The sequence below is a fragment of the Pogona vitticeps genome, chromosome 2, assembly GCF_051106095.1.
Source record: "Pogona vitticeps strain Pit_001003342236 chromosome 2, PviZW2.1, whole genome shotgun sequence".
Lineage (NCBI taxonomy): Eukaryota > Metazoa > Chordata > Lepidosauria > Squamata > Agamidae > Pogona > Pogona vitticeps.
Window position 1 is genome coordinate 204,374,437 of NC_135784.1, and position 60,948 is coordinate 204,435,384.

Sequence of the window (60,948 nt, forward strand, 5' to 3'; positions counted from 1 at the left end):
TGATCGGTTCTTTTTTCTAAAGGTAGATGCTACCTTTTGCCAAGCATGAAGACTTTCCTGGTTATTTCCAGCGAGATGCAGTTCAAGCTTCTACTTCCATCACCTGCAGCAATGGAATTGTTCCTGCTTATTATTCATACCTAATGTTGGTTATGGCTTTAAAACAGGGGTGGGACGAGGTAGAAGCGTTCCAGATGTTGTTGAACTGGAAATTCAACCAGTCCCAGCCACCATAGCCAATGTCAGGGAACGATGGGTGCTGCAGTAAACAAAGCAAAAACAAAACAAAAAAATCTCAAAGACTGCAGTTTGTCTACCTCAGCTTTGCAATGTGCCTTCGGTTCTTTGTTTGTAGTCACATTTCCCTCGTTAATGTAATGCAGTTTTAAACTGTACTTTCCCTCCTTTTATGATGTGACATACAAGACTATACTATGGTTTGGATGGGATGGTTTGGATTCCATGAAATCTAATTTCCTATTAATAAACCTATAGCTGGGGGAGGTTTGTAACAAATAAAGGGAACAGGCTTTTCTTTAGCAGCACTCTGGTTCTGGAATGCCTTCCCCAGGAAGGCCCAGCTGGTGCCAACTCCAGGTTGCTTATCAACTTTTTTGTTCGGTGAGACATTTCAAAATGCAGTGGGCACATTAAATTTTGAAGAACCATGGTGGTACCACCACAAAATGGCTGCTTGGGAATGCTGGCTATTTTTCACAAAGGGCAAATACTTTACCTAAGAAACTTAATGTAAAAGAGAAAGGGCAGAGCTGAGTTTCAAGTGCCAACCATGTATTGCCCCCCCCATAACACAAGAAAAGGCCCATTTCACAGGGAGCAAAACTGGTCAGGTTGTTCAGAGATAAATAACCAGTTACCCCTCCCCACCCCACCTAAGATGGGCCCAAGTTATTTTGCTCTCAGGTCTAGGACCATTACCACACACACAAATGTGATCCCTTCCTCATTCATAAGAAAGTACATAACCTATTTCCCTCCCAGGATCATGCACCCAAGTACTTTCTCTTGGGTTAATCTTCCCTCACCTTCTCTACTTCTTGTACACACATGGACCCCATATATTTACACCAATATTTTCCCACACAGGCCCTCTTTCTTCTACCCCCCCCCAATCATTTCTCAGAACCTCTCAACTCTCCAATATCATTTCTTGTTCTTCCCGGTTCCCTATTGCCCCACTTGCTCCTCAAGGTCACTTGGTTACCCTTACCATCCTGTCACACACCAATGCTCAGAAAAGCAAAGGTCTTTAAGGTAGCCTGAGCTGGATGGATAGCTCAGTGGCTTAGATATTTGGCTGCAGAGCTAGACGTTTGGAGTTTGATTCCTCATTGTGCCTCCTGAGAGAAGAGCCAACCTGTGTGGCCTTGGGCAAGCTGCGTAGTCCCAGGGCGCTTCCAGAAGAAGGGAACGGAAAACCACTTCTGAGTATTCTCTACCTGAAAAACCTTGAAAAGACTCACCATGAGTCAGAATTGACTTGACAGCACATGAAAAAAATAATAATAAAGTAGTCTACTTTTCACTTGCAGCATTCATGAAAGCCCTGTTGTGATTCGAGCCATGCATTCTGCCATTGTTCGTAAATGGAATAATTATATTTTTATTATATTTTATTGTCAATATCTGTTAAACCTTTGCAATGGTTAACCCCTGCCTTTTATGTGAATGATACCCTTGGGCTATATGAACAGATATTGGCAAATTTCTACATGGCTCACAATTTTAAATGACGAAAGGATGAATGTTAAAAGCTTAAATTTCCCATAGGACAAATGACGTACAGTATATATTATCCATATTATCTTGTCAGTATGTATTATTGTTGTTTTATACTGTACTCTGGTTTGCTATGGCCTATAGTCATAAGTAGCAAAAACATCAATCTATAATTTTTCTGAAAGATAGCTTTCAGAATTCCCTACCCACCCAGGTTATGCTGGGATGAGGGGAGTGGGTGGAATTCTAGAGGCTACAGTCCAAAAAAAGGTTACTTTTCCAAGTTCTCCTCCACATACCCCCCTTTAGCCTAACCCTTGGTACTTCCCTCATCATCCTATTACCTCTTTTCCCAGCCCTTCCATTGTAGAAATAAAATGTGTGCCTTCATGCCTCAGACTGAGAATGGGGAGATTTGCAGGGACACCTGAGAGTGGAAAGAGAAGCCTGATTCATGATTAATGCTGATTAATGGTATTAAATATTTATTCTATATATTAGACGCTGTATGCGTTTTGAGCCCAAGATCTCCCTGAAGAGCAATATCTAAAAACTAGTTGCAGCATATCATCTAGACTGAGTATATTATTCTTCAGCTATTGTCCCTGAGGAAGAGTGAGTGTTCAAGATGTGCATGGCATTCAGTGCATTAAATAAATATTTTACAGCAGAAAAAAGTGCCCCCCTTTTCTCTGTTGTTAGGTGCCCGCTGCCATAGAGACGGCCTGCTTTATACACTTTCCTCTGAGCCTAGCCTGTCTTACGAGGTTGTTGTTGAGGATAAAAGGATGTTGCTGAGGTGGGAGAGAAATATTTCGAGTGGGATAGGCAGTCTGGTGTCCTCTGGGTTGGCCTGGAGTCAGCTCCCATATGTCCTAGCCAGCATGCTCAGTGGCCAGGAGCTATGGGAACTGTGAGGAAAAGGGAGTGCCAGATTTCCTCCCCTTGGTGTACATCATCTTGAGCAACTAGGAAGAAGGATGTGGAAGAAGCTTAGTAAAGTGCCATAACATGGGATCTGTACTGATTGCCAGCAGAACTTGTTGATTTAGGGTTGGGTTAAAGAGGCCTGGCACATGATTGTTTTAAAAAGCTAAGATTAGAAGAGAATGAGAGGTTGTTTAGCTCAACAGACTGCATTTTCATAGACAGAACAACAAACATGTTATTCTCCACAGACTGAAGAAATGCTGTCAACAATTTTATTTTATTTATTTTTTTTGAAAAATAATTAGTCTTTAAGAGAGGATGATATATGATTTGGCAAGGAATAAAAGTAATTATGTTTTGATGTCAGTTATAATTGACTGTCTGGTGCTACATATTTTGAGTTAACGTATTTAATACAAGGAAACAAAGAGGCAGGGAAATGAGTTCCTGAAAACATGATTCTAGTGCTCCCTCTTGTGGCAAGGGAAATGCATATTCTGCACCCTGAGAAAGATACATGCAAAAGAATATATATATGTGTGTGTGTATGTGTGTGTGAAGATTCTCAGTCATCCAGGTGAGGTTATCTGAAAGTTAGAGTCATGGCAACTGACTCTTATTAGGTTGAAACGTTTCACTACTCATTCAATTAGCTTCTTCTGCTACTTGGATGAGTAGCAAAATGGTTCAATCCAATAAGAAAGAAGCCCATGACTCAACTTCCATGCAAGGGCATAGTTGGTGTCATTGTTGGAAGTTGGAACTATAGCCTTAGGATGATGACTTAGCAGGTCAGGAAAATATTGTTCCACTTGCAAATTATTATGCAGAATTTTATGATTGCAAGTACTTTTTTTCTTTTAACCAAGAAATACAGACGTTGATTTAGGCTGCGATCTTTACACTTACTGGGGAGTAAATCCCATTAAACTCAGTGGGGTTTACTTGTATACATAGACTACACCATCAAGCTACAATTCCCAAGTCATGACACTCCTACTGGATTTTATTTTGTAGGCCTTTACATGTCGGTATATAGAGATGGGGACGAATATAAAAACGGATCGGCTTTTTTGACAAAAAAAAAAAGCCAATTCATTAAATATTCATCTCTTCATATTCGTGGGTTCCAGAGACCCCCACAAATATGAAGGAAGGAATATTTACCCATTTTTATTTGTCCTTTGTATTAAAAAAGCAAAACCATTCTGCCTACTGGCCGCCGATCAGCTGATTTTTTACTTGTGATAAATATCACGGCACCAGAGCTTGCACATATAGGATGAAATCCAGTTGTACAGGTTATGCCATGCAGATAGGATTATGTTATTTCCAAGCTCAGCAGTAAAAAAGTTCCATTTCCCACATGTTCGGGGGGCAATTAATTGAATCTTCCTAGCCCTCTCTGGGGGAAGCCTTCGGGAGCTGTGGAATGGGTAAAGGAACAATATAAGGGCCAGGACTGCTGACGGTGACTTTCAAGCAGTTCCCTACGATTCTCCAAAAATGAAAGGGATTCCTCGGGTTTCCCAGAATTGAGGGGGGTAAGGAAATTTTCCCCCAAAACATTTGCAGCATACTCAGAGCAGATGGCATCATTGTAGCTATCTACCCTTCGTGCCATTGATGCCTGGTATAACCCACAGTTAATCATCATCTTTGCTAAGGACAGGGCTACCCCCATATTCCTTGACTTCTGTATCTCGTAAAGAGGGGAAGGATTTCTATGACATGTCATAATATTTTCTGCAACCTGTGTTTGAGTTTATGGGTGGGTTTGAACATGTTTATGAGTAATCTGTTGAGAAAGACCAGATTACTCATAAACATATTTGAACTTGCTCAGGGGTTCAAATGTAGGTTGCAGAGAAAATGTGAAATGTCATAGAAATACTCACCCTACTCGTAAATACTCAGGAATTGTGAATTGTGCTAGAGTTGGAGTTGCACAACTGCTACATGTTCCTCGTTTTATTTATTTATTTTATTTATTTACTTATTTGATTTTTATCCCGCTCATCTGGTATGTTTATACCACTCTGAGCGGCTAACAACAAAAGACATACCATGCAAGCTGACATTCTCTGGCAATAGGTATAACTAGAGTGTCCGTGTACACATTCCTGAAACAAAGAGGAAATGCACCACCAAAAGGACTATATAAAATTCGCATATGGAAATACATATATTTACATGCAGATTTGGGAATACAGTAATACAATGTGTTTTATCATGGTAAGGAAGGCACACCGAGTAAGTTGGTTGGTTGCTCAGTCTCTTGCCTGCATTGGAGTATGTTTTCAAATAGAGAAGTGTTACTTCTGCACTGTGAAACATTGCCATCCTTAGCACTGCAGTTGGGAAATTTTGTTGAGGGTGGTGCTAGATTCCCTCCTGTGCCCGCCAAGGCCTGAATGTTACTAGAGGACAGAGCCATAACATCATCTGGTGCCTGACTGAAGTGGCAACTGGAGCTATTTCACTTGGTCCTTGAACCAGGAATCTGGCTTCACTGTGTATGTGGTTTCTCCAGCTTAGGAGTGCCTGTACCTGACAAAGTTGCCATAACTGAGATGCCTGCTGAAGGAGTGTTCCTTCAGTTGGTACTTCCTCTAGAGAACTAGCCTCAGTGAGTGTTCGGTTTCCCCAGTCAGAGGAACCTCATGCATAATAAACCCTGGTTCTCAACACTTCTCTTAGGTCATTTTTTCTGTGGTGTGTTTTCTCTCTCTGGGGAGAACAAAACAGTGACAAAGCTCTTAACATGCTCCACCCCTTCCCAGACGGGATGCCTTCAGGCTGCAGCATATGGCATAGCCCACACTGTTATCTCTGATCACTGATCAGAGGCAACATTCTCTTACCATGCCACTCATCCATGTCTTTGTGGGATGGAGTAACACACAGTGGTTTCCCTTCTCTTTTATGTCTGATCAAATAGCAGATTTTCTAGTTCTAGCTAGTCTTCAAAGGATGCTCCTTGAGAGAGAGTAAGTGCATGGGCAGGAATCTTTGTGGGACAGATAGCGAACCTCCAAGTATCCTGTATGCTTGAGACTTCCTATTCCTGGTCTAGTATATATATGCATAACATCTCCAGTGTTCTGTTTTAGGACTATTATACTTCAGACTAGTGTCTCAATGCACTGTAATTTAGTCAAATAAAGTTCCCATTGAACTACATTGGATTTAAGTCATTACTAATGTGTTCTACTGATTTTCAGTCAACTTAGTCTAGCTGGATCCCTAAGGTTTCTTTTCCTGATTTTTTAAATAAGAAATCTACATAACCTCCAGCATGATTACTAGTTTTGTTGAATGCCAAAGCTTGCTCACTTCTTTGTGACCTTTTCCTTGGTCCTAATGAAGGACATGGAAGGAACATCCCCAAGTCTATGAGGATTTGTGAATACATTTGGGCATCCCCTTAGCAACGACAAGGCTCTGTTGCCTTATCCTTCTATTCTATAAGCACCACTAGGCTGCTTCTAAAATTGTCCCTAATAAAACCTATAACACTCAGTGTTACTTTTTTTTCCTGCTTACAGATCCCACACCCCTGGTGTTGGTTCCAAAGTCAACAAGCATGATACCAAATACTTGTATTTTCTGATTTGTGCATTTAGGTCTTATAAATTGGCTGAACCCCAGTAGTAAGTCACATCTAGAGTAGGCCTGTTGAATCAGTGGTGCTTACAGAAGAGTTAACTCACTAAATCCCCATTTATTCAGTGCTACTACTCTAGTTGTGACTTACTACTGGATTTCAGCCATTGCTATTTCTCCCTTTGTTAATCTTTAGTCTCCCTCTCCAAAACATAAAACAAAAAAGAGAGAGAGAGAGGTAGTATTTAGTTATTATTTGTGAGGATAATAGAACCAAATGACAATCACAGGAACGATTTGGGACAGTGGAGAGATCTCAGAAAGTTAAAGAATACTCATGAATATGGGAAGGGACAGAAATATTGTGTCTTTTTGGCTTCTAACATATGTTTGTATTGCTTGTTTGTTTCAGTTGTTAAAACAAATTCCAGTCACAGATGATGATCAGATAACATTCCAGACATACTGTAATGCTGTGTCCTGGCTATCTAAAAGCACCTTGGAGATCAAATTAAAAGGTATCGCCTGCTTTCAGGATTTCAATTTGCCCTGTTTGCTTATTCAATTGTTCTTAAGCACAACCTTCTGCCAATTTCAGTCCAAAATGTTGTTCGCAAGTACTATCTGCCTTTATAATTGACAGGGGGCCCTTTCAACATAGTATTATGCTTGTAGTGCTATGCTGGCACCTGATCTTTAGCTCTTATTTGCTGTCACAACCAATGTTAAGATACTGTCCTTAGCCAGATAAGATAAACAGCTGAAATATACTTCAGAAGCCAACACACTGTAAGCATCTCCCTACCCCCCCCCCGACACCTTTTCTTTGCTTGCCACTTTTACGAAACACATGACAAAGATTAGGTTGCTGAGACACCCCCCCCCATGCTTCGAGAAAGCAGTTGCCTGGTGTTTTTTTTATTTACTGCTCTTGAGCAGATACGGATGAAGTTGGTGGTTTGGGGAGCCAAAGTTTGTACACCCAACCCCTATATCAAACCTGAAAATGGTTTGAAAAAGTGGGTGGGGGCAGGACCACAGAAGGTCCCAGCTGGCTACTTCTGATTTTAATTTTTGAATATATGGATAACCCCCTCAAAGGTTCTGATCAAAACATGTTCCAGAATCTGCACTTAAGTACAAGCAGAGTCATTTATCTGCTGTCACCAGTGCCTTCTTCAAGGACATCGGAATAGCTCCAGATGAGTTATCTGTAAGCAAATGTCACTAAGAAGACTTTTATAAACCTCTTCTTGCCCAATTGGAGGCCGTGAGAACACACATTACATTCAGGGGTCTGCTGACTATTTCAGAGAGTGAAGTAGCCACTGGACTCAGCAGGTTTTTGCTGTTGTGAGAAGTCTACATATGGCTAGTTCTTAATTTATTATTAATTTTTTTCTGTATTTGTTAAATAAGGTGGTTGTGTCATTTTTCAGCCTCAAAGGCCCACACTTTTTAGTCAGACTTGGAGCTTTGTGGTGGTGGGGTGATGGCAACATCTGTTGCTCCTTTTTTGCAGCAAAATGTTGTGTTTCTATCCCTATCTCTCTTATACAGTACATGTCTTGCACGGTGAAATTTAGTTATACAGTACACAGCTAAGTAAAGTCCTGGAAAGTAAGAGCACAAAAATGGTGCCATCTTTCCAGCAGTATGCACATTATTTGCATTATTTATAGTGGATACTTCCTTGGCCCAGGACAACCAATCAGCAAATGTCCTGTGCTGCTAGCCAGAATGAAGTCAGGGCTTTTTAACCCTTTCAGTCTTTGAAGTATTGGCAACCTAAGGAGGTGGGCAAGATATGGATTTGGCATTTGTAAATCAGTCCAGAAAGATTGCCAATTTACATAGAATGATCATAAAGAGGCAGGTATGTATGACCTGTTATTGTAAAAAAAAAAAAAAACTTCTATCCAGTATTTTCTTCTCCAGAGACTGCAATCAGTTTTCTTGTAAAAATATCTGCTTTGCTTCTCTTGGAAAAGAAAATGCTCCTTACTCTTTGATTGTATCTAGAGGGTTGCAGCCCCTTCTTAGATGCACACCTTAACATGGTGAAGGAGTCTGAGCATGTTAGTAAAGCTGAAAACAATGCTGTCAGGAGGCCAGACTCCTTTATGAGCCTGGACTCCTAGCAGGGTCATTCAAGGTGGAATGGTTTCTGTTTCTGTTAAGACAGCAGACTTAGATTCATGAACCCTCTTTAAGGCAGCTGCTGGGAAGCAGCAATAGCTGAAGGTGACACTGGTGGAGACAATGGCAGTGACACTCAAGTTAACTTTTGTTAGTACTGAGCAGAAGGTAGTAAGGGTAAACCACTACTGAATGTTCCTTACAAAGAAAACCCTAAGATGACACAATCCAAAATGAAATAAGAGATAGTGCTGGAAGATGAGACTCCCAGGTTGGAATCAGAAGGACAGCAATGAAGGAAGTAGGAAAGAGCATTGTAAGTATGTGTCACTGGAAACGAAGACCAAGATTATCTACACTCTTGTATTCCTGATCATCATGTATGGGTAAGAAAGCTGAGAGGGGGAAAATGATTCATTTGAAATATGATGCTGGAGGAGAGCTTTGCAGGTATACAGAACTGCCAGAAAGATAAACACATGGGTCATAGAACAAATCAAGCCTGAACTATCTCTGTCTGGAGGCAAAAATGATGAAACTGAGGTTGTCTAAATTTGGGCACATCATGAGGAGGCAAGATTCTCTGGAAAAGACAATAATGCTAAGAAAAGTTGGAGACAGCAGGAAAGAGGAAGACAAAATATAAAATGGAAGCCACAAGCTTGCGTTTACAAGAGTTGGGCACAGCTACTGAGGACAGAGGATTGGAAAAGATCAGTCTACATCCCAATCCCAAAGAAAGGCAGTGCCAAAGAATGCTCCAACTACCGTACAATTGCACTCATTTCACACGCTAGCAAGGTTATGCTCAAAATCCTACAAGGTAGGCTTCAGCAGTATGTGGACCGAGAACTCCCAGAAGTACAAGCTGGATTCCGAAGGGGCAGAGGAACTAGAGACCAAATTGCTAACATGCGCTGGATTATGGAGAAAGCCAGAGAGTTCCAGAAAAATATTTACTTCTGCTTCATTGACTATGCAAAAGCCTTTGACTGTGTGGACCACAACAAACTATGGCAAGTCCTTAAAGAAATGGGAGTGCCTGACCACCTTATCCTTCTCCTGAGAAACCTATATGTGGGACAGGAAGCCACAGTTAGAACTGGATATGGAACAACTGATTGGTTTGAAATTGGGAAAGGAGTATGACAAGGCTGTATATTGTCCCCCGGCTTATTTAACCTATATGCAGAATACATCATGCGGAAGGCTGGACTGGAGGAATCCCAAACTGGAATTAAGATTGCCGGAAGAAATATTAACAGCCTCCGATATGCAGATGATACCACTCTGATGGCAGAAAGTGAGGAGGAATTAAAGAACCTTGTAATGAGGGTGAACGAGGAGAGTGCAAAAAATGGTCTGAAGCTCAACATCAAAAAGACTAATATCATGGCCACTGGTCCCATCATCTCCTGGGAAATTGAAAGAGAAGATATGGAGGCAGTGACAGACTTTACTTTCTTGGGCTCCATGATCACTGCAGATGGAGACAGCAGCCATGAAATTAAAAGACGCCTGCTTCTTGGGAGGAAAGCGAAGACAAACCTTGACAGCATCTTAAAAAGCAGAGACATCACCTTGCCAACAAAAGTCCGAATAGTCAAAGCTATGGTTTTTCCTGTAGTGATGTACGGGAGTGAGAGCTGGACCATAAAGAAAGCTGACCGCCGAAGAATTGATGCCTTTGATTTGTGGTCATGAAGTAGGCTCTTGAGAGTCATCTGGACTGCAAGGAGAACAAACCTATCCATTCTAAAGGAAATCAATCCTGAGTGTTCACTGGAAGGACAGATCCTCAAGCTGAGGCTCCAATACTTTGGCCATCTCATAAGAGAAGACTCCTTGGAAAAGACCTTGATGTTAGGAAAGTATGAAGGCAAGAGGAGAAGGGGACGACAGAGGATGAGATGGCTGGACAGTTTCACCGAAGCTACCAACATGAAATTGACACAACTCCGGGAGGCAGTGGAAGATAGGAGGGCCAGGCGTGCTCTGGTCCATGGGGTCACGAAGAGTCGGGCATGACTAGACGACGACGACTGAGGACAGGACATTTTGAAGATCTTTCATTCATAATAGTAATGTGTGCCATCAAGTCAATTCTGACTTATGGTGACCCTTCCAAAGTTTTCTAGGTAGAGAGTACTTATAAGTGGATTACGTTCTATTCTTCCAGGGGCACCCTGGGGCTGTGCAGCTTGCCCAAGGATACACAGAGTGGATCTTCTTCCTGGACACAGAGTGGGGAAATTAAACACCTAATCTTTGGTTGTGAGCTAGATACTTAACTCACTAAATCATCTAGCCAGCTGTTTCACTTATAGGATCACCAGAAGTTTACCTGGCACGCAGCAACAGCAGTAACAACAACATGTTCTGAGACATGTTCCATTGATTTCAGTGAGACCAACATCCAGGCAAGTGAGCCAAGGCTCTTCAGATTTAGTTGTTCCTTCAAGACTAATCCAATACTGATCTGTAATTTACACTTTATGTGCTTGCTGACACTTCCTCCTGTGTATTACATTCAACTGTTTTGATCCTTTGCTAGAACGATTTCAGTGCTATGTGTTCCACCCTTAGGATCTCTCCCAACCTGATAGATCACAAAAGGACACCAAGTTAGAGAAGACTGCTTCAGGTCACCAAGGGAGTGAAATCTTCCTGACTAATGTTAAGGCAATTAAAATGGTGGGCATGAATCTAGTTATGATCTTCAGCCCCATGATAAACAGCTTAGGCTTTGACCTGGAGCTTGAAGTGTAGCACTATTAGAGTCTGGAAGTAACTAGTTACAAATAATGGACTACTTATCATTAATTTCTCCAATCATGAATGTGTATTTTTAGTGGCCATGCTGGCTGGAGTATTCTGGGATTTGTAATTGAAGAGCTAAACACAATGTTATTCCCAACTAGAGTAAACCTAGTTGGGACTCTGAAATGATAATAACTAGTTATTTGAAGTTGTTGGACAGCCACCCAGAATTGAGCAATAACAGGGTTGTGATGTTGTCAACATGGAATGGAACTCACTTGTCTAGAGATTAACAGGTACTAATTGTTCCAGTATGTTTACTTTATTTGGGAATATGATTTGTTTTGGTTTTCAACAAGCAGCTTATCAAAGCTCTGATTTCTACTGATCAGATATAAGGACGTCAAGTACTAAAGCTTCTGTAAATATACATTTCTGTATGCTTTCTTTTGAACTTACACTTCCTTTTTGTTTGTTTTTTATTTCCTAGCAATAGTTGGAAAGTGGGGAAAGTGAAAATGAATGGGCATCATCACTATTGCGTAGAAAGACTGGCTTTGTAGGCAAAGATGAATATTGAAAGTTGAATAAAATAACTATTGCTTTCTGTAAAGAAAGAAATCAATCTTTGTAGCCCATTCTTTGCTCAAATAGTCTTGAGGGCTATTGATTTCAAGCAGGAGAGCCTGGAATTTTATGCCTTTTAACAAAATAACAATAAAGTGAAGACATGCAAATGCAACCCCTAAGGAACTTTTATCAGTGGCACTGAAATGCTTTTGGCTTCCATAGAAGTTGTTAGAATGTGTCACAGGAGAAAAGAGTACAAATGCTCATTTGAATTTTACTTTAGGCAGATTGTGGCTGCAATTTTACCGTCAAGGCTATAAGGAAAGATCAGCTTTACTGAGTTAAGATACTGAAGCTCAGATGACCTAAGAAAGTGGCTTTAAAGGAGATGCTTTGGGTGGGAGGACAGACCCCAGCAACTCTGCCATATTTGATCTATGGGGAAAGATCCTTTCTGACTCCGTGTGAAAAACAAAAGAAATAAACTCTTATCTCAGAATGTTTGTCAATTTAAAAAACCCTACTGAGCGATAATAACTGTTTTACTTCTCTTTTACAACTGCCAGGAACTCTATTAGCTCTGGCATCCTCATTTAGCAAGACTTCTATCTTTATGTGTACACATATTTGTGTGCCTAACTGGTACACACACGCACATATGTAATTTCTAATTTGCTGGCTTCTTAAATTAAATCACACTTCTGTGAACACAGGTCAATTCTGGTAATTGGTTAATGAAAAATTCTATTGGTTTAGTCTTCCTGAAAAATGGAAGGGACATGTTGGATAACATGATGTTCAGGCATCATGTTGCTGTAGGTATAAATCATTTGGCTGCCCTCAGTTACTCTGCATTCAGAATGAAATTATTGATTAATTAGCCAGCCTTGGAAGGAGCTGAAGGACTGTTGAAAGCTTTTCCTTTTGAAATACCTGGTGGGATTAGCTGTCTCTGTTGAAAAACCCAGGAAGACCAGTTTTGAAGTGCAGAGTTCATTTGATTAATTAAGCAATTATAGTGCACACTGCATTTCCTGCAGATTAATGGCCAGATGGGGAAACTGATATCTGGAATCTTTCTTTGCTTTGGGCTATTATGTCCAGCTGGCTGTTGGATAATCCTTTGCTAGGACTCTTATTATCGCTATTAAATCATATTGTTTAAAACAACTAAAGATAAAATGTCCCTTCATATTCTTCCATGTTTTAGATTACAAAAGTGATATAGGAATCAAAGCAGAAGTTTCCAAACTTTTTGCTATCAACCCCCTCCCTTTGATTTCTGGGAAACCATCCCATGTTTACTACTGATTCCACTTCCCTGTGAACAAAAAATTCTAATTGTATTTCTAGCCTTTTCTTTGCTTTACTGGGGCCCTAAAGAGCAATACTCAAGGGTTTTTCTCTGGGCCACGATTCAAAGCAAACTGACCTGAGCCACATCCCAAGTCCTAATGGGTGGATTGGAATGCAGTTATCCTTCCACTTTTGCTCGTCTCCAAATATTCTGATACAGCACTTTAAGAGCTTGAAAAAGTGTTTGCTTGTTTACAAAAAGCTGTAGCCATTTAAGTGGAAAAGGGAAGTTCGTCACCTGGATCTCCCTTGATAGAGCAGGATGAGACTTCTACGAGGGATAAAGGAACAGACTTCATGCCAAAAGTCAAGGTTAAAGTGTGGCTATAACTGGTTGGCGGAGGATTTCATATCATCAATAGGAAGAAAGCATAGTTCCATTAAGGAGGCAAAATGAGAGGAATTGGAATTTACATTTACATCTCTTTTTGTTTATTAGCAGGCTTCCATTCAAGGTGAAAAGGGGTGCTATATATTGGAGTAGTGCATGAATTAGGGTAAAGGTTCCCATTGACATTTAGTCCAGTGGTGTCTAACCCTAGGGCATGGTGCTATTCTCTGTTTCCAAGCCGTAGAGCCAGTATTTGTCCGAAGACAGTTTCTGTGATCACGTGACCAGTGCGACTAGACACGGAACACCGTTACCTTCCTACCGTGGTGGTACCTATTTATCTACTTGCATTTATATGCTTTTGAACTGCTAGGTTGGCAGGAGCTGGGACAAGCGACGGGAGCTCACTCCGTCGTGTGGATTTAATCTTACGACTGCTGGTCTTCTGACCTTGCAGCACAGAGGCTTCTGCGGTTTGGCCCGCAGTGCCACCACGAGTGCATGAATTAGATTCCCCCAATTAAGGAGTCCCTGTGTGCAAAAGCAATCCACTTTTCCACAATAAGCATAAATTTAAGCAGTAAGGAATTGAAGCAAAATTGAAAAATTACCCCAAGTACAGAAATCCTTCTCATTAAATCAAACTATTATCTCTCTCTCTCTCTCTCTCTCTCTCTCTCTCTCTGTGTGTGTGGGTGTGGGTGTGGGTGTGGGTGTGGGTGTGTGTGGGTGTGTGAAATTATGTGTGCTACTGGGACCAGTAAATATAATTTGAGTTTCTTGTTGGAACAGCTGACACATTTGATTATAGAGTGTTCTTTATTATCACTTAGATAAAGAAGCCAGATGCTTGATGGGTAAAATCCAGAGCCAATGAAACTCCACCTCTATGAGCCCATCTGTGCAGTTTAGTAGTATATTCAATGACAGTTGCCAGTTCTCTTACAGTGAAATTAAGCTTACTTGAATTTGTTCAAATCTATGTTATTAATAAGAGGATTAGAAATATATAGCCTCTACAGGACGTGACAGATATTAATGCATCTTTTCCCTAGACTGAAGAGCTATTTAAATGCCTAGCTGCTCTTGTCAGAATAAAAATTCATCAGCTTGACTGTACTAACACCGGTTACAAAATAATGGAACTGGAATAGTTTCATCATTTGCTGTAAGACATTGGAGGATTCTAGATGCTAGCTATTTGAAAATTCTTGATGAGATTCGTTGGCAAGTTCCAATATTTTTTTTCAATAATGCAGCACATAACTTTGTAAATTTTCCACAGTGTTGCTGAATGAAAACATTTAAGGGTTGTGCCATGAAACTAAATCGATGGCATTGGCTCCTGTATTCCAAAATACTGTGAACATTGCGGTCCTGCCACACTTGAAAGATAATTTGCAATCAAATAATTTGAGTATGCTTTACTGCAGGTTGCTTGGCAAAGATTGTGTGTAGGTGGATGGGGAATATTTGAAGATCCAAATAGCAAATAAATCAGTTAATGTAAAGGACATCTTTATGTTAATTCTATGCCTTCAAGTCAATTCTGACTTACGGTGACCATTTTCAGAGTTTCTAATGTATCGTGACCTTTTTCAGGGCTTTCTAGGTAGAGAGAAGTGCATTATCATCCTCTCCTTCTGGGGGCATCCTGGGACTATGTGGCTTCCTCAAAGCTACACAGACTGGTTCATCTGGGATGAACACTGGGGTACTGAATGCCAAACCTCTAGTCCCCCAGTCATAAACCTAACTCATCAAACTATCCAGCCGATTATCCTAATGTTAGATGGTATGATAAAAATCATCGTCATTAAATGGAGCCTCTATTTCTGTAGAAGAAAAATGCCTTACAATGACTGAAATAAAAATAAATTGATTTATGATTTCTCCCAAATATATGTCTTGTTGAGTGTTACTGAAAAGGTACCATGGAAAGTAAAATCATTAGTGTACCATTCATGAATGGATGAGTGTAATCTTTTTCTCTATCAAAATAAAGTGAGATCTATTATTTTAGACAAAAAAATTCATTGTGTACAAATGGGATGCTGAATGCTATATAAATGCTAGTCATCTTACTAGTATAGCTTTTAACAGTCCATAATGACTTTAAGTAGGCTCGTGGTGGTACATGAGGATGCTAAAGGATGGTGCTTTGTTCAATTGGTGTGAAACATAGGTAGTCTACAGTGGGTTTGATTATTACCTATACACACTTGCATGGAAAAAAAATCCCATGAGACATATTTTTGAGTAGATATGTGGAATAGCATCGTTAGGAGCCTGTTGGGGATCCTCTTTCACTGTAATAGATATAATTTTTTACCTGACAGATTATTTTCGATTGTATTTAATGAGCAGTTTGTACCAGCAGAAAAATTTTGGTTGCTAAATTGTAGAGTTGAAGGTTAAGAGTTGGTTGCTTGAAGTATACAATATAGCACTAAGGGGGTAATGTAAGCATGTGCAGGTGAACGTGGTTATATTGCACTGTCTACTTGGAAAGGGGAAGAGTGAAAGGCGCAGACACAGAGTAGAATCATAGGATAGAATCATAGAAAAATTGAATTGGAAGGGGGCTGTAAGGCCATTGGGTCCAACCCCTTAATCCGTGCAGGAATCCAAATCAAAGCAGATCTGACAGATGATTGACCAATTTTCTCTTGAACACTTCCAGTGTTGGAGTGCTCACCACTGCCCAAGGCAATCAATTCCATTGTCATACTATTCTAACAGTAGGTTTCAAGCCATGGTGTAAGATAGGAATGGGATAAGAATGGAAGGAAGTCTTAGTGCCATTGGGATTTGATATGGATGTAAATCTGGAGATGGAGACTTATTCTCTTGTTCTAAAATTCCCACTGGTTCAGGGTTCACACTGTTTCTGTTTGTGCTGCTGACCAAGCATAACTACTTCCAGCATAAAGAGATTTGAGCCAAACCATTTTTGTAGATTGGTTCTGTTTTAGAACCAATCTATACCTATTAGAAATGTCAATTATTGACAAGATTTTGGAGGCACATCTGGCTTTTAAACCAGCCAATATCTGTTGTGTTTGTTTTAACACACAGGGAGTGAGCCTTTTTGTTTAAATCAATAAATTACCCTCATTCCACTCTAATTTCGGAGATGCATGCAAACAGTGCAATTATCCCAAATGATCAGGAAACAGCATCTGTGATTTCGCATAAAAATGATAATGACACACATCTAAAGATGTATTGATTTCCTAAATGCAGGGCTGGCTCCCCCCCCCCCAAAGAGATTGCCAGGGCAGACAGTGCTCAGGACTTCCAATATAGTTGGTACCTAACAGAAGAAAGTTTAAAATTTATGTTTCATTATTGTCTCCACAGAATTCTGTTTTAAATGCTAAGCTTACAGGGCAATTATATGAGTTCAGTAGAGCTTTAGGTGAGTGTGTATATTATTGTACTTTCCATTTGTGGTGGTATCTGGTTCCTCAAACTTTTCTTGATCTGGGTTTTTTCCTGTTTGAAAACAATATCTGTAGGAATACAATCTTTTGAGTGGGTCTCTTGCAGCAGAGATAACAAGGACTTTGATGCTTGCTTGTATGAACGTCTACAGACTGCTGCCCTTCATCAGATTCCCAGGTCCCCTTATTTATTTACAGAATGGGTCTGTTCTTTAGTACCTCTGTACCATTCAAAAAAGGAGGAGAGAGGTTGGGGCTATCTGCCTTGATCACTTTGTGATTATCTGTGTTGCCTTGTGGTGCAGTAGTTAAACTGCAGTACTGCAGCCAAAACTCTACTCACAACCCGCATTCAGTCCCAGGTACTGTAGCTGGCTCGAGGTTCACTCAGCCTTCCAGCCTTCCAAGGTTGCTGGAGGGGAGCAATGTGAAGCCTGCATAATTAAATTGTAAACTGCCCAGAAAGTGCTTTAAGCCAGTGGTCCCCAACCTTGGGCCTCCAGATGTTCTTGAACTACAACTCCCAGAAGCCTTCACCACTATCTCTGCTGGCCAGGATTTCTGGGAGTTGAAGTCCAAGAACATCTGGAGGTCCAAGGTTGGAGACCAGTGCTTTAAGCAACATGCTTTTTTTCTTCTTCTTCTTCCAGTGCAAGCCAATCAGCTCTACTGGTGGCTAGCTGCACTAGGGGAGGAGCCATCAAAACTAACTTTGGAGGGAAAGTTTGTCTCTCCACCCAGATTACTTTAATTGAATCTGTCTGTCTCAGCACCTGTCTCCAGCCCTGGAATGGACTTCTTTATCAAACTAGGAGAGGAATGTCCGAAGAGTAGTAGCAGCATCAGTTAGGATGAGCAGAGACATGGGCCAAGGGTTAGGTGAGCTTGGAGTGTCATGGCTTGGCAAAGGCTTGAAAGCATGGCAAGGGCTGACTTGAACAGTTGCCTCCTTGTCAGCTGCTAATCTTGCGCTTCATTAACTTTGAAGCTAAACTAAGTCTAGAATTTGCAAGTGAATTGTCAGTTTTAGGGTCCCAGTGCTTTACCTCAACCCCAACTCTTCCACATAGCCTGCTAATGTATGGAGAGGGATCAAAGTAAAGCCCGTCGATTTCCTCCGCAACAGACATTCCTCTCCATGTGGAAAAAGTTTTGTCATTTGCTTGGAACTCTGATAGAACTTTAATATGAAAACTCATGTCAGTATCCTTGTATAAATGTTTCAGCTTGCTTCTGGGCAGAAGAATAAGTTATATATCACTTATGATAACGTAGTTCTCTCCTCAGACATTTTTATATTTTTTAATTCTACTATTTCCAAATTGAAAATTGAACCAGTAAAGCTGATACTATTTTATATGCTTGTATTTAATCTATATTTCATATACAGGAAAACTCTCTCTCTAAAAATGTGAAACCTTCTAATCTTAAAAATTACAACCAACAGCCTTAAGCTGTTTGTTTGTTTGTTTGTTTGTTGCCTTTCTCCCCATAGGGAACCCAGGGTGCACCACAACTGGAAATATAAAACTAAAACTATAAAACAACAGTTTTTAGAATACTAAATAAATATCATATTATAAACAATTAAATATGTATTAACATTAAAAACAAAGATTTAAAACAATTTAAAAACATTTAGTAATCTGTAACTTAATAAACAATAAATAATAATAAACACTGATTAGAACAATGATATAATTTTTTAAAAAAATCTAAAATGAAGATCACTTACTGAAAGAATTAAAACTTGAATTTTTAGGGTTTTTTAGCGCCAACTTGAATTTCTTCAGCTGTTATTCATGTTGCTGCCTTTCTCATTCTCCCTTAGTGAAGGAATATTCATTAGCAGAGTTTACTGGGAATTAAAAATGTTTTATTCTCTTTTCTAGCATCTTTCATATGTTTTTATACCTCCTTTAGGCAGAAAGCCAGTTGCCTCATATTCTACTTTGTTACAGGGCAACATCTTTTCAAATGTTTGTTATCACAGTTTTTTTGTACTAACAGTCTTCTGTTCCATTCAATAACAGAGCCAATAACAAATTTCTATAAGATTCTTTGTCTTGTTTTTGTCCATGATCGGAAGCAAGCCTACCATGCTCTTTGAGGAATCTCCTTTCAATGAATACTGTAGTTAATTCTTGTTTAGGACAACTTCTACTGGCATCTTTGTGGACAGAGGGAATTACGGCATATACATTGACAGAAACATTTATGTTAAGGAGTCTAACATCCCTATTGCCAGAGGGTATCTACTGGTAAAATATTTTATAAATAAAAATATTTTTTAAAAAATCACAGATTCATCAACAAGATTTTCTTCCACTTTAACTTATTCCCCTTTGGTTGTTGCTTTGATTTTCACTTATTTCAAGGAGCCTGCAAATGAAGCCTATGCTTACCTTCCTCTGACCAGTCATAAAACAGAGCATGCTGAATGCAAGACATGTAGATGAGGAAAACTTTGTGACATGACAAATATGTCTTTCACCAATTGAGAAGCACATGTTGGATTCCAACTGTGTCTCTTGTTTCGATCCATAGTTTTTACTAAATTGATTTACTTTAGGAAAACAGGAACTAGTTTGGTGCTTTTAAAACAGGTACAAACAGGACAATATTTGTTGTGTCACAAAATCTCATCATAAACCTTGGCTTGCAGAATGGGAATTATGTTGTTGTCAGTGGAGATTGCCACTAATTAAAGATTTCCTTTTTCAGTTTTGGGTTGTGTGCACAATGTGCAAAACCCTGCTGTGCAACTTTATGCCTGATGCAATCTGTATCAAGCACTAGAAACATTTAATTTACAATAATTAAATTCTTCCCATCTCCCATTTTAAGTTCTATAGCTTCCTGGGGACTCCTTTTGCCCTGGGGAAACCTTTGGGAGCCAAGGAGGGGAGAAGGAGTTCTTTAATAGTCAAAACTTGCAGCTGGATTGCCTTCGGCAGCCTTAATCCCAGCAGTGGCAACCCAGGAGTGATTTTTGACTTTCAATGTTTCCCTCCTGATCTCAAGGCTACCAGAGGCTTCCCTAGGGCAAAAGAAAACAGTAGAAGGCCTTGGAACATCTAATGGGGAGATACGAAGGTTTTAATTAGCATAAATCAAATGCTTCCAGCTCCCAATCTGGGTTAGACTGGCTGCAAAGTTACTGAACAGTATTTTGCACAATGAAACACAGTCATGAGTATCCTGTAATTTTAAAAAAGTGTTTAATCAGTGGCAATCTGCTGCTGCTGACATCATTCCCACTGTGCAGGCAGAAACTGCTTAATAGGGATTTGGACACAGTTTTAGAAGGTAGATCTCAAGTGACTGATGCTACTGTTTTCCTCACCCTATTCTTTGCTCAGGACTTTACCAAACCATAGCCTCTGGTATTATGGACAAGCCTTTGCTCAGGGATCTGGTGCATGACCTGTACCCAATGGAAAGTCACAGTGCCATTGAGGAGCTTTCTGCTTTCTTTCTCCAAGAAGTGGATACAAACAATCAAGGTAATTAGTTGAGGAGAAGTTTCATCAGAAAAAAGTTGTGATTCCAAAGATTACTGATAATGCGGGGGGGGGGGAATGCATCACAAGGAAATGAAACAGTAGAAGGAAGCTGGAAAACAGTGTATTCATCACAAAGGATGTGGCACAGCACCATCTTGTGGATTCTGCAAATATCTTTTATATGCTGAAGGCAAAAGGGACCGATTTTCAAATAAGATGTATCAAACACCCCCCACCCCCACCCCAGCCTGCAGTTAATAGGATATAGTTAAGAATATACTCAAATGTTTCCTCTTGAAATCTCTGGACCCACATGATGATTTACACGTTTTAAAATCTGAAATTGAGATAATAGTTGTTGCTTAACTCTTTGTAACAATAATACAGTAGTCCAAACTAAGATCATTTCCCTCTGCAGTAACCCTAAATCCCAGCCAGAAAAGACCTATTGAACTAGTCTCTAGTTGAGACTGACAATTGGATTTAACCTAGAGAAGGTCTCAGGACTTATCTTGGCAGGTCTCAGAAGCCAATTCTACCTCTGGCTTTGGAATATTTGTATTTTAGGGCATTACATCTGCAGGAGGTGGAGGTTAAAAGTTACTTAAAGGGTCACCACTCCTGTACGTTTTGTGTGGGGGTGTGGCATTTAATCTGAGGATGGGGTTACCGGTGGAGATGTTGAAAAGTCTAGCCTGCATCTCCCCTACCTCTGATTTAATTGTCATTTCTGAGGAGTCTGGTCATAAAAAATATATGTTGGCTCATTTTACTTGGTGACAATTTTTGCTTATTCTGCTATCAGGAGCCAAATACTTTTTTAAAAATAAAACAATTGCTCCTTCTTTATCTTCTGTGTTATTTTGTATTCTTGCACTTCTGTTGTTGTTTTTATATTTTGGTGGTATTGTGCATTTTAGTACAGGCCTGATTGCTCAGTTGCATAAAATATACTGTAGTAGAATGTACACTTCACCTCGATCCACAAATCCTCTCTTTTCTGCATGTGTCATTATTAACCCACATTGCTATTCCAGGTGATTGCAAGCATTCAAGATGAGGAAGGAAAAAGAAACTGAAAACTTCTCGCAGATCAGCTCGGCATTTTGGAGACTAATGGCTTCCATTTGGCGCAGGATCAGCTGGAAGCAAAGCACCAAGTAAGACGTCTTTTGGGTCAAAGCTTTTGTGTATTGGAGTCAATCAGGAGGAAAGCTGGGATAGGAGTCAGAATCAGAAGTAACACCACCAGGATCAGGGACAGCTCTGAAGAAGCTCTGTGGAGGTTCCATATTTTTATTTATTTATTTAAAATATTTTTATTCCCCCCCCCCCCATTCTCCTTAAAAAGGATGCATCATGCATGTGTCTGGTCTCTGGGTGTCTGTGAATTTCGTTGTATGGGTATACTGTGTATATACTTACAATGACAATAAATTATTATTATTATTATTATTATTATTATTATTATTATTATTATTATTATTATTATTATTATTATTATCATCATCATCATCATCATCATCATCATCATCATCATCATCATCATCATCATCATCATCATCATCATCATCATTAAAAGACAAAAATTAAGCCTAAAAACGGTAAGTATACAAATACAAAAAAGGATCAAACAGATAACGGTAAAAGGTAAAGGTTCCCCTTGACATTTAGTCCAGTTGTGTCCGACTGTAGGGCGCAATGTTCATCCCCGTTTCCAAGCCATAGAGCCAGCGTTTTTCCATAGACAATTTCTGTGGTCACATGGCCAGCAAAACTAGACACGGAATGCTTCCCACCGAGGTGGTACCTATTTATCTACTCACATGTGCATGCTTTAGAACTGCTAGGTTGGCAGGAGCTGGAACAAGCGACGGGAGCTCACTCCGTCATGTGGATCCGATCTTCGGACTGCTGGTCTTCTGACCCTGCAGCACAGAGGCTTCTGCATTTTAACCCGCAGCACCACCACGACCCTGGGCATCAAACAAATACCCCACTAAAATAAGGAAGAGAGAGAGAAGCAACATTCAAAGCAGTCAGGCATAATAGTCCATTTAAAACCCCAGCCAGGCAGCCAGTCACTGAGGGAAAGCTTACCTGAAGTTAAAGGTATTCACTTGATTGTGGAAGGATAATGAAGATGGGGCCAATCTGGCCTCCTGTAGGAGGGAGTTCCAAAGTCTGGGAGTAGCAGAGTCTTGATTAACAACCAAATCCTCCCCTACAAGAATCTGATCTGCCAAGGAGAAAAATCACTGTGGCAATACTAAAAATGATGATGGTTTGTCACAGCCTGTGGCTTTTATCTCAGGAATACAGGAAGCTTATTTTGCAGAATGAGAGCATTCATCCATCTGTCTCAATATTGTCAGCACAGACTGACAACTGATGTCTGGTGTATGCACATTAGTGTTTTCTGAGCGCTACCTGGAGATGCTAGGGTTTGGATCTGGAACCACTATGTGAAAAGCAGAAGCTATACTATTCAGCCTTCTTTATGGATTGCTGCCTTGTCGTGGTGAAGGGTATTGAGTAACTCAGGGAAGCTATGGGCTATGCCGTGCAGGGACACCCAAGACAGACAGGACATAGTGGAGAGTTCTGACTAAATGCAATCCACCTGGAGTAGGAAATGGCAAGCCACTCCAGGATCTTTGCCAAGAAAACTCCATGTACAGAAACAAAAGGCTAAAAGATATGGCACTGGAAGATGGGACCCTCAGGTCGGAAGGCGTCCAACATGTTACTGAGGAAGAGCAGAGGACAAGTGCAGGTAGCTCCAAAGCTAATGAAATGGTTGGGCCAAAGCCGAAAGGACGCTCAGCTGAGGATGCGCCTGGAAGTGAAAGAAAAGTCCGATGCTGCAAAGAAAAATACTGCATAGGAACCTGGAATGTAAGATCTATGAACCTTGGGAAGCTGGATGTGGTCAAACAGGAGATGGCAAGAATAAACATCGACATTCTGGGCATCAGTGAACTAAAATGGCCAGGAATGGGTGAATTCAGTTCAGATGATTATCATATCTACTATTGTGGGCAAGAATCCTGCAGAAGGAATGGAGTAGTCCTCATAGTCAACAAAAGAGTGGGAAAAGCAGTAATGGGATATAATCTCAAAAATGATAGAATGATGTCAATACGAATCCAAGGCAGACCTTTCAACATCACAGTAATCCAAGTTTATGCACCAACCACCAATGCTGAGGAGACTAAAATTGACCAATTCTATGAAGACTTACAACACCTTCTAGAACTGACACCAAAGAAAGATGTTCTTCTCATTCTAGGGGATTGGAATGCTAAGGTAGGGAGTCAAGAGATAAAAGGAACAACAGGGAAGTTTGGCTTTGGAGTTCAAATCAAAGCAGGGCAAAGGCTAATAGAGTTTTTTGAAGAGAACAAGCTGGTCATCACAAACAGTCTTTTCCTACAACACAAGAGGCAACTCTACACATGGAAATCACCAGATGGGCAATACTGAAATCAGATTGATTACCGCATATTCTCTGCAGCCAAAGATGGAGAAGCTCAATACAGTCAGCAAAAACAAGGCGTGGAGCTGATTGTGGCTCTGATCATCAACTTCTCATAGCAAAATTCAAGCTTAAACTGAAGAGAGTAGGAAAAACCACTGGGCTAGTCAGGTATAATCTAAACCACATCCCATATGAATACACAGTGGAAGTGAAGAACTTATTTACTTATTTATACAATGACAATGCAAGGCATTAACAATATGTAACACAGCAAATTATGTGCAGTGGTAACAATGACAACAATTTGGCTGCCCAGAAATAACAATTGGATTCCTTACAGTGCAACAACTTCCTTTTAAAAAATAACATTCTAAGGCCTGCCCAGTGTGATCAAGTAAAATTGTCTGAATGAAAACAAACAAGCAATGGTACTTATGCTGCTGGGAGTTGAACATAATTCTTTTTTCTCCCACACCCTCCTTGTCTTGATATGTAGATCCTGAAAATGCTCCAGCTTTGGCACAGGACATGTCAGAAAGCCTCCCTTCCTGTACTCCAAGCAGCGCTGCGAGAAAGCGGCAATGCAGACATATGTAATGAAGTATTCCACTTGAGCTTTTAAAGAACCTTCGCTATAAGAGAGTACTTGTTGAAAATGTGGGCATGTATTGGTGGTGGTGGGGCTTTTATTGCCAGACACTTAAATGTACTTTGAGAATAAGTCAAAATATTTTTCTTTCGCGATATTGTGTACCCAGACGCTCTTCCCTGCGCCTTGTTAAAAGAAAACCACATACGGTATATTTGAGTTAGTTCATTCTGACATTTTACATAACTTAAATTTAGGGCTACTGACCCAAGTCACTTTTGAAGGGCTAGAGACATGGTTATGAAGGATAAGTCTAGCAGCAGCTCTTGGTTGCGATAGTGAAATGCAGCCTCCATTTCCAGAAGACGTTGTTCAAGTTGTTCCCCAAGGGAGAGCAGCTGCTTTCACTGCATTGCTGTTGGCGGCTGCTGGAATCTGGCTTCTGGACTCCTGGGGAAGCGTGTGGTTCTCAGAGGTTGTTGGAGTACAACTCCCAGCATCTACCCCACTGGCTGTACTAACTAGGACTGGTGGAAATTGCAGTCTGACAACATCTGGTGGACTACCTACCTGTCTCCATCCCTGTTCTAGCCTGAGGCATCTAGCCTGAGGCACCTGATCCAGACCTCCTTTAAATGGTTACAAACCAGGACAACATCCTGTGAGAACCAGTGCAGTGTAATGGTCTGAATGCTGGGCATAGGCTTGGGAGACATAGGTGCTAATCTCCAGTGAGCCATGAAGGGCATTCAGATGACCTTGGGCTAGTCATGCTCTTGCAGACTGATGTGCCTCAGAAGATTGCCCTGAGGATAAAACAGGAAGGCAGCAAGTCATGTATGTTGCCTTGAGCTGTCTTTAAAGGTGGGGCGGACAAGCAAATAAGGGTAGATTTTTCAACATTGCCTGCATCTTCCACAAAATGTTAGTTTTTCAGAGACATAGGCAGGTTAACCTGTTTCAGCAAGAAGTAAACCCAAACCCAAAGTTTTGAGATTAGCAAATTTATTTTAGTATCTGAGCTTTCGTGGATTGCAAACCACACCTTCAGACATGTTTGTCTGCAGAAGCAGATTGTAATCCACAAAAGATAACACTGAAATAGACCTCCTGTTCTCAAAGGTGGGACAATACCTCTGATTTTGCTGTGGCTAGATTTTCATAGCAGCTAATGGAAAATCCTGTTTCTTACAGTAATCAGTCAAGTGCCTCCTACTATGATGTGAAAAGACTTTTGCAACAACCGGGCTACCCAGAGAGCATGGAGGCAGTTTTATAACCCAGTGATAGCTGACTAGCAATGGAGTAGCTCCCCCACCACCTCTGCATATCTTGTTCATTATTCTGCAAATCACCTAATCCTGAGTTTTACTTCTGCATCTGATGCAAAAATGTGGGGGCACTCTCTGACATTTACTTGATCTCCTCCAGATCGGTACAGAAATGGCCTCTGCCATAGAAATTTTCTTGAAATTGATTTCCAGTTCAAGAAAAAAGCTTTTGTGGAGGTACTAAAAGCCCAGCTTTAATTCTTTACATCACTATTCTGTTTTTTGTTTTTTGTTTTGTTTTTAGCAGCAGTGGATAAAAGTTTCCACATATGAAGGCAGTGTTTGTTGAAAGCTCAGATACCGAAAGGGCTTTTTATCACTTGCCGTTGTTCTGCTCCCTGCAACCATACTGAGGGAGAAAGGATTTAACCTTCATCATCAAAGTCTTTCGAAAGATCAGTGATGCGCCTTGTAAAGGTCAGCATTTGGGAAGTGGCTGGAGGTCGCAGCTGGTGCAAGAGGGCACCAGATCTTCTATCTTTCGGAGGAAGAAGCAAGAGGACACATCAATACTACAGCCACACAGGAGACCTTCAATCCCAATTTGGTCTGGACTGATTGGCGCCTCAGCTCTGAGTTAGTTGATATTGGCTGGATAGCTCAATGATGAGATGGAGCACATGGCTGAGACCAGAAATTTGATTCCTGGTCGGCCTTGGGCACGGGGCACAGTTCCAAAGGTGCCCCCAGAAGAAGGGAATGGTAAACCACATTTGAGTATTCTATGCTTAGAAAACCTTGGAAAGGATCATCATAAGTTGGAATTGAATTGACAGCATGTACTTATTAATTATTACATGTGCTTTTACCTGAGGTGAGCATAATTGGAATCAGAGGGACATACTCTTGAGTAGACATGTCTAGGGCTGCATGGTTGGTATCCCTAGACTTATGTTATTATTTATACTTCCCTATTTTTTTGACAGCTATTTCCTTTAACCACGTCTGTCTGCCAATTATGCATTTGGATTGGAATCGATGGTGCTATTAGGCGAGGGGGATGCCAGTGACATTTAAACTGATTTTGTTTCAAAATGGTAATTTCTAGGAGCACGGCACACGTGAAGAGCCACTCTGATAAATGTAATTAGTTATGAAAAGTACAGATTGCATCTCAGCACAATGTGATATACTTGTGCAAGGGACAGCTCGAAAATAGCTATCTAGCCGGCCATTTTAAACATCTTAATTTCTTGCCATTTTCCCAGGAAATGGTAAGGTTTTTGGAAAACCTTTTAAAAGTAGCCACATTATGTAAATAAAGTGGGATTTGCCTCCAGAGACTCATGAATAGGAATGGGCTGCACAGGAGTTCATTGTGCTTCCTGTACAGATACATAGATGTTATATGACTCTGTTTCTTGTCTGATGTAGCCCATTTGGCCTTTGGGAGTCATAAAAGACCTGAGAGCAGGGTAGAAAGTAAATATGTAGAACTTTTATCTTTAGTCTGCACTGCTTCATATTCAGTGTGTTCTTCCAAGCTAGTTTAAACCCAATGGCCAAATTTCTACTGGTGAGTTACCCTAGTAGAAGTCCAGTGCTGTAAACCACAGCCACAAATTCCTGCTAGTTAACTAGTTGCTACTTGAGTTCCATGTTGGACAACAGTGGTGTGAATTGGTGCACAACGAAGAAGGTATTTTGTTAACCTGGTGGGGTAATTTCACCATTGCGATTTATGTTACTACATATCAACGCCAGCATAATTAAACAATAAGATTTTGGCTATGGTACTGTCAAGTTGCAAGTGTCCCCTCCTCCCCCCAGCTTCCAAAAGGGCATTTGGGTTCATCATAAGATGAGGAAAGTGGTGGAAAATATTTGGCATGGAGGAATTATGAAACAGAATGAAGAACAGCCTGCTTCAACCCATTGAAATCAGTTCTGTGGTTCGGTGCTGGCTGCAGTATGCAAGACTGCAGTCCATCATGTATGTCAGCTAGCTCAGTGGTAGAGCATCTGTTGTGCATGCACAGTGTCCAGGGTGGGTTGGGAATGGCAAAGAACCTTGACTAAGGGGACTTGTTGCCAGACAGTGTTGACCAGAGTGGGCCAGATGCTGAGCCTTTAAAAGTTCCTCTTTTTTAACCACAACTCACAGATTTCCTCAACTAGCATGGCAAGTAGACACTCTGGATAAACGATTCTGGGAGCTGCAGCACCAAAAAGCCGCTTTTCCAAATTCATGAACCTCTGCTTTGATTGCAGCTAAGGCAGATTCCTGTGTCTTTAGTATCCTGGGTGCTTCAATTACATTCTTAGTAACCTTTAAACAGCCTTCTGAAGGGCAAGAAGGATCATTATCCCCTAACATCCTGTCTAACAATAGAACTTTCCTTGTTGCATCCAATCGGCACCTCCCATGTGCTTTTGGCTTTCCACGGTAGCACTAATCCACTTTGCTGTCTGAAGGACTATCTTGTATCGTATCATTGGTGAAGGGAAGCAGAAGGCTGTTTTTCTTGGAAGCTGGTTAATTATGTTCTTTTAAGAGCCCCATTAAGCCCTGCCAAGTTTTGCATTCTGAGTCTTTTTAAAAACTCTGACAATTTAATTGGCATCTTCTGCTATGAGAGTGCAAAGCAGAAAAGGCAAAATGCACCACGCAGACATGAAAGGAGGAAATCTGTCCATAATAAAATGCATTTTAATGTCAAAGAGCTTCAGAAGAAAATGAAGAGCACATTTGGTTCACACAAATAATTTGTAACCCAGCAAGGAGGAGAGATGCTGAACTGTCCACAGGGCTGATGGCAATGCTGTTTTTTGAAAACATTTGTCTTGCTCTGCAGAATGAGGTTGGAAGGCAAAGGAAAAGCTTAGTCATACACATGATACTGTGCCTTTGTGCACGATTAGCAGACGTTGTCAACTATAGAATTCATAGATATACACAAGCTATATATATATATTTTCCATTGATGCTGATTATCAAAGAAGAAGCAGATGTACAATGAAAAAAAATGTACACTGGTGACAGCATAAAACAAACTGGAAATCATCAAGGCTGCTTCTGTGTGCTTACCTAAAGCTATTCTGCATTAGAAAATAAACTGTATTATGGGATGACCCTGGAAACCATTGCTGTTGTCACTTGAATACTGGTAGACAATGGTAGTGGTGGTGAGGGAGTTGCTTTTGTCAGAAAGGTTAGCTTTAGGACACAGATGGGGAACCTATAGCCCTGGAAGTACTGTTGATTCTCAGCTCTAGCTAGTTTAGTCAATAAACAGGCATGGTAAGAGCTGCAGTTCAATAACATCTGGAGGGCAAGAGGCTGTTTTAGGAGAAGGAACAGAAACAGAGAGAGAAACCCAGAAAAACACTAACATCTATGATAATAATAATAATTAAAAAAACAACAACAACAACCCAGTTTATCTCTTATTGCAGTAGCTCCAGGACCATGAAAATTTATGTAGAAACTAAAGAGAACTGAATTCCCTTCTGGACTTGGCTTACATTTATTTTGCTTTGTAAATGGATTACTTAATTTTAGTGAATTAAAATCTGTCAGTAGCCTCCAATGCCATATTTAGTCATTAAGTTATGAACATCCTTAACCTTCCCTGGAGGCAATGCTGCAGACAGGCTTGGAATGTTCATTTTTCCACAGAGACCCAAGGGAACTCCATATAGTGAATTCCTTTGTAGCTCCCCCCTGCCTAAATAGTCTAAGAGTTTTGGAGGGAGAAGGAGAAAACTCGGTTAACCTGACATAGGAGAGAAAAAAGGCTGAACAAGTACTAAGAGAGAGAAAGACCATGGACAAATAAAAAAATGGTTTGGGGATGAAAAAAGAGAAAATATAGAGAGAAACAGAAAAAGCACTGGTAGAGTCAGAGTGGACTAAGGGGTTTCTAACCCATGTGCACCTGCTAGTTAAAAAGAACAAAAACAAGGGCCATATTGAATATTTGATTTACACATTAACACATGACTGAAAAACAGAAGAGCAGTCCTAGGCTACACACATGAACTATCTCAGTATTTCTGTGCATTGATGCTCTGAAGGAAATTGTTACCATCGGTTTTCAGGGATACTTCTGGGTTTTCAATGCTTCATGAGGCCCCAGTGCTTCATTTCTTTTGGAGCAGTAAACAGTCTGGTGTTGTTTCATTTGGTCGCTCTACCCATTCTTCTCCTGGAGAACCAAATTTCAGGTGTTTTCCTTCTCGATCATCATGAGATGGATTAGTGCTAGAGATGGGCTTTGATTCAGGTGGCATGTCGTTTGGCCTGCTGGTTGGGACTGGAGTCTCTCCATGAAAGAGATTGTGCTGTTGATCACCAGATGGAGCTCCAGTGCTAGATAAATACTGTTTTAACCAGCTGGCGAAGCAGGGAATCCTCTTGATTTCAAGTGCGGCATGTTGTCCTTTCCTGCCATCTTCACTAGCGAGAGCCTGACTCCTGATCCTTTGTGGCTCTGGGGATTTTTCAGGAACCAGTTTTACAGCTGCCTGTCTGAATTCCCTTCTGGACTCACTTTCCCCCATGATCGCTGCAGGAATACTGTGCCTATCCCCTCTGAGACTGTTTCCATAATCATGTGTGTTCTCAGATGGGGGCAACCCAGTTTCACAGTTGGTTTCATGTGTATGATCTTGGCTTAATTTTGATTTTGAGCAAGGCAGATTCTTCTGTGCACCTGCGGCTTCTTCTGTGAATGTGTCCAGATTTTCCTTTTGTTTTTTGCCCACCATGAAAGGATAATTAGATTGAATACCCGCTGGAGAAGGGGCATGCCGGGCATGCTTTCCGTGGCTGCCCTCTGAATAGGCAGTGCTGATCTTCTCTTCCCATGGAGCAAGCCTGAACTGAGGAGCACTTCTTAGTGGTGCTGGTAGGCCTTCCTTTGTCACCGGAGAGTCCTCTGCACAGCACAAATGATCTGCCGTAGAATGTGTGGTGATTGTTCTATGCTCTCCCCGATAGTCTTCTGAATATCTTCTTGTGTCTGGATAATGTCTTCTCCCTGCAACATTGACACTGGAAAGGGGTGCACTCCCATGTGTGATTTTGCCAGTATCATCAATATCATCATCAGACTTTCTTCTGAGGTCTGTAGAGTAGGCATTAAAGTAAGGTGAGGTTTCTTTCTGAGGAGATGGACCAAGTATGGGAGGGACCCATGTGCTTCTTTCTGCATACTGTGCCCCCCGTTGGGACAGAGAGATGCTTTGTGGTGGAGAGTTTGACCCTTGATTTCCCATATTCTGATCTTTTTGCCCAAACATACCATTTGTATGATATGGGATATTTTCCACTGGCTTCAAATGTTCTGTAACCGGAATAAATATATGTTTTTCCGGGGTCCATTGGTTCATTCGCTCATATGGCAAATTGTCTCTTTCATTGGGTGGAGTTTCTGTAGAAAATCTTGGATGCATGGGGTACTGAGGTGGGTTGTAAGAGGGATTTTTATACTCTCTGTCAACATCTAGCAAATGTTTTTCATCGACCCATGGGTTTTGGTTGGGGTGTGCTTCATGCTCCTGCTGAACACTTCTATGATAGTGGTTCTTCTGCATCTGATTTGAAGGCAATATTGGAGAATATGATAGTCTTTCCCTTTGACCTGTTGAGCCAGTTACAGGAGACTCTTTCCTCTCCTCCCATGTCCTGGAAGTACTGGGATGACCATTTTGTTGGTAGGGATTTCTGAAAGAGTTCCTTTCAGAATAGATTTCTTGTCCCCTTTGATGAATAGAATCTAATGAGTACATTGAGTTATATCTTGGAGGAGCATCTTGGAATATCTGTGAATTCTCTCTGCTGCTCCACATTTGGTTCTGTGCAGATGGAAATCGTTCTCTTTCACGATCTGGAGGATTGGGCAACTGCTGCTTCCAATCGTACCAATGGGTTTCTGTTTCAAATGGAGTTCTTTTTGTAGATGGAAATATTTCCTGCTCAGAAAGTATATTTGGCTGTTGCATCCCAGAAGGTTGCCTAAATGTATTAATCTGTGGATCCACGGAATGGCCTTCAGGTGGAGAATTATGCAGATAATTATCTCTATAGACTGGATCTTTATTCCACCTACTTGGTGGATCAGAGGTAGGAATAGGCATTATTTCTCTTTGTCCTGAAGGGCTTCTCCCAGGGAGATGGGATTGCTCTTGAGGTCCATATGAGATAGGTCTAGGGTTTGCCATGGCTTGGTTACTGTTTGTACTTTGGAGATTACCTCTGGGGTCCAAGTTGTCTCTATAGCCAAAGGAACGAGATGGGTTTTCAGCCTGTATAGATGGATTTCCTCTAAAAGTTAAAGTGTTGTGCCTTGCATCTCCCATCTCTGAGTGGGGATTATAAATATGTGGGACATGCCCTGTTGACTGTTGACTAGCTGGAGGAAAGCTTTGAATCATATTTGGAGACTTAGGCTGGTGGCCAGATTGCTCAAGGGCATCCTGTGCTGCTCCGTTCCCACCTGATACATGAGCAGTAGGAGAAGGTGTTGAAAACCCATTCCCGTCTACTAACTTGCTTTGAAGGCCTAGAGGATTGGCCCCATTGCCTGTTGCGATGGGTTCAGAAATGGTAGCATTCCCTCCTTGGCTGGCTGGGTTAGAAACCGTTGTATTTGTGTCAGTGACGGTTGAGTTGGTTACAGGGTTTGTCGCTGGAGTTTCTTTAGCAGGTTCTTTTTCTACAGGTTCTTCAAAGTCTTGTTCAAACATTTCTTCAGAATAAGGAGGTCTATGTCCCATCCCGTGGTAGCCATACCCAAAATAAGGAGCCTATGTATACATTTAAGAGAGGAGAAAACATTTTAAAATGATCATAATCCTTTTCTTGCTAGTTAAAAAAGTACTTTGACAGTTGTTTCATTTAAATGCTAGTGGTTTTGATGAAACTTTTGACCCCCAGAATCTTTAACCTCAGAATAAAGCTGGGGAAGGAGGGAGGACATCCAGTCTTCCAGATGTTGTTCTATTATGTTGTTCTACTTGGCAGATCACCTTCTCCCAACCAGATCTACCCAAATTACTCAGCATAGCCAGGAGGGTCAGTTGAGGGGCCTAATGCCGAGACAGGCCCGGAAAGAAAGAACTAGAAAACGGGCCTTCTCGGCAGTGGCCCCTCAACTATGGAACAGCCTTCCATCAGAGATCCGCCTGGCTCCCTCGCTGGGTGTTTTTAAGAGCCATTTAAAAACTTAGGTCTTCAGGCAGGCTTTCCCTCCTGTCAATTCCTGAATTCTATCTTTCTGTTGTTCGATTCCCCATCTTGATCATGCTATATTATTGTTCAAATGTTTTTTATGATTATGAACGTTGTTTATTTTTGATTGTGATGTTTTTATTGTTATTTAATAATTTTATGACTTTGTAAGCCGCCCCGAGTAGACGCTGTCTAGGGGGGCGGGGTCTGAATCAAATTAATGAATGAATGAATAAATAAATAATAAATAAATAAATTGTGGCTTCCATCAGCACTAGCCAGCATACACATGTGAGGGATGATAGAAAATGCAATCTAGCATCCCCCCCACTGCCCTGCATTATATTTATCACATAACGTCCATAAGCATTAGACCTAGCAAATATTAAAGAAGTACTGAGTAAGCCATGGATATAATTGTCCATCAATGCCATATAGTTTAGATGGTAGTGAGGGATGAATGGCGTGGCAGTATTTGTTCATGTGGAAAACCACAGGTTCCTGTGTCCTTCCTTAAAGTTTTGTGGGATACCACCAATATCTAAATGATACTGAGAGTTGCTCCCAAGTATTAGTCACTGAGCTGTTGAGGCACGATCATGTAATAGGATCCTCTGTAGCTGAATTTCCCCTTCTTTACAACAACATCCCATGTCATCCCAATTGCATGTGATGTATTTACCCCTTCTTCGTTGCTCACATGTGGCCGTCCAAGTGGTCGCCCAAGTGGTGTGCGCTGGGAAAACAGAAGATGAAATAAGTTTAGAATCATTAAGAAATAAAAGGGTATAGAGTTAGACATCTGCAAGGGGGACCTACAGAAAAAAGAATGTTGCAGTGTCAAGTGGCATGAAAAAAAATAGTGTCTTTCTTTTGAAATTTGTATAGTTCTTGCAGTTCTTAGGGTCCTGTTAGCCTGCCGATGCCTTCCATTGTTCTGCGAATGGTGGCAATGCTCATTCACAAAGTCTTGTTCATTGCTTCCTTGTGGCACAGCGATCCCTCTGGGTGCTCAAAGGCTGTGCCATTGGAGGACAAGCTCTTGCGGGATCTACCAGATTGGTAAAACTTCAGGTATAGGATGAACTACATGTCTGCTGTTTGAGGAGCAGCCTAACTAAATATGGCAAGGGTGGTCACCAGAAGACTGGTCACCAGGTGACAAATCGGCCACAGCAACTATGAACTCAAAGATGGTTTAAAATAGTTGTAATCTGCATGTACCTCCCTCTCTATGCTACTTTGACTTTGATTTTTTTTTCTTTACAGAGGGAAATGGAATCGTTTTTACTATACATGGCTTTATCAAATGTAAGCATCAGCACAAGCATACATGATATATTGAAACTTTGGGGATTTTGTTTTCCTTGTAGAAGTGGGCATTTTAATTAATTTTCAGAGGTATATTCTTTGCCCTCAAATTTTCTCTGTAATTCATCTATGTTGTTTCTACTGCTTCTTGTCTTTGTTCTCTTGAAATAATTTCTTTATACTTTTAATAAAAGACTCGGAGCACATCAGACTTACCTTATAGTGAGGATTTCCTTTGGTCTTACTATATTTGTTTGCTGGTTTCTTTCACAATTTACACCAGAACAGAGAATGCATTGCGGATAATACCGCAGCATCAACTTCTTTCAATTCCCATAATTTGCCAATCTCTTGCTTTGTTTTGTAGCTGGCCTTTAGACCATAAGCATTTGTATGTCTAATTTCTCAGACATCGAAAGACTGTTTCTTGAATACTAATGTTTGTTTGAAAGAACAGATTATCTGTAATGTACTGTGTCATTTGGCCCAAAGATACAGTAAAGTGGGCCCTTCTAGTCAGGATTTTAAATCACAACATCACAGCATAAAATGCATAATCTGTACTGTTATTGTGTGTGGGCACAGAAGACGGGACTGTATCTCCCATTTGTGGAGCCAGATTACATAATTAGCAAATTTGTATACCGGCAGCTTTACCACTTCATGCTGCTGTTGACATATTTTGATGTCCCTGACATGTGCATAGAAAACTAGCATTTTAGGAGGGGGCTGGTGAAAACCCTGAGCAAGAGTGAAAAGGGTGCTATTTATTATTCTGGTGGGTGTACTATCATAGAGTTAAAATGAGTGGTCGAAATGACTAGATAGGCGGGGTATAAATACAATTAATCATAATCATAATCATAATCATAATCATAATCATAATCATAATCATAATCATAATAGCATTATCAGAAATTCTGCAGGTCATTTTATCTGTGGAATTTCTACATCAGGAGATAAGGTCTTAAATGACTCCCCACCACCACCATCCCTGGGAACCAAGAAGCCTTTAAATGGTATGTCTTACTCCCTGATACGGGCCGAACATTTGCGGTTGGAAGCCTCCATGACCGAACATCTGCAGCACAGAGAAAAAAAATAGTGACATGAACATTAAATTAGTATTGGTTTTGGTGTTGGAACACCTTTATCATGCAGCATCTTGAGTGCCAGATAAATGTTGGAATTGTTATACACACATCAATATCATTCAGTGGCACCGATAGGCTGTGATTTCCCAACCCAATCTCTCTTTCGGGCCCAAAGACATGTTATAGCATTGAAGAATGCTCTAGCCACCTAGAGTGGTCCACTGGTCCAGATAGGCGGAGTATAAATCAAATCAAACAAACAAACAAACAAACAAACAAACATGGCTGGGAGATAATGATTTCACATTCACCTCTGGTGAGGAGGCTTTGTGCATGGTAAGGTGCAGGATCACTTTCCTTCACTTAATGCACCAAAATATGAATATGAAGTTTGGTCCTAAACATGTTAGCATAAAATCCTGTTACAATTTCTAGTTTGGTTCTATGGTGCCAAAGAAAAGAGGGCTCTGTCATCATCCCTATTCACATGATCTGCAGAGGCTTCTTGTGTGACTTACCATGGGTGTCGGGTGCGACTGTTACGCTTGGCCATTTTCCAACCCTAACCCAGTTGCTGCAGTTGCACTGGGAATAAGAGCCTGCCATTTCTCCCCACATGCCCTTGTCCCAGGACAATCATGCTCCCAAGAGCAAACAGATGTCTTCTTTGTTTAAACAGTGGATCTCCTTGAGCCACCTAGCTGGCAGATAGGTTCTTATCCCTGTGTGTGATAACAGCACACACCCTCCCTGTGCATGCTCTTATCACACACAGGGAGGGGAAGTTTAAATCTTCCTGTCTCTGGGCCTGGAAGCATTTTCTTGTTTACGTGCATTCACATGTGAGTCTTGATGCCGGCATTTGCATTTATCTGTCTGTTTGTGCCTGTGTGTATATGTGTGCAGTGAAATATCTGCCTTACAATCATGACACAATGCAACCATTTGGGTAAAATGGTTCTCCAGTTGTTATGCAAGTAATCCAGTTTTTTTTTTCCTATGGGAGCTGGGATGATGACAGAGCCCTCTTTTCTTTGGCACCAGAGAACCAAACTAGAAATTGTCTGGAACGAGCAGCAGGTCACTTGTACCATCAAGGTCACCAGATGATTCAAGTGTATCAGACCAGCTCTGATGGATTGGAAGAAAGGCCTAGCATCCAGGTCTCCATTCCTTACAGCAGCTAATAGGATGTTTAGGAGATATTCCTGTCATCACCTAATTACTTTTGCCATCTTGAATTATACTATTATTGTTGTCTTTATTTTAATATATTGTTTTCACTTTTATGTATTATTGCTAGCTGCCCAGAGTAGACTTTGGTCTAGATGGGCAAAGTATAAATTGAATAAATAAATAAATAAATTATGGGGAACCCCAAGGCAGCAGCACGTCAATACAAAGTCAACCTCCTGACTTAAAATTGCCATGGGCTGGAATCTTCCTGGCGTGAGATTTAGGGGACCCCAGGCAGCCAACCCCGTGCCACTCACTGCCTGCTATACTGCTACTGCTCCACACTCTCCCTCAGTGTAAAACTGCTTATGACAGAATTACTACTAGGATAGCATTCTGGCTTTTTTCAGACTGTTTCCTTTCTTGGCTCCCTTCCTTTCCTGCTTCCAGGTATCCATGGCCTCTCTACGTGCTTTGGCCAACAGCCAAACTTGCATGCCTGATAACATGGTAGAGAGATGGGGTATGAACATTCTAGTTTACATGCTGAATGTTTTAAAATATGGGGTCACGTGGAGGGGGTGAGCGCCTATGCTCAGCATGAGTAGTACCCCCGTACATGGCAGGTGTTCATAGGGATAAACCACACTGACCCAAATATGGAAATATCCAAGGTGAGATCATTCCTTATCTTTAGCCCCTTCTACATGTGAAGCAAGGGAAAAGGACTAGGTTGGCTTTCCTTGCCACCTGTATTGCCATATCTTATTGGTGATAGTCCTGTATTCAGCCAGCAGTTTACAGAGGGTCACAGGCTTATTATACCTATTTTACTTTAATGTTGCTTTTCCCCTGTTATAGAGACCCAGAGTTGCTTACTAATGGATTAAAACTACATGCAATTAAACATTTCATAAATAATAACAGTTAAAAACATTTAAACATACAATAACAATTTTTTTAAAAAAAAAAGTTGTTTAAAAACGCACTATAAAAGCAATACAGTAGTACCCCGGTATCTGTGGGGGATTGTTTCCAAGATATACCATGGATACATGAAAATGTGGATATATGAAGCCTGTATATACAACATATAAGGAAGCAGGGCAAAGGCCACAAGGGCGTGCACTTGTATGTTGTATGTAAGGCTGGAGGTAAACTACAGGAAAGTAAAACCAAATGATACTGGTCTCATGGATACGGGGGTTCTGCTATAGTGTACAGCATTCAGTCCATAAAGATGTGGTTGCATGCATCCTGGATTCCAGATTACATTAGCTTTGCAGATGTTCCACTAAATATTTGGGGTTACTGAGTACAGTGAGAGATCTCAGTGGCAGAACATGTAGACCTGATTCCCCTTTGCTAATTTAATCTGTTTGAAACAGTGTGTGTAGGGGTCTCATGCATTAGTTACTGAGAACATATCTGCACTGTCTTTTTCTGAAACCATAAATGAAGATTAGCAAGGCTTGTTTAAGGTGCATCTAGTTACACAATTATCTCAGCCTGGATCTGTCTAGATCATGATAAACAGTCACTTTGAGGTGTGGGGTGTCATTTGGAGCTATCCCTGCATCCACATGCAAGGATCAGCCACACCAAACCTCGAGTGTCCCTATTTAGACCAATTTTTTGAATTGTTTTTTTAACCATCACTAACTGTTCTTTTTAAGTATTGCTAACAGAGACAGTACATCAGCAATTAACTGGAAGGGCTGGGAGAAAGGCCCTTTCCAAGCATTGCTGGCACATTGGCAACAATGAAAAAGAAACTGTTAATGCAGGTGAGCAGGGAGGAAGCATTCCATTCCTCAAGATAGATAGTTAATTGCCTTAAGCAAAAGGACAGCTTAAGCCATCTGCTTCGGTTCAGTCCTAGTGATCACACATGCTGGAACCAAGCCAAACAGAGTGATTATCCTCCCTGGACCAAAACAAAACAAAACAAAAAACCCACAGTATCCTCCAACAGAACAACAACAAAAAGGAATGGACTGGTTGCACTGGCATGTACATCACATAGACACTGGGAATAGAAGTAAACCAGCCAGTCTCAACCCGGACCAAATTGCAGGACAAAAGCATATCTAGTTGTACCCTGAGTGTACCATACAAGTCTTAGTTTGACTGTAGAAGCTTCATGAATATACCAATGAATATACCAATTATATCTGAAGAAAATGCTTGCTTTACCAGTTACATAATACATTTATGAGTTGCACAGACAACTTAAAAATAAATGTGCCATCCTATTAAAATAATAAAAAACAAATCTGCCATCTGGTGGACTTTTTAGGGTGATGACAATGACACAACTCTGGGTCTAAAAACTAGTGTCAAATGTCTCCAGGTGTCCTTTACAAAAATATCAGCTCACCTGTGGAAAATGCCAGGGCTGTTGCTGATGTGGAAGAAATGCCTGGAGGGAAGAAGAAGAAAAAAGGAAGATACAGTTTTGTCTATAAAGCTTTAGGACATCCTGAAAGGTCACAATACAATTATTGCAAAAAAGGGGGAGCAATCCAACCTATGATTGCAGCCATCAGTACTGCCTCTGTCCAAAGTGATCACAGTGTGTCACTCTTCTTTTAATGCTCTGTTATCTTCAATCCACCTTATAACTTCTCAGATAGCATCTGTCCATTGTCCACATGGAGAGCTGTTGTTTAAAAGTGATCAAGTAATGAACACATCTGTGTGCACTGGCCCTCTGTTGTATCTTCTTAGACATCATCTTACAGTTGAGACTCTTGTTATGTTTACCAGTTGCCCATAAGGTTATTTCTGCGTCATCCTTGCATATTCATTCTCTCACACAATACAACCCACAAAACTATCAAAAGCTAAATTCTCTAAACAACAAATAAATCAGAAATAGTAAGAAGCAAGCAAACAAACAGCAACAAAAGCAACAAAAACCCAAATCATCATGTCTTTAATAGTAAAATTGGGTTACCACTATAAATGGATTCCTTTCTCCTGGCCTGAAAAGGCAGCAGAGGGAATAATGGAGACATTTAAGCTGCTGATTCTACTTCATTGCACTGAAGCAGATGCCTGTCTAAAAAGCACTGTAATCAAGCAACAGGAAAACTTCAAGTTGACTCATGTCTTATACTGCTGATATATTTTAACAATTTACTTATTTTGTATATTTTATATAATGTGCTTATTTTTGTATTTTCGGGTCTATGACCGTATAATAATAAACTAAACTAAAACAAAGTTGAAGAGAAGGACTCTTTGTCAAGTCTGTCTGCTTACCTATGGGTGTTGTGGCTTACCCACCTTGGACTGCAGATCAGGCAGTTGTGGTTGAGGCTGAGAAGGGTCCGCAGCACTTGGAGGCAGTTTGGGTGGTTGCTGTACTTTGATTTGGGGCTGTTGAACTTGATGTCTCGGTTGTTGTGGGGGTAACTGTGGCTTGGGTTGCGGCCTGCTGTTTGGCCTCCTGGCTGCTGAAGGTTGCTGAGGCAACCTGTGTGGATTCTGTGAAGGGAATCTGGTGGCTTCATGTGCCGGCATCTGCTGCTGCCAGAGGGATGGTCTTGACAAAGGTGGCATAGGCTGCTGAGGGAACAGCTGTAGGTAACTTGGGCGGTAGCCATATAAGGATGCTGCGAGCTGTGAGAGCTGAAACATAGTTGTAAGAAACAGCATAACATGAGATACCATTTCTGAGGCGGTACCTTGTTGCCAGAAAGTGAGGCATCTTTCCCTCCATGATATGCCCTTTATTTCGCGGGAAAATGAGAAGCGTTCAAGACACAACCTCAGGGTTTTATTTTTCTTTTAGTAACAGAGGGAGCCCTGGGAACATAATGATAATGGGTGTTTTATTTATAGAGGTAAAAACATAACATGGGGAAGACATGGATGATCAATGGATGAGCTTTTGTGTGATAAGGGTTTGCTGGGGAGGGTGGCAGTTCAGGTTGAAAGAAGAAGGGGGAAAAAACCTGAAAACCTCTTTTTTAAGGGTATCAGAAGGGGGTGGGGAAAAAAACCTAAGTGGGGGAAGGTATCAGCAACAGGGTCTGAATGGGGGGGTCACTCAAAGGCTTCATGGTGGGCCATCACCCTGCTCCTGTTGTGAACTGCATACGTCACCAAATATCCTATGAGGGGTAGTGGTGAAAGATTTGGACTCGGGCTAAGAAGAACCAGTACCCAGTCACTACTGAACTACGAAATTAAAGAGTAAACTTGAGCAAGTAACTGTTCAGAGTATTTTGAGGATAAACCAGAGGTTTGTGCTTTCCTGGATCATTTTTTTTTTTTTTTTTTTAAAAAGAGAAACAACAACATGGTGTATAAATGTAAAACCTAGCTAACTAATACTAGGTTCTGTTCTGGGAGAAATCAGATGTAGCAAAGCGGAAAGACCTTGGACCATAATAAGAGCAATGCTATCTTGTTCCATCTTCACTTATCTCGTGTGGCTTAAAGAATAGTAGAAGTTTCTATTTGCTAGTGGATTCCTCCCACTCCAGTCCCAACACCGGTATTCCTAACTCTTACACACAGAGATGTAAACTTTGACAGAATGTAAAGATATACATTTCAAGAACCATGAAGAAGGTGAACTTACTTGTGGTGAGTTTAGAAAGCCATATGCACCAAATGGCAGCATCTGTAAAGAAAATACATCCGTTAGGCAGTGTTTCATTTTACTGAAAATATGTATGAACAATAATTAGCCAATGCAACAAATGAAAGTCCTACTCGTCATTATACTGAAGCAGTATGAACCGCTATTTTTTCTCAGCTTGATTCAAGTTTTATTGGCTTCAGTACTATTACACCACTGCAAATAGCTACTGGCCTACACCATTACTTTAAATTCTGGAAGTGAAAGCTTATCTTTTACGCCTTATGCTGGGACCAGCTCAACTGTGAAGCAGTTAGACACCTCAAGGAGCAAAGTCTGCAATCCAGGGGACAGTAAAGACGAGTTTTTGGAGAACAACGCTGTGTGTGCCATACCATCTTCCCTATGATGCCCAAACAAATCATATTCAAGGAAGGAACACAGAGGCTTGGACATCCTGAAGGCCCCTCTGGCCTCCTCTTTTATTGACCATTAATTTCATTCAGCTGCATGTGTCCCGCCTACTGGAATGTTTTTCCTTTTTATGGTGAAAGTCATGGAGAAAGAAGGTAATGAATATTCAGAAATGATTCCATCCTTGATGAAAAGTGGAATCTCAACACATTGGGACACTCTATTGAGAAAACTGGCAGCTACTGTGAGATGTTTTGCTCCTGCAGGGACAGTGTGGGGAACGGGGAGTGCTTCTTTTTGCCAGCAGCAGAAAAGGGACCTTATGGATCATCAACTCCAGCCCCTCTCTGGGGAACTAAACTCCCAACTTTGGCTTTGATACCTAAACCACTGAGCTATCCAGCAGTTCTTAATTTTGCTGAGTAGAAAGAAGAAATGTGAACCTCTGTAGCCTAACTGAGCTGAGTGAATATCAGAACTTTTCAGAACTTCTGAAAGTGTGGGGTTCTAGGAGAACAGAATAGGCCCTGGAAACACAGAAGTTGGCCATTTCTTGCCAAATTTAATGAAATCTAATGCTTTATTTTCATCTTGGAAGAAAATGAGAAATATACTCACTTCTTCACTCTTGCTTCCAAATCCTGCCTTACGGCGTCTGCGCAACTAAGGTTTAAAAAAAAAAAAAGGAATGTTGAGTTATCTCTCAGAATCAGGTGTTTTTTTTTCCTTTTCTTTTAAAGGAAATCTAGCAAATACTGATACTGAAATACTCACTGGTATGGCACATGATGTGCCTACGAGGCATAAATACAGAACAAAGAGCTTCATTCTTCACTTTCTCCACCTACTGAATACACATACACAGAGTCACCAGTACATTCATTTTAACACAGTGGTTTGCTGAGATTTGAACTAGTTTTGAGCGTTCAGATCTTTACATTTTTCTCAGAGCTTAAAAAGTAATGAGTTACAATTACAGTTTATTCATAGTTTATTACTGTTACTGGCACAATTTTTTTTTAAAAAGCTTTATTTTTCTGTTTCTCAAAGGTATCTAAAACATTTACATTTAAATTGCTTTTGAGAACGTGTTCGCGCGCCGTAGGGGCGAGGAAACGCCCTCGGAAGGCGCAGCGGGTTTGCTTCCCCCAGCGCCGGAAGCGCGGGCAGCAAAGGGCCACGTGGGTTGCTGACGCAGCCGGTGCTATTTAAGGAAGCGCCGGTGCGTCATAGGAGGCCTTTTGCTGTCGGCGCTGAGGAGAGAGGCTGCTGGCTGACGGTTTGGTGGTGGCCTGGGTTTTTTGCTGGGAGCTTCCCTCGGCGCGGACGGCTTGTGTGGGGGCTTTAGGAGGCGTGGAGGTTTGAGTGGGAGGATCGCGGAGCGGTTTTGCGGGCCGCGCCCGCGGCTTCAGTTCTGTTTGGGGATACTTCCCTTCTCCCTCCTCCTCGCCCCTACCCCTCTTGGTTCTGCCCAGTTCTCTCCCTTCGGGTCTCGGGCCGGCTGCTGCGGGGATAATAAAGGAGCTAGATTCGCCCCGCGGTTGCTGGTTGGGGGGTCGGGGGAGGGGTTGGGGGCTGGGAGGGGTCGGGTTGCGCGGAGTTTTTTCGGCGCCCCGGCGTTGCCTCTGGGGCGTGGAGAGTTACCCCCTGGCTTTGAAGAGGGCTTGACTTATTGGGGCAGCTGTGTGTGGGGCGCCGGGAGTAGAGCAGTGCAGGGGGTGAGCTGGGAGCATTGGGTACTGGGCGGCCCATAATTATATATATATATTAAAAAAAAAAAAAGGGGGTTACCCAGTGGAAGCACAGGGACTGGGGTTGGTAGCGGCCATTTTGTTAGGCCGGACCCGGCCGCATGGCCTACTGTTGGCGGCCATTTTGAAATTAGTTTCGCTTTCAAAAAAAAAAAATAAAAAATAAAAAAAAAAAGAGAAGAAGGAGAGGGGAGAGAGGTGGAAACAAGGACGAGTGTTGGTTAAGTTCAGTATAAAGGAGTTGTGGGTCTACATAGTTGGTGGCAATTCTGACCAATCGTGTAGATACTAGCATAGAGTATATATATATAGAGTTAAAATAAATAAATAAATAAACAAATAGAAAGAGTATAAATTATTGGGTAAATAACTACATATAATAGCCTAAAAAAAAGAAAAAAAATACTAATAATAATAATAAAATAAAATTTAGGTTGGGTGACAGCTTTCAAGATGCCGCCCAAGAAAGGGGGTGGAAAGAAGAAAGGGAAAGAACCAGTGAAGAGACCGGTGGCGAGGCAGCAGTCACCCTTACAATCATCTTCTGAGGATGAATCTTGGGCCTTGTTAAGGGAGTTGCAGTCCAAGGTGGCCAGCATGGAGGCAAAGGGACTTGAGAGACAGGCGACTAGTGGCGATGAGTTCTCGCCTCGCCGGTCGGCTAGAAAATCAAAAGGAAAACGGAGGGCTGATCTGAAGGCGCTTACTTGTGAGCTAACAAGGCGTTTTAATATGCTTGAGTCTGAGCAGGGTCATGAGCGAGGTGACCAAGATGTTGGTGAAGGCACATCGACAGAGCCGCTGGAGAAAGGACGGAGCAAGCGTAGAAGGACGAGGGCGGCAAGTTCTGCGGAGGCTGGTGAAGGCACATCATACGGGTATGACCCCTATGAGGATCCGGCTACATATACACCAGGGGCAGCTGAGGCCGTGCGGAATGAGAAGAGGGGTGAGTATGAGGGAACTCACAACACGGTGGCTCAAGGGGTATACTGGCCGTGGTTCGATGGACAACAACATTCCAGAGAATTTACTAACAGGGGGATGGCTTCTCCCATGGCATGGCCTGGTGGTTTTTGGCCACAGGTTGCCCCACAGTGGTTTGGGTGGGGTATGCCGTTTACAACTCCAGATAAAAATGGGGCTATGAAAGAAGGTAGGGAGTTCAAGAGTACACAACACCCGGCGGTGCCTGACACTGGCTATAACACAGCCCCATTTTTAGCCACGCCTTACACAGATTACAGTTCGCCGCTAGGAGATCATTTGACGCCTGCAATTAAGGAACGGATCTGAAAAGGCGATTATATTGACTTTTATGATCTTCTGAATAGGGAATATGAAGTGAAGGAGCTGGACAAAGATGATGAGAAAATTAAAGAAAAGCATAGGAGGAAGAGGCCAGACAGAAATTGGAATAATTGGGTTACTGGTTTTACTATATACGCAGGGGTGTTGGTTAAGATGCAACCATGGAAGGCCTCGGCCCTTTTTCAATATTATGACATTATACGGAGAGCGAAAGCTGAATTCGAGGGTCAGGCTTGGTTGCGGTATGATGAAGCATTCCGTATGAGGAGTGCTATCAGGCCGGAACTGCGGTGGGACGAGGTACACCCAGGGCTCTGGCTACAGCATATGTCACCAGCTAAAACGAACCTGGGCGACAGATTCGATTGCGGACACCTTAACATTAAGTTCGTTGGGACTACTGGTACCCGCCAGGGGGCGGGGCAGGCGGTTCAACCCCGCCTGCCTTGCTACGAGTTTAACAACAAGGGGTCTTGTAACAAGTCCCCTTGTAGGTTCAAGCACGAATGCATCACGTGTGGGGGAAAACACCCGAGATCCAATTGCTTTAGGGCTGGAGGACAGCGACAGGGCAAGCAAGGAGGTTTTGGTAGGAAACCTGAAGGGGGTGGCGGTCCTTCAGGAAAGGGGACCAACACCAATCAAAATTAATATTCTGGAAGAGGGATTGCTGCATTATCCCAGACAGGAAGATGCAGCATATCTACGCTCTGGCTTTCAATATGGATTTAGAATTCCGGCGGTGGGTATGCGTAGGGCTTTTTTCGCCAGAAATTTGAAGTCAGTACGGGGTATGGAGGAAGTAGTTCAGAGAAAGATTGATAAGGAGGTTAGCGAGGGTAGGGTCGTGGGGCCATTTTCTAGGCCTCCACTGGATGACCTGAGGGTATCGCCTTTGGGAATTGTTCCGAAGAAAACCCCAGGGGAATTCAGGCTAATACATCATTTGTCTTTTCCGGAGGGCGAGTCTGTTAATGATGCGATACCGGACGAACTGTGTTCTGTGCGGTATACATCATTTGATGAGGCAGTAAAAATGATTAGATCTTGCGGTCGCAATGCAGAAATGGCCAAGGCTGATGTGAAAGCGGCCTTCCGGATTTTGCCTGTTCACCCAACAGATTTTAATTTGCTGGGTTTTCAATTTCAGGGACAGTACTACGTGGATAGGGCCCTACCTATGGGTTGTTCAATCTCGTGTTCGACATTTGAAAAGTTCAGCACATTTGTCGAATGGCTGCTTCGGCAGAGGATTGGTTGTGGTTTGACAGCACATTATTTGGACGATTTTTTGTTTTGTGGACAGGCAAACACTGGGAGGTGTCAGAAATTCTTAGATGTATTTAGGGAACTGGCAGCGGAGCTGGGTTTGCCGCTGGCGGAAGAAAAGACGGAAGGGCCGGCAACGACCCTTACGTTTTTAGGCATAGAATTAGATACAGCACAGCAGTCTTCAAGATTGCCGCAAGACAAATTGGTAAATATTAGGAGATTAGTGAGTAGTTTTAGGAATAAAAAGAAGATAACATTGAAGGAGTTACAACAAGTGGTAGGGCACTTGAATTTCGCATGTAAGGTTGTAGCGCCAGGAAGAGCTTTTGTACGGCGTCTGTCCAGCGCCACGTCAGGGTTGAGAAAACCATTCCATAAGACAAGAATAACAAAAGGTATGAGAGAGGATCTGGGGTTATGGGAGCAGTTTTTGGATCAATTTAACGGGGTTTCTTTTTGGAGATCTGACATGAACCTCAGGGCTGATGTCCAGGTGAATTCAGATGCTGCTGGGGCTTTAGGTTTCGGAATTTATTTTCATGGCAGATGGTGCGCAGGAGTGTGGCCGGACGAATGGCATATGCAGGGCATTACTAGGGATTTAACATTTTTGGAATTTTTTCCAATAGTTGGAGCACTGTGGCTATGGGCCGAGGAGTGGTCCAATACTGTGGTGCGTTTTTGGTGTGACAACCTGGCGGTTGTTCACATCATCAACAACTTAACATCACGATCAGAAAGGGTTATGGATTTGGTGCGCGCCTTTACATTGAAGGCACTACAGAATAATGTTTTGGTGCACGCGAGACACGTGCCTGGCATAGATAATCGGATCGCGGATGCTCTTTCACGCCAACAGATCCAGCGTTTCAGGGAACTGGCGCCGGAAGCCAGGGATCTGCCAGAAGTGCTTCCGGCAGAGGTCTGGCGGATTGGCGTGAGGAAGCGTCGCGGGCGATAGGTATGGCTTTGGCCCCAAGAACAGGTATAAAATATAGAAGGGCTGTGACTGAGTTTTTGGAATTTAGGAATAGGGCACGATTAGATCAAGAGTGGCCAGCACCGGTAGGACACCTGCAGCAATTTATTGTGGATTTGTATAGACGGGGGCTAGCACCAGGGACTATTCAGGGTAAGTTAGCAGCATTGAGTTTTTATGCGAAGGCAAAAGGCCTGAAGGATTGGTCGGGTGATTTTAGAGTTAGGAAGATGATTGAGGGATGGTCTCGTGAACGGGGAAAGTTAAGGGATGGTAGGACTCCCATTTCCCCAAGGATTTTGGAAAATTTAGTAGAACTTTGGGGTACCTTATGTAGGGATAGATACGAACAGGCGCTTTTTCATGCGGCGTCGTTGGTAGCCTTTTTTGGGGCGCTCCGTATTAGTGAGTTGGTAGCTTTTAGTAAGACGGATGAATCACGGACGGCATTGCAGTGGGACGACGTTGGGATTCGAAATAGACAGGTTATAATTAGGATTAGGAGATCTAAAACGGATCAACAAGGCAAGGGTGGACGGATAAGGCTGGGACGGTGCAGTATAGAAAGGATCTGCCCCGTTCAAGCGGTAGGCCACTTTATTCGTTTTAGGTCAAGCGCAGGCGGTTATTTCTTTCAACACGAAGATGGAGCGCCCCTTACAAAATATCAGTTTTGGAAACTAACTGACATGGCGCTGGACAGAGTAGGTGTTCGGGGATTGAGATTTGGTACACATTCATTTCGAATAGGGGCGGCATCAACGGCAGCAGCTCTTGGATACGATGATGAGCGAATCAAACAGTTGGGTCGCTGGTCATCTGGTTGTTACAGGAAATATATAAGACAATTGCCTAACATATAGGTAGGGGTTGTTTTTGTCTTTCAGGTGGAGAGAGGCCGGGGGCGCGATGGAACATCATGATTGTAGGACACAGCTACGTATATTGGGCAGCTCGCTATGCGGCTGTTTCCCATTGGGGAAGTGACCTAGGGTTTGGAGCCCGGGCTTCGATTACTTGGAAGGGCATACGGGGCATGCAATGGATTCAACTAGGACGTTTGACCAACTTTGGATGTTCGCCTCCGGACATTTTGATAGTTCACTTAGGGGGTAATGATTTGCCCAAGGTACCTGGTAAGGCATTAATATTGGATATTTTGAGGGATTTGGATAGGCTACATGCCTTATATCCCATGATGAGGATCGTTTGGTCGACAATCATTCCACGATTAAATTGGCGTGGTGCGATTAAGGGGGACAGGGTAAACAATGCCCGTCGCTTGGTCAATAAGGAAGTTTGCAGAGGTGTCAGCAAACGCGGCCTCGGTTCTGTGATTGGACATCGCAGAATTGGATCATCCAATTTGGAATATTTCCGTGAGGATGGGGTCCACCTGTCTGAGGCGGGTTTGGACATTTTTTTGGATGATTTGAGAGGGGGCCTGCTTGAGGAATTTCGTCTTCTTGGTGGGTACATGGGACATAGCGGATGCTAGTCCTCATGTTTTGGCGGGTAGTGCGGGAATAACTGGTCGTCACGGTGTTTCCCTTTTGGTAATATTCATTAAGTAACAGTGCGTCAATGCTGACAGTTCCTGCGGATCGTGCGATTACAGGGCTGAAGGCAACTGAGGCGCTGAAACACTTTCGGACCAAAAAGTCATTAAATGAGATGGCTGGAGGTACGGGGTGTTTAATTAAGCCTTCCAGGTTCCACCGGTCGGTAGTACAGCTGGAACCTGGGGGCTGGGACTCGCCCATTGGCATATAAGGATTTATTTGGTGTTATTTCCCCGCACTACCGCAGGCCCCCTCAAATATGGATATGGATTTTATCTGGTTTAAGGAAATTTGATTTGGCTAATAAAGTGTGGCCCAGGTTTAATACCAAAATAATTGTTGTCCGCGTCTTTATTTCGGGGCTTGGGGAAGCAACGTGTTCGCGCGCCGTAGGGGCGAGGAAACGCCCTCGGAAGGCGCAGCGGGTTTGCTTCCCCCAGCGCCGGAAGCGCGGGCAGCAAAGGGCCACGTGGGTTGCTGACGCAGCCGGCGCTATTTAAGGAAGCGCCGGTGCGTCATAGGAGGCCTTTTGCTGTCGGCACCCGCCCGCCCAACCCTCTTTGTTCTAGTGTGTTTTGGGTCGCCAGTTTATGGGGCCGGATAGGAATTTTTGCCCTTCATCCTGATTGGCCAGTGGATGGGGGGATTTTTCGCCTATCCCACACTGGAACTGGGGAGGAGTTGTTTTTTCTGGGTAAGGCGGGGCCGGCGGCTTCTTTCCCATAAATTTGGTCACACTGGCGGGTAGTGCGGGAATAACTGGTCGTCACGGTGTTTCCCTTTTGGTAATATTCATTAAGTAACAGTGCGTCAATGCTGACAGTTCCTGCGGATCGTGCGATTACAGGGCTGAAGGCAACTGAGGCGCTGAAACACTTTCGGACCAAAAAGTCATTAAATGAGATGGCTGGAGGTACGGGGTGTTTAATTAAGCCTTCCAGGTTCCACCGGTCGGTAGTACAGCTGGAACCTGGGGGCTGGGACTCGCCCATTGGCATATAAGGATTTATTTGGTGTTATTTCCCCGCACTACCGCAGGCCCCCTCAAATATGGATATGGATTTTATCTGGTTTAAGGAAATTTGATTTGGCTAATAAAGTGTGGCCCAGGTTTAATACCAAAATAATTGTTGTCCGCGTCTTTATTTCGGGGCTTGGGGAAGCAAAAAGAACTGAATGCTGCAAGCAACTGGCCAAAGGTATACAATACATTCTCTTGCCATCCTTCTCACTATTACCTCCACTTCAGCAACAGAGAATGTGACAGCACCATGAGCCAGCCCTTCAACACCATCAGATTATTCCACCACCTTCTAGTCCTCAACCACCGGGAATATAAAAGTAAATGTGTTCTTGAAGGCTTTCACAGCTGGGATCCAGTGTTTGTTGTAGGTTTGGCTGTGTTCTGGAGGTTTTTCTTCCTAAAGTTTCACCAGTCTCTGTGGCCAGCAAAAAGCTGATCACACAGTTACAGCTCAACTATCCTACTCACTACACCAGAACGCGGACAGAGTTCTAACTCCTGTCTTCTGAAGATGCCGGCCACAGAGGCTGGTGAAAGGTTAGGAATAAAAACCTCCAGAACGTGGTCAAACAGCCCAAAAAACCTACAACAGTAATATAAAAGTCATTTAGCAATTATAGCTTATACGGGGGGGGGGGGAGAGATGGGACCCTGAAGTTTTCTCTTGTTCATAGTATAATGTAGTTATACCTTCATTCTTTTTTTAAAGGAATTAATTATATGCTATTTATCTGCAGCTAATAAAATCCAAGCTTTGAATTTTCTTCACCGTATTGTAAGAACCTACCTCTTGGCTTTTTCCTAATGCTACAAAATGTATAGAGGTCCATGCAAATTTATTTCACACTCCGTATGTGTTTATTTCACACTCCCTATGTGCATAAAATTCTGTTTATATCTATGGTGACAGCTTACTAAGAAAGAACCAAAAATTATTTGTTTTTATTTAGCCCCTGGCGCCTAATATTAGTTTCCTTTGTTCAGCAAACCCACTCAGTGTAAACAGACAAACTGGGAAAGCTCTGTAAAGTTTCCTCTGTGATGCCTTCCTATGTTGTTCCAGACCAGGGTCCTCTTTTTTTAAACACTTTCCAAATGCATTCACTGAACATCTGGAATAGGAAGTTAGAAGTGTGCCCGTTGGCTCCACCTATGGTTACTATCTACTCAGTCGAATATATGGGAAGAGACCTCTGTACAGAAACTTTATTCCACATTACCAGCACTCTTTGAAAAACAGGATGAGTAGTCATATATATATGTTGTAGGTTTATGCACTGTAGGTCAATGGAGACTTGACTTACAGACTTTTTGACTTGAGAACCGCCTTCCAATACGGATTAATTTCTCAAGTCAAGACCCCACTGTATGTCATATATATATATGACTATGCATTCTGTTTTTCAAAGAGTGTACATGTGCATATATATATGAAAACTTGCAAAGGTTTGACATGGGAGGAAAAAATCATGTATGAATTTTGATCATCTCACCATGAGTACAACTGTGTTGAATTCAAGATAAGTTCCTTAAAAGATTGTGTGGCTTACAAAACCAAACTAAACCAAACCCCTGAAGAACATAAAAAGTGGGTTGGGCAATAAGGCCCCTTAATTTTGTTCGGGATTGGGTAACAGTGTTACTTGAACCGTTGTCTTGTGACCTGATAGACACATCTAGAAAATGCAGAAGGAAAGTAAGAAAGGGAACTATTTTCCTCTTGCTTATTCTCCAATGGTGGCTGTTATTCAGAGGCACACTTATTGTACCTCAGTCCTGAGGATTCCTTTTAGCTGTCAAGGCCAATAGCTGGGTTGGATGGACCTATTTTTCATGAATTTTCCTAAAGGGGGTACACGGAACAAGATTATATCATATGTTTCACAACTTCTGTGCTGGTTTGTGGCCCATATTCATACTCCCCCCTCTCTTCAAAACGTGGAGCATCCCAAACTTTCCTGCTGCCTAAGACAGGAAGAAAAGTGCTGCTACTTCTTGTCCCTGGCTGAAGGCCAGGAAACTGCTTTTCAAATGCTCATCCTACAAACAGGCATATTTCTAGTAATCTAGCAAAAAAATGTAGTGTAAACAAGACTCAAACTACAGAAACTGGAGATCATGTAGTGAAATAGGTCCAGAACAGCATCACTTCAAACTCCATGCAGATTAAACTTTTCTGTGAAAAAGAGAGAGAGAGAGAGCCTTTTTCACAATACGCTGATGTTTTCTGAGAGAAGAAAGGCTCTAATCTTCTGTTATGGGGAGGTCACTTGATAACAAAGAATTCAGTCACTCAGTCTCCTGCCTGCAACCTGAAAAAGGAATATCCCAACAACATTTTTTCCTCACAGCTTTCAGTTTGTGTAGATCAGCCCTCAGCGGCACTGCTTGGACATTAAGCAAATACACATTTTGACATACCTCAGTGAACTGATATGGGCATGCCGAGTTCGTATTGCCAACGCTGCCTCCTTTACCATGGAGCCTCAGAAGATTACATTGGCCAAGAAGGCATCTTACTAAAGCTAGACGGCACCTGCAAGAAACAGAAGATAACGCATTTGGCTGGCCAGGATTTTCTTAGTCCCTTGGACTGAGGTGGCTAACTCCAGACTTAGAGCATTTTCTCATCTGGCCCCAAAATTATAGAATTCCCTTCCGCAATACCTTTGCATGGAACCAGAGTTGGACAAATTCAAACAACACCTAAAAACTTACTTGTTCAACCTGGAACCATAGGGGCTGACCATGGAACTAGGCAATTATTGGGACAGAATTACTGTATTTCAATCATTATGTTGTTATTATAGTTATTTTGATTGCTCACTGTATGTTTTTATCATTGTAATTATTTATTTATTATTTATTTATTTATTTATAAATAAATGTTATGTTATGGTTGTATTTTAACTGTTTTTTACTATTGGAATGCGCTTTGGTACAGAGTGCAATAATAATAATAATAATAATAATAATAATAATAATAATAATAATAATAATAATAATAATAATAATAATAATAATAATTATTATTATTATTATTATTATTATTATTATTATTATTATTATTATTATTATTATTATTATTATTATTATTATTATTATTATTATTATTATTATTATTATTATTATTATTATTATTAGCTGGGGAGCCTCAATTACTGAATGATGTTTTAATGCCTGCTGCTATAATTTTGAACAGATGCTTTAGGATATGAAAAAATGTCTTGGGTTCAAATTGTCGCTGATGAATCCCCTTTAATGCAAACAGGACATGTCCATTCTCTTTGTCCATGTGCACAATTATAACTGGGTGAGCACATCTGCTGTACAGGGACTGTGGAGGGAAGAATCCTTGCTTAATAATTTACCATATCTTCATATCTTTATGTCCACTCCTCCAGACAAACACAAATGTTATAGGCAAAGGTGCTCTAAATCTACAGTACTTTGCTGCTATGATACCTGCATATCATAAGACCTCTATACTATCACAGATTGAAATAGTCATGTTATGGATAATGGCTCCTAGAATACACAAAGAATTCTGAGAGGACCTGACTGTTGTAGTGCAAAACCTAACTTACCCAAGTTCTGCAATAGTTTGGCATAACTATATAATGATTTAATGACTAGTTTTCTAGGAGGACGTTTTTGAGGGTGGTAGCCAAAGTTTTCTTGAATTCTATAAAATAGACTTCCATAATGTCCCATCACTATAGCTGTCAGTCTCCTGTCTGTCTACATTGATACCTTGTTGGGCCAAGTACAGTAATACTCTTTCAAGGGGACAGACTTGGCTTCAGCACTTCCTGTTGTAGATCCCTGGTTTAGCACTTTTATCAATTTGTTTCATTAATTCACTATTTCACTTTTATGCATATGTATCTTTTGAACAATGCAATTTATTTGATGAAAATAATTTTAATAATAATATTAGAACTGCAGAGCTAGAAGGGAACCTTATGGATCATCAAACCCAGCCCCTGTCAAGGGGGCATAGTGGGGACTCAAACTCCCAGCCTCTGGATCCGTAGCCAGATGCCTAAACCACTGAGCTATCCAGCAGTTATTTGGTTCTGTTAATTTCGGAAGGACTTACTTCCCCATACATGTTCTTAGCATTGCCATCTCAATGTAATTTAAGGTTATATAGTATCTCCCATTCAGGGGAATGGGAGGGCATGATGACAGTGCTTCCTTCCTTCATTGCTTGCTTGCTTCCTAGCCAAGAGCAAGGCCATGCTCAGCCCTGAAAATCTAAACCCTATTATATAAGCAAGATAACAATTAAATCCACAGATTATCAGAAAAATATTTGCTTATGAATCTATGAAGATTTAGCCAGTTTTCCCAGCAGGTACTGGGAAAAGCACAATATAGTGCTATCAAAGATTCAAGAATAAAAAACTAGGCAGACTACCGTTTCTAGTTTCTACAATCTTAAAAATCTTTGAGGCACAAATTCATTTAATCCCATTTTTACATCTATTCACAATTTCTCGGGAAAGGCTGGATTATGATTGCCTACCCCTGTCCCAAAGTAGGTTATGTTGTGTTTTTCTAAAGGTCTTAATTTTTGTATAATTTTTTTTTTACTGAAGAACCATGTCGCAAATTTGGAAAAGTACAAAAAGATAAGGATCAATCTGTTCCAATTTGTGTATATAAATTTAGAAAATGTGAATTAGATCCATATATACCACAGCACAAACAAAACACATTTTCACCTATTTCTAGGACCACTCCCAAAGGCAATATCCCATTTAAAATTTGTTGTGAGCATTATGTATTATTACCATCAACAATCTGTGTTTTTTTATTTCTTAAAAAGAGAGTTAGATCGTGAATCTCAAAATATACAGGATCTGAGATATTTTTCTTGTACATAATAGGCATTGGAAAGATCAAATACTCTACATTAGAAGTTCCCAAGAAACATCACATTGCATCCCCAATTGTACTAATTTTGTAACGATTTTTTAAAAATCCATCCCAATGTAAGCATCCTGACGATTACTGACACTTCATGAGCAGGTACAGCAATGGGCAAAATAAATGCATTCACTTAGCTCTGTCCTATAGAAATCAATTGGACTGAAGAGATTTTAGTTCCGATTGGTTGTATGTCTTCTATCAAAGCAAAATCCATGTTGTCAATAATGCAAGAAACAGCAGGAGGAGCAGTTAATGCATAATTTCTCTGCTGTTCGGCAGTGTTTGTTTTTAGAAACTAACCATTAGCAAAGTAAAATTTAAATTTCTAATATTAAAAATGAGCTGGAGAATTATAGTAATATGAATTATAATTACCTCTTTAATATGAGACAGTACCTTTGGGATCTTGAGGTGGCTTAAGGAAAAAAGCAACAACTAAGCCTGAAAATCCAAGGAATTTGCTCTTCTTTTTAAATTCAAAAGGAGGGCAACATTTAAATGTTATTGTACAAGCCTGGAGCCAATCAGTGCTCATGAGACATTTGACGTCATTGTAGACTTCAACTTGGCAGCTGATAAAGTCGGTAAGGTTTTGGATATGTTATTAAAATGAGCAGACAAATCTTGAAGACTCTTATTATGTTTAATAACAAGTCACAGGGGAAAAAGGATGGATGAAACTGGAAGCTGGCGGAGATATGAGACTCCCATTCTTAATAGTGTCTTAATAGTGTCTTAGGGCAGAGGGTGGAGGTGGTAAAACAAGATTCAACTGAACCATAGTTTTAAAAGTGATTTTCTAAAACAGAAATTGTTCCTGCTGTATTTAAATATCTGCTATCCAGTGTGGTGTAGTGGATAGAGTGAAGGACCTGGGTTTGAATCCCTGCTTGGCCATGGGAACTCATGGCTGGGGTGTGGAACTAGTAAAACCACTCCTTCAATACCTCACTTACCTTGACAGCTCTCTTATGGTCACTATCAGTCATTCCCTACTTGACAACACATACACACACATGTATTTAAATAGTAATTGTTGTAGATCTTTTTTTAAAAAACCAATTTTTCTTTCCTGTTTCTCAAAACTAAGTAAACTGGTTAGTGTATTTATTTAATTGTTTTATCTGCTTTTCTTTCAATGCAGGAAACCAAGATGGCTTACAAAATGACTGAAACACAAGGACAACTGGATACAGGATGAGTTATAATACTAAAATGCAATTATACACATAATAATAGTAAAAGGCCACAAGCTTAAAACAATTTAAAATATTTTAAGCATGCAGTAAAAAGAATAAACAAAACAAAAAAACCCCAGCAATTCCAAATTTAAGCTCCTGTTTGCTGTTCAGTTGCATCAGCAAAAGTACATTACATAGTCAAGAAAATTTCACTTCTCCTGTCCCTCTTTCAAGGAGCAGAGGATGTATGAATTTGACAATATCCTCCAGTGGCTTGCTTATTAAGCCACTTCACATTATTGGAAAATTCAAACCAGAAAGCTTGCTTTGGATTGGTTGCAGAAATCGTACACACTGGAAGTGATCTAAACCAGAGCGGTTCTACCTCCACCAAAAAAGCAGAAGCCTCAGAAAAATACAGATAGGACCATTCTGGGAGTTAGGGGTGGGCGGGCTAATCTGCTCCAACGAAAACATTGTCTCATCGTTGTCTATAGAAGCAAACTTCCCCAAATACAAATGGTCAGACTTCAGATACATCTGGAAGACAATGCAGCTGTCCCATAAAAACAAAGACTACAAAGTGATTAAATGAGAGGTCAACCAAATGTGGCATGAATAATTTTGAAAAAAAAAAACAGTTATGAAAGCATCCTAAAATCAGGTAGTTTGACCCTGTGCCCCATCAATTACTCCTTGCATGGATTTTACAAAACAAAAGGTAGCAGGTTAAAGTCATAATTGCAGTGTCAGCCATAGACAGGTCTTGGATATAATTTTGCTGTGTCTACGTGGGTTTAAAAAAATGGAAGAAATGAAAAATGACTTTAGCAACAAGCCTTCTACTGGCTTTGAGTGTGCTGTAGAATGCATTTCTTTGTGCATGTACACAGCCACACAAAAAACCCACCCACACCCAGTATGTTATGCCTGGGTATGAAATTATCTGTCTAAGAGCAAAGGAAAGTTGAAAGATGCTGAACTGTAATGAAAGATGAAAGGAGAATAGCAAAACCATCAGCAGAATGAGTGTAAACATCACATTTCATGATTATTCCTTTTACACTCTGGGGATTTGGCACTGTTTTCTCACTGTCTGAATTCTACTCGTCTGTTTTCTTTGTTTTTCCATATCGCAACATATGTTTACTATCAAACATAAGGCTTTTTGAAACAAAAAAGAAAGCAGTCTATTGCATTTTTCTGGCAGGGATCTGGAAAGCTGGTCTGGACAATCACCGTCATGTGGTGTCTAGCACTTAATGGAGGGTCTCAGCTCCCCACTCCCCGAAACAAAAACACAATTCATGGCAAATTCTGATTATAGTTCCTTTGAAAGACAGAAGAGGTAATGGAAATGTATAGGTGATGATTCAGCTGACTAGTCCAGTAGTTTCAGGTTGCATTTTGGGAAATCCTGGGCTCTGCTTGGCTTTCTCAGTGCAAAGAACACTAATGGTCACCAAGACAGATTGTCTATTGTTAATAATACTTGCATGGAGAATAAAGATACAGTGGAATGCTGAGAAGGCTGTGGGCTTAACACATGCATAAGTCAACAGCAATGCTACAGACCTGGCCAGTGTCTAGTGTGTGAGTCCCACTCTTTAAATACTCGTCCCAGAATCATTTGCAATACACAGAGGTTCAGTGGGAAGTACTTGAAGATTTCTTGACAGGAGAGAAGTCAGGAAAATATGTTCCAGGGTCACAAACAAACACTAGCTTGGTCTGCCCATACATAAGAATTGTGGAATTTTGCTGGGGGTCTCATCATAGGCATCCTTCAGTCTCGAGAGACTATGGTAACGTATTTTGTATGGAGGACTTGGAACTACTCCAGAGTATTTCCCACCAGTGCCTCGTTATATCTCTCTGTTTCCATGGGTATAAATCAGAACTTGGACATTTTGCTTTGTCAGACTGCAGCTCCCAGAATTTCTGAGCTAGTATTCTGTCTGGGGGACTCCAGCATGTTTTGTCCCAAAAAGGTAAATTTTCTATGTCATGTTTTGGATGAGGGGTGGGCAACTTTGGCCCTCCAAATGTTTTTGGACTATAAAATCCCAGCAATCTTAACTACTGACTATGCTGGCTAGGAACGTGGTGGTGCTGTGGGTTTAAACCGCAGAAGCCTCTGGGCCGAAAGCTCAAAAGATCAGCAGTTAGAATCAGAGTGAGCTCCTGTCGCTTGTCCCAGCTCCTGCCAACCTAGCAGTTCGAAAGTATGTAACAAATGTGAGTAGATAAATAGGTACCACCACGGTGGGAAGGTAACGGTGTTCCGTGTCTAGTCGCGCTGGCCACGTGACCACGGAGATTGTCTATGGACAAACATTGGCTCTACAGCCTGGAAATGGGGATGAGCACCGCCCACTAGAGTCAGACACGACCGGGCTAATTATCAAGGGGAACCTTTACCTTTACCTATGCTGGTTAGGGCTGATAGGAACTGCAGCCCAGCAACATCTGGATGGCCACTGTGACCCTCCTGTGGCTTAGAAAAACTGTATGGAATTAATGGTTGTTGTGGGTTTTTCAGGCTCTTTGGCCGTGTTCTGAAGGTTGTTCTTCCTAACGTTTTGCCAGTCTCTGGGGCCGGCATCTTCAGAGGACAGCACTATGTGCTCTGGAATTACCCAGCTTCTCTGCATTCATTTGCTCTATATCCTTAGGGATGAGGGCAAATGTATTATGTAATCAGTTTCTGAATCATAGTCCTGTAGTAGACAGAAGATGGGATTCTTCTGATGTCAGGTAAAGACTGTGTAAAAAAAGACTTGAGATAGCTGCTGATTGTTGCTGTTTTTTAAACTGGCTGACATGTTGATCTGTTTTTACCAGCTTCTTTTATACACTGTCTGACATTTTATTGGCTTGCTTGGTGTTGTGTTTTTTCTTGTTTCTTGATGCCTTGGGAATCATTGGGTTTCAAGTACATTAAACCAAGTAAATGTACCACTTTTACTAGTAATGTTGCTGCTACTACTGCTATGTTTTGAGACACCAAGTCACTTTCAACTGAAGGGCAACCCCATTATTGCTGCTGAACATCATCATCATCTGCTGTTTAAATAAAAAGAATAGGCTAGACTTGATTTTTGTTGCTGTTTTTTAACTAGAGCTCTAGAAGTATAGCGCAATCTCCCTCTTGGATGTTGTAATACTGCATTTTGTTCAAGAGTTTGGGGAGCAGATTTTCAGTAGTGATGGTGATATAAGTCGTGTGAAAGTTAAGGCATTGGCCTAAGACTGTTTAATATTCAACAGCATTGTGATACTGTGAAGCATAAGAGTTGTTCAGCAAGATTTATCTTTGCTGAGAACAGATAACATCTCCTTTTCGATATAGCTGCTTCACCTGCAGGTTCATCAAATATTCAGTCAAGATGTTGTAAGGATCTCTGTACAATGATGGTGGCTTTATATATTCCCTTAAAGAAATTAGGTAGTGGTAGTCTCAGATGTTTCTTGGAAGAGTACACCAGTCATCAGATTCCAAATGAATCAACTCTAAGAAAAAAAATTACATCTGTGCCTGCTATGAAGATGTGTTAGGAGAGATAGGATCTGCAGTTGACAACAATAAGATATGGATTTCTATAGATGAACCAAGTGATGTAAATGGGAGATATGTAGCTAATATTGTTATTGGTGCTCTGAAATGTGACAAAACTGGTGAAGTATTTCTTCTAGCATGTAAAACTCTACAAAAAGTAAACCATTCCACTATTGCTATGTTCTTCAACAATTCTATGAAACTCCTTTGGTTGGATGGTGTAAAAATGGGAAACATCCTCCTCTTTGTGAAAGATGCCGCTCCATACATTGTTAAAGCAGCCAAAGGACTTAAACTTATTTTGTAGGTCATAAAAATCCTTACCTTAATTACCATCATCTGACAATACTACAGATTTTTAAAAAAATTAATGTCAGATCTGTGTCGACATTAGAACATATTATCACAACTGCACAGCACAGTGGCATGTTAGCAGAATCACAAAGTCTGTTCCCTACAAACCTCACAAATGCAGACAAAACTCCCCCCTGAAAATGCAACCAAACATACAGAAGAAATAAACAGTAAATTAACTAAATAACCATTTATAAATATCAGTCAAATAAGGAAAGCACCCCATGCATTGCAATTAAAAAAACCCAAAACACTCGCCTCCCAAGAATCAAGAAAAGCAAGCAGCAAATCAAGGGACCAAAATATAAGAAGACTTCTCAAACTAAAACAACTGCAATATGGGAAGATTTCTCTCCCTCACCACCACTTGATGCTTTATCTACCATTTGAGTCCAGTAGCCAGCAGCAGATGGGCCAGGCAGCAAAAAATAATCTAAGAAATGAATTGACCAAAAAGGAGGGGGGAACAAAGGGGGAAGATTCCCCTCCCCCCAAAAAATGGGATAGGTTTTTAAAAATCCCAAGGAGCCTGCAGGCACAGGTAGACTATCTGGCAGCAGCAGAAGTAATCCAAAGAAGTGGGTGGGAATCTCCCCTGAAATAAAAAAAGGATTAAAAAGTATTGAAGATGGAGGCTCAGCAGGAAGGCAGACAGACTGCCTGGCAGCAATCCAAGATGGAGGGCACTAGGAGCAGAGCACAAAGAAATCCCACAAGGAAAAACTGAAGCAAAGAACACTCTTCTCTGGGTTCCAGGCCCTTATACAGATTCAAAATTCCCTCTCCTCTTAGACATTCTGATTGGTTGCTGGCCATCCTTGCAGTGTTGCTATTGGATGAAAATTTCTCAGGTGACAGAGAAAGGGTGAAAATACAAAAGTAACATAAAGTTTTTGTGCACTTCTCTTTTGTGAACAGGAATCATGTCTTTTACTCGGTCTCTTTTGACAAACACTGAAAGAACATGAATTATACAAAAGCGAACCTTTCATGTTTTGCATCCCATGTTTTAATATGGAAGGCCCATCCCTAGTAGATTCTCCATATGAGTCAAACCACATGCTTGTGTCCCCTTCATCAGAGTTATGGTTCATATGGGAAGGCTATCTGGATACAGTAGCCTTCCTCTCTTCATGACTAAAAAAAATGCTGGAGAAGGCAGGGCTGGTGGACTCCACACACCTTAAAGTACAACTGAATAGGGTTATGAGATGTCCGAATCCTTAATATGGATACTTGTCCTGAAAGCTACATATCCGTGAATTCTGTAACTCTATCCAGATGCTTAGGAAAGGGTTAAATTGAGAGTTCTAGCCCTGTTTCCTCACTGTCACTTTCTTCACCACAAGAAGGACTGTCTGAAGAAGAGACAGTTGGCTAGCAATATTTATTTATTTCCAATATATGTGCCACCATGAACAGGATCCTTTGTTGCATGAAGACATTCTACATGTAGCAGAAGTTTCCCC

General features: G+C 41.3%; 1 protein-coding gene across 1 annotated transcript; it reads right to left on the reverse strand.

Moving 5' to 3' along the window:
• Positions 1 to 28,043: 28,043 nt before the first annotated feature.
• Positions 28,044 to 42,376, reverse strand: ENAM (enamelin). Its single transcript, XM_072987101.2, has 8 exons — positions 42,323 to 42,376; positions 42,167 to 42,211; positions 41,135 to 41,176; positions 39,832 to 40,176; positions 38,921 to 38,962; positions 35,301 to 35,351; positions 33,642 to 33,695; positions 28,044 to 32,535 (listed from the first exon to the last, which is right to left on the reverse strand). Exons 1-8 carry the CDS (start codon positions 42,374 to 42,376, stop codon positions 29,869 to 29,871), a joined length of 3,300 nt encoding a protein of 1,099 aa, XP_072843202.2. The 3' UTR covers positions 28,044 to 29,868.
• Positions 42,377 to 60,948: the final 18,572 nt, after the last annotated feature.

Bases quoted from the DNA above. Each gene is read 5' to 3' on its own strand.
- ENAM (XM_072987101.2), bottom strand. From the start codon at position 42,376: ATGAAGCTCTTTGTTCTGTATTTATGCCTCGTAGGCACATCATGTGCC. The intron at 38,963-39,831 runs GTGGGTAAGCCA...TCTTCCCTCCAG, and splicing joins TGCCTGATCTGCAGTCCAAG to GCATTTCTTCCACATCAGCA. The intron at 32,536-33,641 runs GTAAATACATCA...ATGTATACATAG, and splicing joins ATGTGAGCAACGAAGAAGGG to GCTCCTTATTTTGGGTATGG.